Below are 60948 nucleotides of genomic sequence, written 5' to 3' on the forward strand. Positions count from 1 at the left end.
CCGCTCCCCGGTCCTCACCAAGACGATTCGATGATTGGTCGCGGTCTTCGGACCCGACCAATCACTGATCTTACTGCAAAAGTTAAACACCGCTGTGCTGATTGGTCGCGGACGCTGCCCGCACCAATCACCGATTTGGGCGCCACATTTAAATATCGGCCGCGACCAATCACCGATCTTGGCTTCACATTTAAACACCGCTGTGCTGATTGGTTTCCGACGCCGGGCGCGACCAATCACCGATTTTGGCGCCACATTTAAATAGCGTCCACGACCAATCAGCACAGCGGTGTTTAAATGTGGAGTCAAGATCGGTGATTGGTCGCGGCCGATATTTAAATTTGGCGCCCAAATCGGTGATTGGTCGCGGACAGCGTCCGCGACCAATCAGCACAGTAGTGTTTAACTTTTGCGGCAAGATCAGTGATTGGTCGCGGGCCAAGACCGCGACCAATCACCGATTTGTGCGGCACATTTAAATAGCGGCCGCGACCAATTGGATGTCAGCGCCGCTCCCCGGTCCTCCCTTCACACCCTAGGCGCATGGATGTCAGTGGTGCTGCCTGTGCGGATACTTCCGCTGCGAGAACCCGGGACATGAGCGGGCGCAGCAGAAGTATCTCGACCCGCAGCGCCGCTCCCCGGTCCTCCCTTGACACGCTAGCCGCTGATGTCCCCACTGTATCCGCATGGTGTTACAAAGGTCCGGACATTTGTGTTAAAAATCGCTGATTGGTCGCAGGCGCTGCCCGCGACCAATCACCGATCTTGGCGCCACATTTAAATATCGGCCGCGACCAATCACCGATCTTGGCGCCACATTTAAACACCGCTGTGCTGATTGGTCGCGGACGCTATTTAAATGTTGCGCCCAAATCGGTGATTGGTCGCGGTCTTGGCCCGCGACCAATCACTGATCTTGCCGCAAAAGTTTAACACTACTGTGCTGATTGGTCGCGGATGCTGCCCGCGACCAATCACCGATTTGGGTGCCAAATTTAAATATCGGCCGCGACTAATCACCGATCTTGGCTCCACATTTAAACACTGCTGTACTGATTAGTCGCGTACACTATTTAAATGTGGCGCCAAAATCGGTGATTGGTTGCGGCCGATATTTAAATTTGGCGCCCAAATCAGTGATTGGTCGCGGGCAGCGCCAGCGACCAATCAGCGATTTTTAACACAAATGTCCGGACCTTTGTAACACCATGCGGATACTGTGGGGACATCAGCGGCTAGCGTGTCAAGGGAGGACCGGGGAGCTGCGCTGCGGGTCGGGATACTTCTGCTGCGAGCAGTCGCTCATATCCCGGGTTCTCGCAGCGGAATTATCTGCACAGGTAGCGGCGCTCCGCGGTCCTCACCAATACGATTCCACTCCCCAGTCCTCACCAATACGATTCGCTGATTGGTCGTGCTCTCCGCCCGCGACCAATCAGTGATCTTGGCGCTAAAGTTAAACACCGCTCTGCTTATTGGTCGCGGCCGCTGCCCGCGACCAATCACCGATTTGGGCGCCACATTTAAATAGCGGCCGCGACCAATCACTGATCTTGCAGCCACATTTAAACACTGCTGTGCTGATTGGTCGAGGACGCCAGACGCGACCAATCAGCAAGATTGGCGCCAAATTTAAACAACGCTCTGCTGATTGGTCGCGGATGGCAGCCGCGACCAATCAGCGAGATTGGCGCCAAATTTAAACAACGCTCTGCTGATTGGTCGCGGTTGCCAGCCGCGACCAATCAGCGAGATTGGCGCAAAATTTAAACAACGCTCTGCTGATTGGTCGCGGACGGCAGCCACGATCAATCAGCGAGATTGGCGCCAAATTTAAAGAACGCTCTGCTGATTGGTCGCGGATGCCAGACGCGACCAATAAGCGAGATTGGTGCCAAATTTAAACAATGCTCTGCTGATTGGTCGCGGATGACAGCCGACCGCGACCAATCAGCAAGATTAGCGCCAAATTTAAACAACGCTCTGCTGATTGGTTGCGGCCGCCAGCCGACCGCGACCAATCAGCGAGATTGGCGCCTAATTTAAACAGCGCTATGATCTCCCGACGGCAACTGTGAACGGAGGACCGAGGAGCGGCGCCGCCGGTCGGGCTGCTTCTGCTGCGAGCAGCCGCTCATCTCCCAGCTGCTCGCAGCGGAAGTACCCGCACAGACAGCGCCGCTCCCCGGTCCTCACTAATACGACGCGACCAATCAGCAGTATTGGCGCCAAATTTAAACTTCGCTCTGTTGATTAGTCGCAACCACCGGCCGTGACCAATCAGCGATATTGGCGCCATATTTAAACACCGCTCTGCTTATTGGTCGCGGTTACCGGTCACGAATAACCAGCATTATTGGCGACAAATTTAAACACCGCTCTGCTGATTGGTCGCGGCCGTGACCATTCACCATTATTGGCGCCAAATTTAAATACCGCTCTGCTGATTGGTCACGACCGCCGGCTGCAAATAATCAGCATTATTGCCGCCAAATTTAAACCCCGCTCTGCTGATGGGTCGCGTTCGCTGGCCGCGACCAATCAGCATTATTGGCGCCAAATTTAAACCCTGCTCTGCTGATTAGTCGCGACCGCCGGCCGTGACCAATGTGCGATATAGGCGCCATATTTTAACACTGCTTTGCTGATTGGTCGCGGTTGCCGGCCTCGACCAATCAGCGATTTTGGCGCCAAATGTAAACACCGCTCTGCTGCTTGCGCCCGGTCGGCCGCATACCTATTCTAGAATACCCGATGCGTTAGAATCGGGCCACCATCTAGTCTTTAATAGTTACATTACCACAAAGCAATGATGGGGGGATAGTTATATTAGGAAACACCGAGGTCCGTCACTGCTGTGAGTTATTATCTCTGTGGCCCCAGATAAGCGGAGAGTTCAGATAAACGATGGCTGTGATTTAGGGAAGTGCTGGGATCTTATGCTGGTTTTTCCTATAATCGGACATTATAGGGCAGAGTCGGACAGTCCACAGTGACGGCCTCCATTCCTCACCGGTCACAGACACTGCGGGAACTTACAGAAACTTTTCGGAAAACTCTGATTCCTGGGATGGAGACTCCACCTGAAGCAAAAAGTGATATAAAAAGCGAGAGGGACGGGGATGGAAGGATCAGACTGGAGATCCACCGGAATATAGAGCGACCAGAAGAATCAGGATGGTCCTTACAAGGACATCTCTCATCCTTGTGAGTATTATAGAGACCATGTTATGCTATTGTGTTCAGTAAAGGAGATGATATCCAGAATTCAAATGTTAATTCCAATAGTCTGGAAAAAGTTCCATGATTTATAGCACTTGCAAGTATTTGATAAAATAATAGTTAAAGGAATTTTCCTTTGAAGAGGTAAGATTATATTGAATGATTTTATGAAATCAGAAGAGGAGAAAGGCAGGACTCTGATCCTAAATAGTTATTTTAAAATGATTTTTCAGCTCGGGGTTAATAAAACAGTTTATAAATGAAAAGTTCTATATCTTTCTATTATACTTTGGAGCCGATTCTTTGCTGACTGTTTTTTTGCCGAGTTTTTGGTGTTCGGCACCTTTTATTTTTGTTTGTGGCGTATTCATCTTAACATTTACACCTTTTGTTTCAGTCCCTTTTTTATGTTTACGTCCTTTTTTTGTTTGTTCGCTTCTTTTTTTCGCTACATTTCGGAGTTTAGGGTTTCCAGATGTTTTCATTTGATTTATCATTTGTGACTTTTCAAAAAGTCGCACATTTTGTTGCTAATTTTCTCCAACCTCTCGGAGTGATTTGATGCATCACTAAAATCTTGCCCATATTTTGCAACATTTTAGCAGAACATTCAACTTTTTAAGCTAAAAAGTTGCAAGACAGGTTAAAGTAAAAAGCATTTTTTGATTTTGAGCAAAGTTGATGAAACGTTTGGGCCATTTTGATGACTTTGGCGCAATGAAAACCAAATGACAAAAAAAAGAAAAAAAAATGCAAATGATAAACTGGACCCTTTATGTTTCAATTGCTCCCAACTAAAGATATTAGTTTGCTGTCAGTGAATGAGAACACTGCTGTTTCCATTCAGTAAACCTGTCTGTATCTAGTCGAGAAGCGGATACAATTGTATCCAGTGCAGACAATGCTCTGTAAGCAAAACTCCAGACTGATACATTGTAACAAGCTATTAGATTGTGGCTGATATATATTTTGCTCAGGAGCATTTTCTAGACTGGATACAATGTATCCGCTGAGAGCAGGAGCAGCAATGTGCAGGATTACGGCCTCCGAATAGAAACAGAACCGTCCTCATTCACTGACATCAAACAGATCCTGAAGATGGTGAGAGATGAAACACAAAGTGTAATAACACAAAGATGTAGAAGATTTCATTTATTCACTGATTTACCGCTGCTCCCATCACTAGTGGTGACGTTACATTTCAGGACAGAACACATAATATTTGTAATTCCCCCTCTAAAGGAAGATAATAGACTCAGCCTTGTTAGAGGGGTTATAAGAAAGGGTTTTATATATATAATAAGAAAACAAACCAAGTATTGCTCACCCTCCCCGGGTCTAACTCCAGCTTTCCGACACTGCCTGGTCTGTGCTGATTGTCTGCAGTGCTGACATCAAGTTGACAGCATTGCAACCAATCAATGAGCTGAACACAGTCATGATTGGCTGTAGAGTTGTCGATGTGATGTCAGTGCTGCAGACAATCAGCAGAGATCCGGCAGCAGCGGAGAGCTGGAGTTAGACCCAGGGAGGGGGAGTAATACTCAGTTTGTTTTGTTACAGCCACTGTAGCCCATGATAGTCACTATTCTGAAAGGGGACAACCCCTTCAAGGCAAACGTCATCTGCACAAGACAAGTTTCCCCTATTTTTGGAATGATGTGAATTATTCTCCATGTTCTCCCCATCTTTCCCTATCTCTCAGGTGGCCGTCCCGGTCTCCTTCAGCTCGTCGGCCTTTCTACCAGAGGAGGATTTGCCCCATAATCAGGAAGGATCTAGGGGTGAAGAGCTCCCTCTAGAGGGCAGACAGAGATGTCCTGGAAGAAGGAACCGGCACCTGCCGACCAGTATGACAGTGGACACCAGTCTGATTGACAGCAGCTCTATGGACGGCTCGGAGCAGATGGAGGACGGTCACACCCGCTCTCTGTCCCCCTGGGAATACAGGTAATATCACAACCTGTCACATTACAAGCAGCGCTGAATAGTGATACAGTCCGGTGGAGATTCCCGGAGTCTCCTGTAGAAGGACGTCTAGTAAAGTATAGAAAGAAAATAATCTTTTCAGTAGAGTTACAATAGCAGGGAATAGCTTGTCGGGATGTTTTTATAACCCCTTTAGTGGAGAATAACGTCTTCCCATCTTCTAGCCGCCTCTCGTTCTTCTTTTCCTGCCTACAAGCTCCCAGTAACCGTTCAGAAATCTCCCCTGTCCCCAAATAGACTTCAGGGGAGGAGGGAGATGCAGCTGCAGTTATTAGAAATAAAACATGAAGGAGAGAAGCTGAGAGCGCACGGCGCGGCTCTGACATCACCCAGAAGAACCTTGTATGGAGGGAGAAACTGGAGATTTATAGAGCAGAAGACTGAAGAAAAAGCCTCGAGAATCTGCAGGATAAGAACAAGGAGCGCGGACATGGACCAGGTGTTACACAGCTTCTCTCACTGTGTATTTTTATTCCCAGTCTCAGCACAGATACCAACAGGTTCCCTGTCGTCATTGCCGAGGCCGATTGTCTGACTTTTGCTTGTGTAGACGCTGATGGCCATGAAAGTCCAGACCTGATCTCCTTCCCCATCCAGCAGGAGGTGATGGTCCTACGACGGGAGCAGAAAGGCTGCAGCTTCTCCTACAGACTGGAGGGCGAGGTGGTGACTCTGGGCTGCACATGTGTCAGACCGACCATCAGCTGTTACTGAATATGTGGAAATATGGATGATGGACGCCTGATTGTCAACTTTTAAAATTTCTTGAGAATTTTTTATTTAAATAATAAAATAAAAGCAACTTTAATTTTTTTATAGTGTTATCTCTGGTTACAATAGGTTTTGGGGTTTGGTAGTAGCTACTTGTCCATTACACAGGTCCATGTTATGGTGGAACATACTGGTATCATCAGAGGACACATGCCGTATATTCTCATTGTATAGGGCCATGCTGCTCCTTCAGGTGTCCTCAAGTTCATATGGAGGCGTCTTTTCTTCTTTAGATTACAATACAATGTTTCTAGGGAAAGTTCCTCCATAAAAAGAAATCTAATATGGCAGAACGTCTGCAGCTCCGTAATATGAGGGAATCTGTGTGACGCTCTACAGGCGATGTGCAAATGGGCCTTCACCTTAAAGGTTTGGAACAAGATGGTGAGTTATCACTTATCCATAGGACAGGGGATAATTACTGATCGCTTGGGGCCCAATCACTAAAGACCCCACTAATCCCAAATGTGGGCTCCATAATGAATGGACTGGAGGTCAAGTATGCGGACCCCTCATTGTGTATGGGATTGTTGGATTGCCGAGACTAGCGCTCATTCTCAGGTTTCCAAGACACGGACAAGATGGCGGATCAGACTATAAATTATCTTGAAAGTTTCTGACATGGCTGAAAATCAGTTTTTTGGCCATTATAAAATACTGTGAGGCCGATATATTAAGACTAAAGTTGTGCACGGACTGAAGTAGCATTACTGGCAGAAGAAACGCCAACGCTCTTGCAGAATTTGACAGGTGGACATAGCCATGTCCCATCCAGTCCCGGCTCCTCTCTAGCTCTGCCCATTTTGGCGGAGTTTCTTCAAACTAGCGAAAAAAAATTTAAAAGTGGGAACATTTCTGTACAACTCCTCTTTGCTCAATTTTTTTAAAAAACTTTCAAAGCAGATTACTCCAGTTTTCTGATTAAAAAAGCTATGATGAAAGTTTTTGGTAAGTCCATTACTACACACCACCAAAAACCCACCTCTCCCAGGGGCTTGCCTATAATAAATGCAGGGTTTACTGTCTCCTTCGTGCCCTAGAGACTAGGGGAGCCAAAAAGGTCCCTTTGTCCCATATGCAAATGTGGCACCCAGGGGATGGGGACTACTCGGCGCCCGGGCCTTAATGCCTGGTCTTGGGGGATGTCGCGGTGGTCGGCTCCCGGGCCCGTACCCTGGGGTCTCTCTTAAAAAAGGGGAAAATGAAATGTCAAAGTTCGTGACGCCACCTGTGGTGTCTGGTGAGGATCACCAGCGCTGCGGCAGTCCACTGAGGCCGGTGTTACGGCAGCTATGATGGTGTAGCTCCCCACAGGTGGAGCTAGGCCTCAGGGCAGCGATGTTTGACGAGGTGCACAATATGGCGGTGACCCAGCCGGGTCCAAGGAAGAACAGGGGACACACACACACGGTTTGCTTCTGTACCTTTTACTGGTGGAAATGCAGGTACTGTCCGGAGCACTGTAGGGTGAGGGGTGCACTGCAGGACTCTCCCCAGTGAGCAGGTGTAGGGCCTCCTGTTTCTTCGCCGCTTAGTGTTAGTCTCTGGCCTGCCTGGAGCTAGGCCTAACTTAGTCTCTGTTCTGCACCGGCTGATCCTGTGGTAGGGCCTTCTGTTGGAGTACACACTCCCTGGTATATGGGGCCTCGGTAACTCCTGACCCTGGTATAACAGTCAGCGTTTGGTATTCCTGGGACATGTAGTTCGCCAGGGGTTCTGGTTGTCTTCTGCTGGGTGTAAAGAATCCCTGCAGACTCGGACCCGATGTCCGGTATATGGTTCCTGGGGTGAGCCGGTAAAGCTCCTCTGCCCCCAATGCTATTTACTCCTCTAGCCTTCGGCCTACTCAGGCCCTCACTAGGCTATACAAACTGGCAGTTGGTTGGCTGCCTCTTCTGCTGCTCTCTGAGTGTCAGCAACGCTCCTAGCTCACTTAACTCGAGCTGCTTGAGTCTGACTGAGCTCCACTGCAGACTGACCTGTTTCTCTGTGTCTCACTCTGCAGGAACTGGCTGTGGACTCCAGACTGTTCTGTCTCCACTCTCTTCCTGAGGAGAACTAACTCACAGACTCACTCCTTCTGTGTCTGAGCAGGAACTGCTGAATCACTCCACCTTCCCTATTTATATCCCTATCGGGCTCCCTCTGGTGGTCTGAGGTGGAAGGTGGAGGTGTGTGTATGCTGTGAGGGCCTCTTGTGGATAAAACCTGAAATGCACCCCTCCAGGATCTGTGGCTCCATGCGCAGCAGGGCGTCACATAAAGACTCTAGATTATTACTACTAATAGTCAGTTGGAGGAACTGATGGAGATTTAGCATCTGGGCCCTCGAGCTTCTGGATACATCACTGATCACCCTTATACTAAAATAAGGATATGGCAGCATCATCTTCTGTCTCAGGCTCTGGAAGACGTGTGAAGGTAAGGAGTAAAATGGGTTCTGAGGAAAACAGGGAAATCCTGGAGCAAACCTTCTGCAGGTGACAACTCGTGAGCAGATTTATCTTCCAGCAAAGCGAGAACTCAGACCGTAAAACCAAAACTACACAGTATGGACTAAAAAACAACAATGTGGTGGGGTCACTGACCAAATCAACTCAATAAAGGACGCGTGGATAAACCTGAAGCTTAAGTGAGGATTGGGGAACATGGCAGGGATTGTCGAGACCTATAGACTTATCCAGTACTCAAGACAATGACTGCCAAAAAGTCCACCAATGTCTTCACTTACGTGTGTCTATGTTATGACTCTTTCAGGGTCATCTATTTGGTCTCCGACATGTCACTTGGTTCATGTATTGCCCGTATTGTGTTATTATATAAAACACTGGGTCATTGAGAGGAAGAGGAGCCGGAGCTATAATGTGCACCAGGGCTAAGGAACATTTAGGCCACGTGAGCGCAACATGCAGCCCGGGCTCCACAGTATGTAGATGGACGTGCCACAATCTCTGTCCTGAAGTCCTTGTGAGATCCGGGTCAGCACCCGCTATCGACTGCTCCCATGTATCTTTTCTGGCTTGTGGCTTAAAGTGATGCCCAGCATGGACAAGACAGCACTAATGGCACACAATGTGGCTAGCATGGCATCAACGGCAATGTTATGGAGGCACTGTGTAGCTAACACTGTTATGGGGGCATTGTGTATGAACTGGTCAATCATCAGCACTGGAGGTCCTATGTAAGTAGATCCCACCATTCACCAGGCACCTAAATCAGAGGAACGTACCGCCCCCTACTCCAGGTAGAAAAATGTAAAACCGTCCATGTTGTTAATATTGTGTAATATAAATGATTTTCCTGCAAAAGTTGCTGAATATTCTCTATTATTTGCTGTTATAAATTTGTTATTAGTCATTATTATAGGTGGAGATTTTCTTACTGACCCCACAGCCCTAGTGAGAAGGGTGGTCGCAGAAGTGATCACTAGAATACAGAAGTTTATGTGACAGTGGGGATGTGACCCCTGGGCTCCCCAGGACGCCCAGCACCGAATCCAACTGGTCCCTGTGCATAACACTTATGTAGAGCCATATTAGGTAAAAAGGTCCTAGTCTATGGATAAAATCTATAGATCAGAACATGTTTTTTCTACATTGACCGTCATTCTTAGGTGTAACAGAATCACTGGTCCTCGCATACACTTTTGGTTGAGGTTTAGAGGATTAATGGGAGACATGTAACAGATATTCTCCTGTTTGGAGCCCACCCATCAAACATGTATAACGTATAGTACTGACCCCCCATAAATGTCCATTAAATCCAAAGGGACATTAATCAATTTGAAAGTTTTATTTTTAAATTAAGAATTGCATGGAAGGACGAGGAGATGTTCTTGGAGGAACCTCCTTCTTCAGCAGATGTTCCTTGCTGGTCAGGAGGCCACATGTAGATTGTACCAGTCCTTCCATACAGGTACAGCATTGATGGTGGACGCGCTGTACTTTCCTCAGGACGCTAGACGTGGCGGTTTTCTGCCCTCGCGATGTTTATGGAGCCGCGGTGACAGACACCAAATAAGCAGCTTTTTCGGATGGAGTGAGCAGCCCTGGATAGTCCACGACGGCAGGAAGAGATCACCCGGCGGAAGAGAGAACCTATGAGAAGAGACGTAACACTGATGTCAGTAACAGGACTCCAAATCAGAGGACACGGCTGTGCTGTCACTGTGGCCGGACGCCAGAGGAATCATCCATACACAGGTGACCCTTAATAACATGACATTACTTGTAGTGTGCCTCAGTGTTGCCTTATAATCAGTTATATAAACCTCAGTGTAACATTGAGGCCATAAAGGGGTCAGTATGGGCCATATGGGGCAGTGGGCGCAGGATTCGGGTCAGTTTGGAAGAAGACTAAAAGGCCCCTTATAACTTTTAATGAATAAAAGAATGGAGATTTTTACAGAATGAACTGCTTATTGCTTTATAGGGAGAAAAAAGTAGTAATTTTCTGATCCTTTATGTGCACGTTCACATTACACGTTTTGATCATAGGCTGTAATAGGATGTCATATAGACCTGTACACACCTGACAATGGGGAGGACTCGCTGTCCTTAGCAGTAAAACACTGCTTGTCTACATCAGGTTTGGAAGGGGAAGATTCTTGCTGCCTGTTTGGTAGAAGAAAAACATATAAATTACAAGTAAAAACAATAAGAACACCCGTCTGCAAGGCCGGTTAGGACATTTGGATAACATGGAAGAGGCACCCTGCTCAGGACCCACTTCTATCACTAAGAATGGAGAATCGCTAGTAATATTGGCCTGTAATGAGTTGGAAATGATTGACTGGTCGCAATGATTGGCTGTTATCGCCAGCGTTATCACAAGCCAGAACCACAGTGATCATCAATCATGGGGTGGTGGCGCTGGATATAGTACTGAGTTACACTTATATTACAGTTCATCTTCTGATATATCAAATCCAAACCCCATAATAATAATTTACTCACATATCTGAGTGTTTTGCACTCTCTGGGGAATACACTGGAGGTGGCTTCAGTTCTTGATCGTTCATCACCCTGGTATTGGTGGAACAGAGCTAAAACATAGAGAAAAATAAAATAAATATCTATTTAAACTTTATTTTAATTATAGGTTTTATAGATCTTACCGGTCACACTTACTTTAGAAAGCCTTTGAGACGATGATATAAAGTTCAGGCTTTCTGGCCAGTCATTGTCCTCGCTTGTGTCCCCCTCATCTGAATCAATAAGTTCATAATTGCTACATTGAGCTGCAAGGTATAAGTGTTATTAGAGATTATTGGCATAAGATTCAGTCACGGAAAGTCACCATTTTATTACTAATAATGATGGGGACTGGTTGTCACATATAATGAAAGACAAGACACACAACAGCTTTCTGCAGATAACGTCTCATTCTACTTCCAGGTCCAGATGAATTACACCCCAGAGTACTGAAGGAGATCGTAGAAGAAATTTTAGAACCACTCTCCATAATCTTTGAAAATTCTTGGAGAACAGGAGAAGTCCCAGAAGACTGGAGAAGAGCAAATGTTGTTCCTATCTTCAAAAAGGGGAAGAAGGTGGACCCAGTTCATAGGCCGGTGAGTCTGACTTCTATACCAGGAAAGATCTTTGAACAAATTATTAAACATCATGTATGTAAGTACATGGATAAGAATGAAGTGATTAACCAGAGTCAGCATGGGTTTGTAACTAACAAGTCATGTCAGACTAAATTAATTTCCTTCTATGACAGAATCACTGACTGGGTGGATCAGGGAAATGCTGTAGATATAGTATATCTTGACTTCAGCAAAGCATTTGACAAAGTATCTCACACCATCCTTATTGAAAAAATGACCAAGTATGCAATGGACCAGGCAACTGTTAGGTGGATTCATAACTGGCTTAGTGATCGGACTCAAAGGGTGGTTGTAAATGGCTTCACATCCAGCTGGATGAATGTCTCAAGTGGGGTACCACAGGGCTCCGTCCTGGGACCTGTATTGTTCAACATCTTTATCAATGATTTAGATGAAGGAATTGAGGGTAAACTGATTAAATTTGCTGATGACACAAAGCTAGGAGGGATAGCTAATACTAGAGAAGAGAGAGAGAGGATTCAAAAAGACCTAAATAAACTGGAGCAGTGGGCAGCAACCAACAGAATGGTTTTTAACAGGGAAAAATGCAAAGTACTACATCTGGGCAATAAAAATGAAAAAAGCATATACAAAATGGGAGGAATAGAGCTAAGCAACAGTACATGTGAAAAAGACTTAGGTATACTAATAGATCATAGACTGAACATGAGTCAACAGTGTGATGCAGCAGCAAAAAAGGCAAATACAATTCTGGGATGTATTAACAGAAGCATACAGTCTAGATCACGTGAAGTCATTATCGGTCTTTACTCCTCTTTGGTCAGACCTCATCTGGAATACTGTGTACAGTTTTGGGCACCACATTTTAAAAAAGACATAGACAAACTGGAGCAAGTTCAGAGAAGAGCGACCAGAATGGTGACCGGTCTGCAAACCATGTCCTATGAGGAACGGTTGCAGGATTTGGGAATGTTTAGCTTGCAAAAAAGAAGACTGAGAGGAGACTTAATAGCTGTCTACAAATATGTCAAGGGCTGTCACATTGTAGAAGGATCATCTTTATTCTCATTTGCACAAGGAAAGACTAGAAGCAATGGGATGAAACTAAATGGGAGGAGACACTTATTAGATATTAGAAAAAAAATTTTGACAGTTAGGGTGATTAATGAGTGGAACAGGCTGCCACGAGAGGTGGTGAGTTCCCCTTCAATGGACGTCTTCAAACAGAGGCTGGACAGACATCTGTCTGAGATGATTTAGTGAATCCTGCTTTGAGCAGGGGGTTGGACCAGATGACCCAGGAGGTCCCTTCCAACTCTACCATTCTATGATTCTATGATTCTATGACTTACGGTCAAAGTAGCCGGTGTCCTCTTCTGACTCAAAGTCAGGAATGAAATGCGGCTCCTTACTTAGAAGACTGTCAAAGTCCATGCCACATAGGAATGGATGCATTTTGATCTCTTTAGCTCCTCCTGGGAAAGGAAAACAATAAAAAGTGATATAGACATTATCAGACAGACAGCTCCATATCTGAACAGTTTATGTTAATTTGAACTGAAGACGTAACAGAGCTGATGTGAAGAAAACTTGCTGAAAGTCAGAGCATGAAGAAAGGGAATGAACAAGCAGGTAAAGCAGAGCACCTCAGTGCTGATCCTCAGGGGCGTGATCATTTATCTGGTCACAGAGGTGAAATAAGTCATTATTAATACTATTATATACATTACCTGTCCCAAGTCTATGTGCCGGATCTTTTCTGAGCAGCTCAGTGATGATGTCCTGAGCATCAGGTGGAGGAGTGCGATTATCAAATGTCCAGGTTATGTCATCTGTTATATTAAAAGAAAATGTTACAGAAAATAAAACCTCTTCATTTAGTTTATTAAACCAAAAATCTTTTGTATTAACACAACAAGTAACTAAACCACAGAACCAATCTAAGCAAATAACAATGATACCACACCGCATTCAGATTATTTTACTTACCCCTTAATATACTGCAGTAAGTCTCATATTTGGAATCCCCATGAAATGGTACACGGAATAGAAGGAATTCGTGTAGGATGATCCCTACCGACCACCAGTCCACAGGCCGCCCATAGCCTTCCTGTAAGATGACTTCAGGGGCGATGTATTCAGGGGAGCCAGCAATCTGGAAAGCAACAGAAGAAGGAGATGAGGAGCTGAGAAAATAATTGTGACGAATAACATCAGAGGAAAAAGTTTTCTAAATGAGAAGATATCAGAGAAGGAGAAATAGACGAGGAGAGTAAAGAACAAGATCCTGTAAGTAAAGCCGACCTCATCATCACGGAACTCTCTGGTGACGTCCTCGGTTGGAGCCTTGTAGGTTTCTGATGTTGGTCTCATGAGGCCGAGTTTGGAAAGTCCGAAGTCCGTGACTTTAATATGACCAGATGCCGATACCAGGAGGCTGTGAAAAAACAGACGGTGTCAGCCCCAAGTAATAACCCATAGACTTTATGACAATCTCTAACTTTCTTCCTCCTAGAGGGGGCACTTACTTCTCAGGCTTCAGGTCTCGGTGCACCACACCAAAGCTGTGCAGGTATTCCACAGCCAGGACTGTTTCTGCAATGTACTTTCGGGCCAAGGGGACAGGTAAAGGTCCATAGATGTTCATAAGACTGCCACAGTCTCCTCCTACAGGAGAAAGCAAATATGACAGGAGAGGGTTTGTTACAATGTAAATTACACATGATACGTGTGAATGAGAAATAAGCGGAGACATTGGGGCAGGATGTCACACATAGAGATATACTGTGTAATAATGCAAAAGAAAAACAATGGAGCATACCCTAATAGTAACTAGGACTGAGCTGAATGTCTATGAAGCAAAACCACAAATGTGCAAAAGCTGCAGAAATAAGTGCAAGGAAACAACGTCCCATATAAAAATGTGAAGCTATACTATGTATATACATGTGTATGTGCAGTATATGTGTATATAGATGTGTATGTGCAGTGTGTGTGTCATGACATGATTATATTTAAATAAGTTTTTTTTTATTCAAAAATAAATGTGGATTGTTGTTCATGACAAAACAATAAGGCATCCCCTAAAAATAAGCCCTAACCCATCTTTTGGAGCAAAAAATGATATAAGACCTTGTCTTATTTTTTGGAAAAACACTGTACAAACTGTTAAAATTCAGTCAAACCCTCCTTTATCTATAGTGAAAATTTCTGCCACACAATCAGTTTTCTGGCATTTTGATAACAGATAACTTATAGTAAAAGCAGTGTGGACATGTAACCATCTATGTGGTCACATTCTGCTTATGGAGAAGGTCCTAGAGATGAGCAGACCAGCGCTGGATATAGATACGATGGATATGTCCTACCTGGTACATACTCCATGACCATGCACAGATGACGTGTAGTTGGAAAGGAGCACAACATGGAGGCCACGAAGGGACAATCTGCGAATGTTAGGATGTCCCTCTCTAGAAAGGCCCGTTCAAGTCTTACTGGATCTTTCAGCTTCTGCTTGTCCAGTTTCTTCATGGCGTATAACTGTTTGGAGTCTTTTTGGCGCACTAAGTGGACGGTTCTGAAGAGGAAGAAAATCTGTGGTTTATAATGTATTCTTACTAATAGTCTGTCTATAGACCTCATCACATCTCCTGTACTAATGGTGAATACTAGATGTGCTGCCATCGCTACATAGATGATCTCCACTGGGAGGTCCTCATCCGTGTCACATCCTGACTCACTGGAAAAGAGACAATTAGATGTGCACAGAAGAGATGAGCGAATAAATTACAATGGATTAGAATTCTACTCAAATTTTACATTTATCCGCATTGGCCAAAATGGCAAAATTTTTGTAATTCTCTTCCTCTTGGATTCGGCAAGATTGTGAACGTTGGCTACCATTTTCTAAACCTTAAAAGCCCTTCAAAATGTTAAAAAATAAACAAACTCTTATACTTACCTCTCTGGCCCCTCTATCTCAACCTTTTGGTCCTCACTGCACTTTCAAATCTGCTGCCAGTGCTGAAGGCCAAAAAAATGTCTAAGGCTGAGACAGGACTTCTGGCATTGATGACGTCTAGGAAGATTCTGCACAAACGCATAAAAGGTCATGGTGGCATGACATTGCAAATCTTCGTGCGCTTGCATAGAATCCTCCTGGACCTTCTCCAAACTAGAAGTTCTGGCCCAGCGTGAGCGGCAGCAATCTGAAGATGCGGTGAGGATCGGACAGATGACGCTGAGAAGCGGAGGGGTCGGAGAGCTGAGCAGTGAGGTGAGTATGAGTATTTTTTCCATTTTGTACATCTTACATTTATTAAGATCTGGGGTCTGGAGAGAACCCAGAGCGTAATAAGAGATATTACATTTGCCGAGTGATAACTACTACGTGAATCGCTTTTCCCAAGAAAGTCTGCACGAAAGGCGAATGTGAATTATGCCAGATCCGCTCTTCTCTAGAGAACAGGAATGTGGACTCCTATAATTCCTCTATGGTAACACTGTACGGGCACAGAGACAGAGGGATCGTCATAAGGAGCCCTATAAAACGTATATTATGCCGACATCAAGCTCACCCAAAAGCTCCACAGCTGAACTGTTTGATCTGTTTGTAGTCGCTCTTACAAGGATTTCTCCCTGGGTTCAATGATCCGATCAAGGCCTAGAAATAATAAGAAATGGCATTAAAGCATAAAATCTGCAGAAAGATAAAATCTGTGGATGCAGGAACTTCTCCTGTATATTATGTGGACGTGATACAAGCCGGACCCCCACAGACACCATTATATATAGGGGATATCCCCCATACACAGACATCACTGTACTGCAGGGGAGGAGACGGGAGATCACACAGCGGGGGCAGGAATAATAATGCCGCCATCACACACAATAGATCTGATCTACATGAAGAATAGGGATATCCCCTCGTCATATGTGGGATAATATTATAAGTGTAATTCACCCCCGTTACCTGATGATACACAGGCGTCTCCGCTGATACTTACACTGGCAGATTCCTGGACCTCGGGGGTCTCACATATTCCACCGTCAGTAATTGCCGGCACAGATATTCCTATAATAATGAGGAGACGTTTTGAATTAGACGATATCAGTACATAATATATAACATCCATATAAAGAAGGAGATGACACGGGCTCTGTACACGGTGTAATACTGGTATATGGGATTCTGCACACAACGTATATATTTATGGCTCCTCCATAGATGGATATTCTGGACCATAAATGGCCATTGTTCAGGATCTGATTAATCCTAGAACAATTACATGATCGGGGACCTAGAAGCCTCCTTGTACATGATGGAGAAGAGCACAGAGGAGAGAAGCAGAATTACCTGCCTCCCTCCATTATAGTCTATGGGGGGCTCCGGAGCGATCACCGGCCTCGTACAGAGGATGGAGAGTAAATCTACATGTTCTCTGCCGTTCTCTATAATATCTCGATATTTGAATGTAAGAATATTAGATGAGTGCTCACCTTCCATCAGATCAGTGTTCAGCCCTGGCTGACTGGTATTAGGGTCCGGGATAGTCAGGTTTTCCCCCTCTTCAGAGTCACCTTCTGATGTTTCCTGATGGTCACAATATGTACAATTAATATAACATTTCACAAATACTAAATCACCGTATACAGTCCATCCTCGACTTACAAACATCTGACTTAAGAACGACTCCAAGATACAAAGGGTTGATTATGAAAAAAAAAAGCTAATATTCACCACTCTCCTCTCCGGCCACCCGGCTGCTCACCACCTACCGTCCAGTCCCCTTCTTTCCAATGTCATGTGCCGCTTCTCCGGTCTCTTCACTATAGTCCATGACTTCTGGCCACATTCAGGACCTAGATTTCACTGCTAATCATAAGGTCATAAGGACGAGACGGGAAGTCCTGCCCCATAGTGAAGAGGCTGGAAATGTGGCACACTATGATGGAAAAAAGAGGACCAGGTGGCGCACAGCGAGCAAAATATTATTGTTTTTTTTCACTCTTTCAATTTTACATTCAAATTTGGGTTACAAACAAAACTATAGGATTTATCTAGTTCGTAACCCAAGGACGGCCTGTACATAAGGCAGGAAGTACTAAACCTGGATCTATGGGATAATCTCATTACTGGACGGACTATACATAAGGCACGAAGTACAAAACCTGGATCTATGGGACAATCTCAGTATTGGACGGACTATACATGGCCGCTCCCTCCAGAAAATCAACATGAATATATAAGGGACTTGTATCTACAACTGTTCTCTAATAACTTCTATTGTCAGAACTGCAGCATTTACAAGAATGAAGATTGTAATGATGAAGTGAGACAGAGGTGGAAACACAACCTCTGCATCGCTGAGTACAGAATGTCACTACAGAGGGTTGAGCTGCAGAGACAGGCGGCCATAGAACATCCTGCGCATCTGACATCATAAATCTGCCCCTCTGCTATATGACGGCTAATCTGGAAAAGATCAGACCAGGACGTGTGATATAGAAGGTGATGGATCCTTACCAGACGCTCCATTGAGCCGGCCGGACGCTCCAGTACATATAGGACATTTTGGGCCAGTTGTATAGTAAAGGTCAATTCTCCACTTGTGGATTTTTCTTCAGCCTATAAAGATGGAAATAAATAGAAAAGGAAAATCATGAGAGAACATGGAGGAGGTCGGTTATGTCACCACTTTACTCCTGCGATCTGCTCTACAATTACTACATATCTGGTGACTTAGTGCCGGTTATATATTATATTATTATCGGCCTAAAGAACTATTTTACGTGAATAAACTTATATTCTGTTATTATAACTTTTCGATGTCTTGTGCAGATTTCTGTCACTTACCTGTTGCACCAATGTCCTGATGTTTTTCTGTAAATGCTCAAGATATGCTGAGCTTATACGACCTTGCTGGTATTTGGTCAGGCAGTCTCTCAATATCTCCATAACCAGCCGGTAAGTGAAGCTGAGGACGCCATCGGGTAGTGGCAGCACAATGTCAGGGGCATAGGTGGTAAGAATCCCCTGCAGCAGTGCCAACACCTGAAAATTGTCTAAAGGAATTTCAAACATTTCAAATAAATCCAAATAAATCCAAATCGCAGTCAGTAAATCACTAGCTATGTAGCTAATCACCAACAACAATGACACCGGAATGTCAAAGTGACACTGTAGCTGTAAACACTGGCACAAGTAATGGTGGTGCATTATGATGTCATAATATCATCACGGAATGTTGAGATGTTACCATATATGGAGCTTCTCTCCATAAAAGGAAGTTGCCTAGAAACACAAGCAGCAACTCTATAGGCTGTCGGCAAGATCACAGACTGAACATGGAGATCAGCAGTGATTGTGAACGCAGTGAGCGTTGTCAGAGGTAAAAATAAAGCAAGTGTCAGAGGCAAGCATTAATAAGTTATTAAAAAAAAGCCCTGCATCCACTCCTATGTCACTAGGTAAAAAAATAATGACTCTACTTCTTTGGACAATTATAACCCCCAGAATGCCCTGGAAGCTGCAGAAATTCAAGAAATGCTGTGAGTTGTGGTTCTCTCCAAAGGCAAAAGGATTATAGTCAACCACATGTAACATAAATGGCCCCTATAGGATCTTCAAGGGTTTGTTCAGCGCCGCTTACTTCCATACTGGGAGGTGACATCACGTCTACAGATACATGATGGGACGGTGTAAGTGTGGCCGCCATCATGCCTGTGACTTGGTAGGTTTCCTCAGACGGCAGCTCACTCACCTCCCAATGTGGAAGGAAGCAGCCGGAGAACACTTTTAATCTATAAAAGAAATCAAGATTCCACCAAATCCGTGTAGAATATTTTTTGTTCTTTTCACTACACAAAAAAAAAATGATGAAAACATCTCATGTACCGCGCACTGTTACCCATAAATATTGTAGCTCGTTCCATTAAAAAAGCTCTTGCCTAAATCTAAACAGAAAATGAAAGTTATGGGTCAATGATTAAAAAGCAAAATAAACTGGATATCTGTGTAATTGTATCAACCTGCAGAATAAAGTTAATTTGTCTACAGTGAGCGGCAAAAAAAAAAGGAAAATAAAAAAGTGATGGAAGATTTATTTATTTATTCATTGTCACTCATATCATACCATTAAAAAAGAAAGAAACTGTAGTGGTGGTGAATTCTGATGTCATAATAGCGGTGATGTCATCATGGAATCTTGTGATGGAATCTTATATGGAGCTTCTCACTTTATAAGGAAGTTGCCTAGCAACAGTGAAGATGGTAAAACCATAGGGTGAGCATCAGTGCTTGTATGTAAGAGGGAGCTGTGGGCGCCGGGCTCTTCTCATCAGTGAGGGGATTTATAAGCGTTGAGATAAATTATTAATATCTGTTATACACAATAAAAATCATAATTACGTATTTATAAGAAATCCGGATTCAGGAGCTAAAAGAAATATCTTTACTGAGGGTCCACGGACTGAAAGTCAGAAGCCCACGCCTCACCACCCCCCAACTTCCCAAGATGGGGGTCTCTATTACAAATATGACCCTGCCTGCACTCCTTATTAAAGAAATAGAAGAACTGGGAGGACTATTGAGTTACACCTTAGATATAGACAAAACTGAGACCTTATTATTAAGAAGCCCTTCAAAGCCACTATGGACAAAGAGATTCCAGTTCTGCTGGATTGAAACGGCGCTGAAATATTTGGGGATATACAGTGACATGTAAAAGTTTGGGCACCCCTGGTCAAAATTAATGTTATAGTGAACAGCTAAGCAAGTTGAAGATGAATTGATCTCTATAAGGCCTAAAGATAAAGATGACACATTTCTTTTGTATTTTAGGCAATATATATATATATATATATATATACATATATATATATATATATATATATGGTCAGTTTTTACTTTTTAAAAATTACAAAAAGAAAAATGGGCCGATGCAAAACTTTGGGCACCCTTGGAGATTTGTGTGCTCAGATACCTTTGTTGACCACGATTTCAGACCTTAATTAGCCTGTTAGTGTTATAGCTTGTTCATTATCATTGTTAGGAAAGGCCAGGTGATGCAAATTTCCCAGCTTTATAAAAACCCAACCTCCTCTAACCGTGTGACAAAAACCAGCAGCCATGGGTTCTTCTAAGCAGCTGCCTAGTACTCTGACAATGAAAATGGTGGAGGGCCACAAGGAAGGAGAAGGCTATAAGAAGATAGCAAAGCGTTTTCAAGTTGCCCTTTCCCCAGTTTGAATTGTAATTAAGAAATGGCAGTTACCAGGAACAGTGGAGGTCAAGATAAAGTCTGGAAAACCAAACAAAATTTCAGTAAGAGTCACTCGTAGGGTTGCTAGAGAGGCAAATCAGAACCCCGATTGACTGCAAAAAACCTTCAGAAAGATTTAGCAGACTTTTGAGTTGTGATACATTGTTCTACTATTCAGAGACACCTGCACAAATATGGCCTTCATGGAAGAGTCATCAGAAGAAAACCTCCCCTGCGTCCGACTTCTCACCATAAAATTCAGCATCAAAAGTATGCAAAAGAACATCTAAACAAGCCTGATGCATTTTGGAAACAAGTCCTGTGGACCGATGAGGTTAAAATAGAACTCTTTGGCCACAATGATCAAAGGTCTGTGTGGAGAAAAAAGGGCACAGATTTTCAGGAAAAGAACATCTTGCCAACCCTTAAGCATGGAGGTGGATCAATCATGCTTTGGGGCTGTGTTACAGCCAATGGCACCTGGAACATTTCACGGGTAGAGGGAAGAATGAATTAAATGAAATTTCAACAAATTCTTGATGCCAGCATAACATCATCTGTAAAAAAGCTGAAGTTGAAAAGAGGATGGCTTCTACAAATTGATAATGATCCTAAGCACATGTCACAATCCACAATAGACTTCAAAAGGAGCAAGCTGAAGGCTTTGCAATGGCCCTCACAGTCCCCTGATCTGAATATCAATGAAAATCTTTGGCTCAACCTCAAAATAGCAGTGCTTGCAAGACAACCCAGGAATCTCACAGAACTGGAGTAAGGCTATGTACCCATGATGCAGAAATGCTCTGGATTTTTTCCTGAGTATTTCTGCATCTCCCTGGCAGAAAAAACGCATGCGGATTTTAACTGCTTTTTTTCTGCCAGGGACAAGCGTATGCCCCGCGTTTTTCACATGCGATTTCGCATGCGGGTTGTCAAGCGCTTTTCCCAGCAATTTTAGCATCACTTGGAAAAGTGCTTGACAACTTGGTCACACTATATAAATCCATGTAACCGGCATGGATTTATATAGTGTGACCAAGTTAATAGTTAAAAAGAATGGTAAAAAATAAACATTATACTTACCTTCTGATGGCCTCGGGTCTCCTTCTCCGGTGCGTCCAGTGTGTTGGGCAGCTTACAGTGGTCTAAAAGGACCTTCCATGATGTCATTTAGTCATGTGACAGGTCATGCGACCGCCGACATCAGCGGTCGCGTGACCCTTCACATGACTAAATGACATCATGGAAGGTCCTTTTAGACCATCGCGAGCCGTCAGGGAGCCAGGACACACCTCTAAGGAGAACGCGGCCCATCAGAAGGTGAGTATAACGTTTATTTTTTATTTTCAATTCTTTTTTTTACAGGTACCATGGTACCCGGGTCTGGATGAGAGTCTCCTCTTCTCCCCACCCAGGTACCATCCGCACATTGAGTCGCTTAATATCCGCATGTGCACATGTAGTCATGCGGATATTATGCGATTCAATGCAAGTCAATGGCGGTACGCAAAATAATTGGTAGTGCTGCGGATTTTTTCGCAATGATAATCAGCAGCAGAAATTTCCACAGCATGTGCACAGCACATGCGGATTATCATTGGGGAACATTGCAGACCTTCTACCAAGCGTTTTTTAAGCCGTTCCGCAGCGGAATTGCTGCTGCGGAAATGTTTAAAAAATGCATCGTGGGCACACAGCCTTATAATCCAAGGAAGAATGGATGAAAATCCCTCAAACAAGAATTGAAAGACTTTTGTTTGGTTACAAAAAGCGTTTACAAGCTGTGATACTTGCAAAAGGGGGCGCTACTAGGTACTAACCACACAGGACGCCCAAATTGACGAAATTATGGCGAAATATCCAAATATAAGCCAGTTATATCACATCTGTCATCATCACTAATCTAACAAAACAAGACTGGGACCCCAAATCATTCAATGGCTTTCCAAAGTGAATATAATGAAAGGACAAGTATCCCTGAATGATACATTTCTCTATGCCCTTATAGACAATACTAAACACAAACTCCAATGACAAAATATGGAACATGGATGATCCAAATCTAACTCATTCAAACATATTAGATTCTTTAGTTCAAGCACAAAAATATCTTCCATCATCCAGGTATCTAGAAAAGAGGCTAAAAGTTTGTCCCAGGTCGTACCGGACCCCCTCAAGGGGATATAGAATGGGACTATACACAACAAATAACTCCAAAAGCAAATCTTTATCATTGCTTATGGGGATGTCCAAGTATCCAAACTTTCATTTGCAATAACACACTTAACTAATTTTGTACCACAAGGTCAACTATGGTTCTATCTTTTGTTACATGAACCCAGAAATGTATCAATATAAGAAAGGGGCGAATAAATTGTTACAGGAGTGAAATCTGTTATTCACACCTAGGTACAGAAACAACCACAGCCCTTCAAACTGCTTCTGTAAAAAATGTCATCATATCTATTCAAAACGGTCTGGGTAGAAGCTTCATTATCATTACATAAGGAAAATAATCTTAAATATTAGAAAAAATTCATAGACTGCACAAATGTTCTTCAGTTTGTTTTTGTTGAAAACTGTTTTTGCTCCCACTTACTGCATAGTGCATTGCATATTTACAATTTATTGACGTTTTTTTTTATTTTAATGTTGTATTCCAATAAAAATATTTCAGGTTCTATAAAAAATAGCTTGATTATAGTATCATAATGATGATTAAAAGCCTGATGTTACCATTTTACTACAGAACATTTATCACTAAGGCTGCGTGCCCACGATGCGTTTTTAATGCTTTTCCGCTGCAGAATTTCCGCAGCGGAAACGCATCAAAAATGCTTGGCAATCCGCACCCCATGGTCCCCAATGGCATTCCACAATGTCAATGCACATGTTGCTGATTTTTCCGCAGCGTTTCTGCAGCGCTCATAAATCCGCAGCATGTTCATTAATTTTGCGGAAGCGCCGCCATTGACTTGCATTGAGACGCATAGAATCCGTGTCTGTACATTTGTACCCGCGGATAATATGCAATTCAATGGGCGGATGGTACCCAGTTCTGGAGGAGAGAAGACTCTCATCCAGACCCGGGTACCATTCTACCTGTGAAAAAAAGAATAAAATAACTAATAAAGTTTATATTCACCTTTCTGACGGCTCTCTCTGCATGCCGACAGCGCTGAAGGACCTTCGGTGACGTCGCAGTCATGTGACCGCAGGCCCTTCACCGCTGTGTCTTGCAATATGCCGGCAGCCAGGAACCAGACAGGAACGAGCGCTGCAGCACACGCCGGGGCATCGGGGGTGAGTATAGCTTTATTTTAATCATTGTTTTACGGTCACACTATATAAATCCATGCTGTTTGCATGGATTTATATAGTGTGACCTAGTTGACAAGCACTTTCCAAGTGATGCTAATCGCCTGGAAAGTGCTTGTCAGTCCGCATGCGGAAACGCATGTGAATCCGCATGTATTCTGCAGGAAAAACGCATGTACAATCTGCATGCGTTTTTCTGCCAGGGAGATTTTCTGCTTCATTTCTGCATCGTGGGCACATAGCCTTAAACATGAGCTATGTATGAGGGAGTTGGACTCAGGGAAATTGAGGACTCGGACATTTCTCTTATCGACTCCACAGCCCTGCTATAAACACTGGTATAAGTAATGATGGTAAATTCATGGAATCTTGTAGTAATGTCATCATGGAATCTTGAGATGTTACCTTATATAGAGCACCTCAACTTATAAAGAGGTTGCCTAGCAAGAAATAAGGCAGCAGTACTACAGGCTGAGCATCAGTACCAGATGCAGACATGGAGGGAAGAGCTGTGGGCGCTTTACTCCTCTGACCAGTGGGGGGATTTTTATGTTCTAAGACAAATCATTTATATCTGTTATACACAGTAAAATGTATATTATTACTAGTGATGATCGAGCACTAAAGTGCATGGGAGCTCGTTGCTCCAGTCGAGAAAATCGTAATGCTTGGGTGCTCAACTCGAGTAGCGAGCCCAATGTAAGCCAATGGGAAACTTGAGCATCTTTTCGGTGCCCCCCCCCCCCCGGGGTCTGGAGGGGGCCTATAAATTGGCCATGATATGGTAACAGCATGGGGAAGACCCCTGGAAGCATCTCTGTCTCCCAGGCCACTGCTGTGAACAATATTGTCAGAGTATTACGCCACTTTTTTACAAATACGAAACCAAAATGGATTTTCCTGCAAAAAATGTTAAGGAACAACCTTTCCAGGGTAATGACTTATATATAAGGCAAAATAAATAACCAAAAACAAAAATGGCTCCTCCACACCTTGGGCTATGTTCACAAGTAGCGTTTTTGATACGTTTTTGCACTTTTGCATTGCTTTCAATGGTGAAAAATACATTTACCAATAAAAGTAATTTTAACATTTTACTACCTTATCTTGTCATGTGGTGTGTGAGACATGATCAGACACATCCTGTTATATTTATGAAAGAGGGACTGTCAAAAGTCACAAAGCCTATTTTCACAAGGCCATTAGGCGGCTCTTACTATTGTTAGAGGGCCAACAGTCGATCCTCACTATTGCTAGAGAGCCATCAGCCGGCTATGCTTTGTTGTTCCCATTATAAAGGAGTGGGTCTCCTATACTGTTATTACATATGCAGTGACTGCAAGGGCTGCCAAAAATTAGGACACACTCCAATACCCCTTTGAAGAGACATAGAGGAGGGCCTCATTAAAAAAATGTTCCCATTATAAAGGAGTGGGTCTCCTATACTGTTATTGCATATGCAGTGACTGCAAGGGCTGACAAAAATTTGGACGCACTCCAATACCCCCTTTGAACAGACGTAGAAGAGGGCCACATTAAAAAAAATGTTCCCATTATTAAGGAGCGGGTCTCTAACACTGGTAATGCTTATGCACTAAGTGCAAGGGCTGTCAAAATTTAGGACGCAACCAAATACCCCGTTGAAGAGACGTAGAGGAAGTCCTCATTAAAAAAATTGTGTGCGTAGTACAGTCTGTAGTGCAGGAAAACAGCTCCTGTTCCTCCTCCTCTTCCTCATTATCACCCAATCCATGTTGAGATGAGATGAGGTTGGGCTTTGTGACATCACCCTGTATAGTTCCTTGCTCCATCTCATCGTGCTCCACCTACAATGCCTCCTCTTTAATTGTGAGCACCGAGCGTTTCAGTAGAAAGAGAGGCAGGATGGTGATGCTAATTATGGCGTCATCGCCGCTCACCATCTTGGTGGAATCGTCAAAGTTTTGGTGGACGGCACAGATGTCAGACATCCATGCCCACTCATCATCTCTAATGTGCGGAGGCTGACCTGAATACCGACGGGCATGTTGAAGCTAGAACTCAACAACTGCCATCTGCTGCTCACAAATCCTTCCCAACATATGAAACATTGAGTTCCATCGTGTGGTGACATCGCACACGAGTCGGAGAGTTGGTATGGCGAGGGTGGGGGAAGCTATAAGTGACTTCTTGAAATGGGCACACACGTGGAGTTCTTTCACAAGCAGGTCACGCAGATCTATGTAGGTTTTGAGAAACCGCTGAACCACTAGATTGATCACATGGGACAGGCATGGTATGTGTGCGAGTTTGCCAAGCCTCAGAGTCGCAACCAGGTTCCGGCCATTGTCACACATGACCATGCCTGGCTGTAAGTTCAACGTTGACAGCCACAGATCTGCCTGCTCTATTACCGCTGTCAACAACTCTGCAGCGATGTGCAGTTTGTCACCTAAGCATATCAGCTTCAGCAGTGCCTGTTGCCACTTGGCCGAAGCAGTGCTATAGTGCTTCCAGTCTCCGACTGATGTGGTCATTTCGGAGATGGAGGCTGAAGAGGAGGATGTTCAGAAGCTGTAGAATGTGGGGGCAACCCTGGTTGACCTAGGGCCCGCAATCCGTTCTGGCCACAAGCACTTGTCCACGTGCCCGTGGTTAGGTAGACCTTCCCAGTGACTGTGTTGGTAAAGGCACGTGAAATGTTCTGGGACACGTGCTTGTGTAAGGTGGGGACGGCACACCGGGAGAAATAGTGGTGGCTGGGGACAGAGTACCGAGGGACACCCGCCGCCATGAATTTGCAGAAAGATTTTGTCTCCACGAGCCTAAAAGGCAACATTTCAAGTGCAAGCATTTGAGAAATGTGGCAGTTTAGTATTGTGGCCTGTGGGGCATTAGCTGCATATTTGCGCTTGCATTCAAAGGACTGGGTTAGGGACAACTGAATACTGCGCTGGGACAAGGACGTGGACGTGGTTACTGATGGTGATTGTTGCAAGTGTGCAAAAAGAGGCATCTTTGCCTGCACCATGGACAGGGGATTGGTGTGCACGCACAACAGCAGATCAGGCAGTGGTGTCCCCCGCAGAAACTGTTTCTGGACCCTAGCGTTTGGTCCAATTAGTCGGGTGCTTTGCTGTCATGTGCCTGATCATGCTGATGGTGGTCAGGCTGGTAGTTTTGCTGCCCCTGCTGATGCTGGCATGGCAGATGTTGCAAATGGCCTTTTTGGAATTAACTTGACAGTCTTTAAAAAAGAGTCAGACTATGGAAGACCTAACAGTTGGACTGGCAAGCAACTTCCCTCGTGTTAGTGTTCCGGAGAACTGTTGCCCGCCTTGTGTCTGTGGCTGTGGCCACCCCACTGCTTGTTCCTGCCTGTTGTGGTGCTACACCTCCCTCCCCCTATGTGCTGCTGTCCTCGCTATGCATGTCACCTTGACAGGTTGGGTCAGTGACTTCATTGTCCACCACCTCGTCTTCCAAGTATGCACCCTGGGCCTCCTGATGACTTGCTGGCAATTGCGTCTCATCATCATCCACCTCTTGCGACAGTAATTGCATTTTCCCACCATCGCCTTCATGTGACTGTAGCTGCTCAAATACATGGGCATCGCTACATGTGATCTCCTCTTACCCCTCTTGAAGCACGCCGGGCGAGAGTCCTGAATCCATAAATCAGGGGCGGAACTACCGCCCGTGCAGCTGGTTCATTGAATGGGGGCCCCGAGGGAGAGGGGGCCCCTCCAGCAGGGCCGCCATCAGGGCATGACTGCCCTGACTCCAGTATGGGGCCCGGCCGGTCGGGGCCCCCTCGGGGGCCCCCCTCTTGTGCGTCTCTCTCCTCATGGGGCCCCCGGCCCCTTGCTAAGCGCCGAGTCCGGGACATCTCAACGCTGCGCTGCTGCGGCAGCGCCTCCATGATTCCCCTGACTTCCGGTCATGTGACAGCGCCGTCACATGGCCGGAAGTCAGGAGAACGTGGTGTCAGCGATTTGGACGAGCGCCAGGATTCTGCAGGGATCGTATGGGGGTAAGTATAACAAGTTTTATTTTTTTTAAATACAATTAACTAGAAGTGGGGGGGGGTGAGAGATGCACTATGGGGGGGGTGAGAGATGCACTATGGGGGGGGATGAGAGATGCACTATGGGGGAGGGATGAGAGATGCACTATGGGGGAGGGATGAGAGATGCACTATGGGGGGGTGAGAGATGCACTATGGGGGGGGATGAGAGATGCACTATGGGGGAGGGATGAGAGATGCATTATGGGGGGGGATGAGAGATGCACTATGGGGGGGATGAGAGATGCACTATGGGGGGGGTGAGAGATGCACTATGGGGGAGGGATGAGAGATGCACTATGGGGGAGGGATGAGAGATGCACTATGGGGGGGGTGAGAGATGCACTATGGGGGGGGATGAGAGATGCACTATGGGGGAGGGATGAGAGATGCATTATGGGGGGGGATGAGAGATGCACTATGGGGGGGATGAGAGATGCACTATGGGGGGGGTGAGAGATCCACTATGGGGGGGTGAGAGATGCACTATGGGGGGGGGGTGAGAGATGCACTATGGGGGGGATGAGAGATGCACTATGGGGGGGGATGAGAGATGCACTATGGGGGGGATGAGAGATGCACTATGGGGGAGGGATGAGAGATGCACTATGGGGGGGGATGAGAGATGCACTATGGGGGGGGATGAGAGAAGCACTATGGGGGGGTGAGAGATGCACTATGGGGGGGTGAGAGATGCACTATGGGGGGATTGAGAGATGCACTATGGGGGGGATGAGAGCTGCACTATGGTGGGGGGATGAGAGATGCACTATGGGGGGGATGAGAGATGCACTATGGGGGGGGGGAGAGATGCACTATGGGGGGATGAGAGATGCACTATGGGGGGGTGAGAGATGCACTATGGGGGGGATGAGAGATGCACTATGGGGGGGATGAGAGATGCACTATGGGGGGGATGAGAGATGCACTATGGGGGGTATGAGAGATGCACTATGGGGGGGATGAGAGATGTACTATGGGGGGGATGAGAGATGCACTATGGGGGGGGTGAGAGATGCACTATGGGGGGATGAGAGATGCACTATGGGGGGGGATGAGAGATGCACTATGGGGGGGGATGAGAGATGCACTATGGGGTTGATGAGAAATGCACTATGGGGGGGATGAGAGATGCACTATGGGGGGGGGGTGAGAGATGCACTATGGTGAGGGGATGAGAGATGCACTATGGTGGGGGGATGAGAGATGCACTATGGTGGGGGGGATGAGAGATGTGCACTATGGGGGGAGGATGAGAGATGTGCACATGTGGGGGAGGGGGATGAGAGATGTGCACATGTGGGGGAGGCGGATGAGAGATGTGCACATGTGGGGGAGGGGGGTGAGAGATGTGCACATGGGGGGGTTTGAGAGCTGCACATGGGGGAATTGGGAGTAGGGGGATAATGAGCTGCACATAATGAATGTGGGGTGGGGGAGAGTAAATGATGATGGGGTGGGGAGAGCACGGACATGATATAATGAATTGGGGAAGGGGGTGCATGTAAATAATGAATCCGGGGAGCAGGAAGTATAGAGTAGGGGGCGTTGCGGATGCAGGAGTGTGACTGGTAGCAAATTGGCGGAAAGAGTAGAGGTTCTAATTAAATTATATATTAAGTGGCTATTTACAGTTAATGGGGGCACCGTGGTGGATTACAATTTATATTTGGAATGGTAGATTGCATAATAACTAACCATATATTGATGGTGGATGCACGTCTGTATTCAGCTGCGTAATGTAGAAGTTGGGGAATGTGCTCTAGATAACTGTGTTATTTTATGCAGAGACGAGTCCTGGCTGGAAGACGTGATGGCGGTCTGCACTGGATGAAGGAGAAAAGCGTAGCTGAAGGACTTCACCTAGAGACGTCACCAGCGAGTCAGTGTATTACATGTACACTTACACTATATACTATGTACAGGGCTCCTGTGTATAATGTTACTGGTGATCACTGTATTACCTGTACACTGACACTATATACAGAGCTCCTGTGTATAATGTCACTGGTGATCACTAGATTACCTGGACACTTACATTATAAGCTGTATACCATGTATAGAGCTCCCGTGTATAATGACACTTATGGTAATATTAGTAATGTGGTGGTAATATTAGTAATGTGGTGGTAATATGTGGTCTGGTCATGGTGTGGCAGTTTTTCTCCCTTTTGTGTGGTATTATTCGGTCACTATGTTGTGGTAATATGTGGTCTGGTCATGGTGTGGCGGTATTCCCTGTATGTGGTATTATTGGTCATTTTAAAAAAAAATGTATATGACACATTCCCTTAAAGAAAACTAAATAAAAATATATCTAAAAAGAGTATTGGATATTTTAAGAAAATTTTAATAGGTTAGAGTAGGGCCCGGCCAGAAGAGTCTACCTTACCGTGGTGGTGGCTTTAAAAATCTTTTGGCCAAAACAAAAGCTGCTGGCTATGTATGTGGCGCCGTCACATGGCCGAACGTCAGGAGAACCTGGTGGCAGAGACGTGGACGAGCGCCAGGATTCTGCAGGGATCACATGGGGTAAGTATAACAAGTTTTATTTTTTTTTAAATACAATTAATTAACTAGGAGTGGGGGGAATCAGAGATGCACATGGGGGGGATGAGAGATGCACAGGGGGATGAGAGATGCACAGGGGGATGAGAGATGCACATGGGGGGCATGAGAGATGCACATGGGGGGGATGAGAGATGCACATGGGGGGGATGAGAGATGCACATGGGGGGATGAGAGATGCACATGGGGGGGATGAGAGATGCACATGGGGGGATGAGAGATGCACATGGGGGGGATGAGAGATGCACATGGGGGGATGAGAGATGCACATGGGGGGAATGAGAGATGCACATGGGGGGAATGAGAGCTGCACATGGGGGGGTTATGTTTACATAACTTTGTTGCCCTATGAAGGGCAGGGGGGGGCCCAAAAAATTTCTTGCACAGGGGCCCACTACAGTCTGTGTCCGCCCATGCCATAAATGGAAATGTGAACAGCTCTTCAGAGTGTCCAAGTGTGGGATCAGTTGTCTCCAGGCACTCGGCATGGTGGGAGAAAGGAGGATCAGAGTGAGGAATATGCGGTCCAGACTCACGGCTACTGAGACTGGACCATGTGGAAGACAGGGTGGTGGTGGTGGCAAACTGACTGGAAACATTATCTGCTATCCAACCAACAACCTTTTCACACTGCTTTGGCTTCAATAGTGGTGTTTCGCGGCCCCCTACAAAGTGGAGCAGGAAGGTAGGTCGACATGATATGGGTGCTTGTAGTGCTCCCTCAGCAGGCATAATTTCAGCTTGCCCATGACCTCGGCCTCTGCGTGCACCATCAGCATCTTGTCCTCTTTCCAGTCCCTTGCCACGTGCTTTGCCCATTTTAAATGGAGTATAATATTTGTCACGTACCCAAAAATGTCAGGATTATTACAGCAGTAATATCGGATCACGTCTGATGACCACGGTTTTAAGCAGTGGCCTTATAGTATGGTATTGGTTAGCGTCCAAGTGTGAATAGGTTTGAACAGCACACAACTGACACACTTTAAATGGAGTATAATATTAGTCACATTTCCAAAAATGTCAGGATTATTTCCGCAGTAACATCGTATCACCTGAGATGGACAAGTTTCTCTGCTTCCACAATACAGCAATGCTATTAAAATCAAACAAATCTGGCTGTATGCTGCTAACAAGCAAATGGAGCAGTAAAAATGGTGTATTATATTGCATTTCAACCAAATAATTAGGATTAAGCGCAAAAAGAATATTAAACCTGTTATCTAAGGCTGTGGATATGAGTAACAGCAGCAGACAGAACGTTCAATGGATTTATTGTGCTGTATACACTCTCCACAAACTCTGCCTAACTCCTGCTATCACCAGTAATATATGCATCTGGATTAGTCCTTAGCAGGACTGTTAGTATAGATGAATATTGCTGTGGAATACCTGACTAATTCAACCGCCAATTCTCTCCCTCGCTCAGCAGCAGCTCTCCCTACTCTGCCTGTCTGAAGGGTAGACTGTGACGAGCTTAGGGTCCCGGGTTTGATATAGACCTGATGACGCTGTGCGGCCAGCCAATCACTGTAATGCCACAACCAACATGGCTGCGGTATTACAGTGACGAGTGGCGAGTACCGAGCAGTTGCGAGCAAGCTCGCTCATCGCTAATTATTACTCACCACCACACCCAGGTCTCTATTATAAATAACCCTGCCTGACATTAGAGAAATTCTACATTTTAATAGTTAATTATTTTTAATTCTTTCTACAAAACATAAAAAAAGAGTCGAAATCAGTGGAGCTCAGGGATGTTTAGATATTTAGCTCAATTTTTTTGAGCAGGTGACAGGTCCTCTGTAATCTTGGGAAATGAAACACTTGTCCTAATAAATCTCCTCCTACGTTCTCCGATCACCACCATATTTGTATTCCAAGAGCCTCAAAGCATCGGAAAGAGAAAATAACTGAAGAAACAGGTGTATTCTAATCTGTAACCATGGAGACACATAGGTCTGCATAAGAGCTGTATACACTACACAAGATTTACAAATTTGTTTCATTGTTTTATTTTAATGGATCAACTAAAAAAAAATACTGTAAAAGATCTTCTAACAGCTAGAAATGATTCCAGGATTGTCTTTCCACTATATATACAGTATATACTCACAACACAAAGGTTAACTAATAGTTTTAATGATTTTCTGTAATAAATATTTGTATAAATATGAGAAACATTTATATAAAAATACAACAACTAATAATAAATAATTCAATTATAAAGCAAGAAATACGTCTTATAATAATATTACTCAGCGATTTATAAAAATAACAAAGTTCTTGTCGCTGCTGCTCCTGACGACCAATCAGATTTCTGCCGTTTTGCCTCTTGCAGTGCGGAATCGATGGCTGGAATCTGACTGGTTGCTACGGGCAACACTTTCATTATTCTCTACATTGTATAAATAATCCTTGAACTCTCGTTGCCGATAGCAACCGATTAGAATTCAGCTTTTACATTTGTAAATTACACAAGAAAAATAAACGTGATTTCTGATTGGTCGTTAGGGGTAACAAAGACGCTACATGACAGCTGAGGCTCCGTGACAATGGCGTCTGTTACTCCAGGTACTGGATGATGGGCCGGACACAGGTGCAGCCCACCGTCACCAGCTGCTTCTCCAGCCTATAGGTGGGACACATCCTCTCATCTCACCACGCAGGACAAGGATCTCCTGTCTGATGGGGACTGAGTTCATGCTGAGGTCCACATGACCCTCCGGGTCCAAACATCCGCGGTGGAGACATCGGGCCTCGCTGATGACCGCAGGGAATCTGTTACTGTCCACATTAGAGCTGGTGGAAGGAGATGAGAGAGATCAGGACACAGCAGTAACCATGTTTAGTCCGCCATACTCCGGCCTGCTGACCCCCATATATCATTATTATTATTTCTGCCATTACTCCATGTACATTTCCCTGTATTCCCATGGAGAGATGGAGGGGCTCCTCACACTGTCCGCCATTACTTGTGCAGAACTCCGACTGCCGACCTTCATATCCACCTTCACACGTGGAGGAAATGTGGTGTCCGGTGTGAAGAGACATCCCCCGCAGGACCCTAGAGGGGCCTCCCAGCCATCAGCGCCAGGGACCTGCTCTTCTCTTCCATGGACACAAGAGATGAAGATCAGAAGAAGCAAAGTGGAGAAAACCTGAGGACAGAAGATGTCACACATGTGATAGGGGACATTGTGGAAGTGTCAGCATTATGTAGTGGTATAAGTAAGGGTTAAATAATGGATCAATAATATACACTAATAATATTCATACTCGTATGGACCTATCCCAAAGATATGCAACAGCGCTCAAGCCAAGAGCAACCAGATATGACTATATAACACATAGAAGAAATTCCAACATTCTAAGTGGAATTCATTCACCAATATATTATATTGTCATGTCATTGTATCATAACACAGGATAACAAACAAAATGGTGGTGGCCCCATGCAAGTGCTGCACTCACTATTCTGCTGGAGCAGTCACTGTGTACATGCATTACATTTCTGATCCTGAGTTACATCCTGTATTATACTCCAGAGCTGCACTCACTATTCTGCTGGTGCAGTCACTGTGTACATACATTACATTACTGATCCTGAGTTACATCCTGTATTATACTCCAGAGCTGCACTCACTATTCTGCTGGTCAGTCACTGTGTACATACATTACATTACTGATCCTGTACTGATCCTGAGTTACATCCTGTATTATACTCCAGAGCTGCACTCACTATTCTGCTGGTGCAGTCACTGTGTACATACATTACATTACTGATCCTGTACTGATCCTGAGTTACATCCTGTATTATACTCCAGAGCTGCACTCACTATTCTGCTGGTGCAGTCGCTGTGTACATACATTACATTACTGATCCTGTACTGATCCTGAGTTACATCCTGTATTATACCCCAGAGCTGCACTCACTATTCTGCTGGTGCAGTCACTGTGTACATACATTACATTACTGATCCTTAGTTACATCCTGTATTATACTCCAGAGCTGCACTCACTATTCTGCTGGTGCAGTCGCTGTGTACATAGATTACATTACTGATCCTGTACTGATCCTGAGTTACATCCTGTATTATACCCCAGAGCTGCACTCACTATTCTGCTGGTGCAGTCACTGTGTACATACATTACATTACTGATCCTGTACTGATCCTGAGTTACATCCTGTATTATACCCCGGAGCTGCACTCACTATTCTGCTGGTGCAGTCACTGTGTACATACATTACATTACTGATCCTGAGTTACATCCTGTATTATACTCCAGAGCTGCACTCACTATTCTGCTTTTGCAGTCACTGTGTACATACATTACATTACTGATTTTGTACTGATCCTGAGTTACATCCTGTATTATACTCCAGAGCTGCACTCACTATTCTGCTGGTCCAGTCACTGTGTACATAAATTACATTACTGATCCTGTACTGATCCTGAGTTACATCCTGTATTATACCACGGAGCTGCACTCACTATTCTGCTGGTGCAGTCACTGTGTACATACATTACATTACTGATCCTGAGTTACATCCTGTATTATACTCCAGAGCTGCACTCACTATTCTGCTTTTGCAGTCACTGTGTACATACATTACATTACTGATTTTGTACTGATCCTGAGTTACATCCTGTATTATACTCCAGAGCTGCACTCACTATTCTGCTGGTGCAGTCACTGTGTACATATATTACATTACTAATCCTGAGTTACATCCTGTATTATACTCCGGAGCTGCACTCACTATTCTGCTGGTGCAGTCGCTGTGTACATACATTACATTACTGATTTTGTACTGATCCTGAGTTACATCCTGTATTATACTCCAGAGCTGCACTCACTATTCTGCTGGTCCAGTCACTGTGTACATAAATTACATTACTGATCCTGTACTGATCCTGAGTTACATCCTGTATTATACTCCAGAGCTGCACTCTTTATTCTGCTGGTGCAGTCACTGTGTACATACATTACATTACTGATCCTGTACTGATCCTGAGTTACATCCTGTATTATACTCCAGAGCTGCACTCACTATTCTGCTGGTGCAGTCACTGTGTACATGCATTACATTACTGATCCTGTACTGATCCTGAGTTACATCCTGTAGATCTTTTTATTATAAAAATGAAAAACATAACAATAATAATAACAGAAACAAAACAAAATTAATAACCACAAAATAAACAATGTAATGAACTGGTCCAGCCGCTCCCTCTCTCCTCACACACATATTATACATATATACAGAATAAACAACTACTTACACTATGACATCTGGTCCGGTTGCCAAACAAATAACAATATAGTAAGTAAAATAAACAATAGCCGACAAAATTATATACAAACTAATATATATATATATATATATATATATATATATATATATACACTTTTTTTATAAATAATATAAAATAAATACTAACTATACAAATATATACAAGAGAAAACAAAACATCCCACACTCGAGCCGACCAGTCCCAACCCCGGCACTGACCTGAAAGCTGGTCCTGCGTCTCATGCCTCAGTCCATGTCCAACGTCCATAGGCCAGATCAGGCAGTGCCAGTTTCTCACCCAAATAATTAGTGTCCCACAAGATGAACCCACCTCCCCCCTTTTCCCACCACCCAACCTCACACCTACACCCAAATCCGTATCCTTATATACAATATATACAGAAACAAACAATACAATAACAAACAATAAAATAACCACAAGCCCAAGTTCGGCGACTGCAGCCCTACATCACTGTCTACTGATCAAAACAAAACAAAAATCTACGGTGTCAGCAGCAGCCCACCACCAGGAGAAGAGATGACCAGACTAGGGCACACTAAAAGAAAAGCCCCTCAAGAGGAGAGCGGCCCGACGTGTGCCCAGTCTCTCATACTCCAGAGAACGTATCTTCACCAGGTCACCGAGTATGGTCCTAAACACATCGTCCATTGGGAGGATTTTCCTTTGCGTCGATACTAAGCACCGTGCGTTCCACTTGTGATACCTAACCACTGTGCTAACTAGAAATAAGGTGCAGCGGCCCCGACCACCCAGGTCTCCGAATGCTCCATAGGCCCATTCCGCATAAGAGAGATCGGCCAGCCGTGGCCAGCCAATGGAGGCGCCCACCCTGTTGTACACCTCTGTGTTAAAGGGACAACAAAGCAGGAAGTGGTCCATGCCTTCTAGCATGGTACCACAATGCTCCCGAGGACAGTTCCTGTCCTCAGAGCTCCTACACTTCAGATTGTCCCTCACACACAGTTTCCCATGGAAACAGCGCCAAGCCAAGTCCCAAAACTTCGAGGGGATCCTGATAGAATTCAAAAGATGCAGACCCACCACAAGATCCCGACTTGGACAATCCCTGAGCACCAGAGGCCTCTGAAAATGGGTCAACAGAACCCTTTTGTCAAGGAGAGCTTCCTTGGCAGAGTCCTGACCTCCCACATTTCCAGACCCCACCATCGAATTACCTTCAGAACCACGGTAGCGTAAGCCGGGAGATGTCCATGCGGTGTGCGTAGATCCTTCACTTGCCATCCTGTCTCCCATTCCTGGAAGAAAGGCTGAAACCATCCCCTACAGGAGAATACCCACAGAGGAGCCCTCTCTTTCCAGAGGTTTGCAATATTGATCTTAATGAAGGTATTCACAAGGAATACCACAGGGTTGACCATACCCAACCCTCCTAGTCTCCTCGTACGGTAAGTAAGCTCCCTCTTGACCAGGTTCAGTCTATTCCCCTATAACAGTTGGAAGAACAAACTGTAGACCCGAGTCCAGAGAGGCTCCGGCAAGATGCACACACTGCCCAGATAGATCAGCAAAGGGAGCAGGTAGGTTTTAATCAGGTTTACCCTTTCCCTTAGGGTCAAAGACCAACCCTTCCATTGGTTCACCTACTGAGTGGTGATTTCCAGCCTGCTGTCCCAATTTTGTTTGGGGTAATCCCCCTGGCCAAATTCAAAGCCAAGAACTATTCCAGAGACTTTGGGTTCTGGAAGGGTGTCTGGGAGATCAAAACCAGAATCTCCTCCTCCCAGCCCGAGACTCTCACACTTATCCCGGTTGATCTTAGACCCGGATGCCTCCAAGTAGCGATTTACCTCTGACATCAGCCATTCTGCCTCCCCATCAGAGGAAACAAAAACAGTGACGTCATCGGCATACGCCACCACTCTCAGAGTGGCTTCTGGTGCTTCCCGGTCCATCCCGATCCCAGCCAACGGTCCACGCTCCACCCTCCTAAGAAGTGGGTCAAGCGCAAACACGTACAGCAGTGGGCTCAAGGGACAACCCTGGTGAACACCACACCCAACCTCGAAAGAGCTGCCAATCCAACCGTTCACATGCGGGAAACTCTCTGCCCCAGCGTACAAGGTCTTAAGCCAATCAACAAACCCCCCCGGCAGCCCATACCTCAGAAGGACAGACCAGAGGTACTCATGATTAAACCGATCAAACGCTTTTTCCTGGTCCAATAACAGCATGTACCCCTTGAAGTGGCCAGCCCTACCCTGCTCCACCACCTCTCGGACACAGAGTAGAGCACTAATTGTATTGCGGCTCGGAACAGAGCAAAGCTGGGCTCCCGAAAGGAGTCGGGGCACAAATTTCACCAGCCGATTAAACAGCACCTTTGCCAAAACCTTCCTGTCTGCATTGAGAAGCGCTATGGGACACCAATTCTCAATGCAAAATGAGTCCTTACCCTTTGACAAGATGATCAGGGTAGACCGCCTCATTGACTTTGGCAGAGTGCCCGAGGAAAGACACTCATTGAATACCGCAGTCAAGAGGGGAACCAAGGCGTCCTTAAAGGTCTTATAGAATTCAGATGTTAAGCCATCTGGACCGGGAGATTTCTTTAGGGTAAGCCCTTCAATCGCCAACTTAACTTCCTCTTCCCTGATCATCTCTGTCAAAACACCAAGAGAGGGGTCTACCCCTGGTTCGGGGATGGCTTCAGCCAGAAAAGCCGACATCTCATCCCAATCCAGATCCCTCTTCCCCAAGAGGTGCGAGTAGAAGGATCTGACTACCTCTAGGATCCCTGATCTGGATCTTTTCAGGGACCCCGCAGTGTCAACCAGTCCTGTAACAACTTTACTATTCACTGATATCTTGCAGTTTTAGTAAGGGTCTGGCGAGCGGTACTTCCCATAATCCCTCTCAAAACCCAAAGATGCGTGCCTATCATACTGACACCTCATTAGCAAAGATTTCACTCTGGAGATCTCCTCGCGGCTACCTCCAGTTGAGACAAGATGCTCGAGTTTCCTCCTCAGGCCCTGATACAGGCGATACCTGTCCAGGCTCCTGAGGCTCAAGAGCTGGCGGAAGAATCTCGCCACCCTTTTCTTGAACATCTCCCACCACTCTGACTTACTACTACCTCTCCTGTCTGCACTTGTCTAGATGCCTCAGCTGGGCAGGCGTCTTTTATTGCTTTTCTTCCCTGGCCCCTCATCTCCCCCACCCCTGCTAGTCCCCTCCCCAGCAGAATCGGCCTCACGGCTTTCTCCCACCGGGGTCTCAACTGCATTAACGAAGGAGCGAGGACAACGGCTGAATAGGTGACCTAACTCACCACACAGGTGGCACCTAATCTCCACACAAGAGGCAGCAAGATGGCCGACACCCCCACACAACGCACATTTCTGCACAGTGCAGTTTGCACTGAAGTGTGTGGGGTCGCCGCACCTGTGACAGAGCTTCGGTTGCCCCTGGTAGAACACCAGGATACGATCCATACCAAGGAAGGCAGATGTTGGAATGTGGGCAACCGTACCACCTGAATGCTTAAGTTTTACCATAAATGTCCAGGACCCTGACCAGATACTAAACTCGTCGCGTTTTTTCTTTGGCGTCTCCACTACCTCTCCATACCGACCAAGCCACGTCATGATGTCATAACAAGAAAGTGACTCGTTACGAGTCATCACGGTCACTTTCTTGATTTGGTTTTGGCGAGACACTGCCTGAACGGCAAAGTCTCGCCAGCCGGGCTCATTTTTTGCCAACTCATAATTCGTCCAGAAGAGCTCAAGCCCCTCCGGCTGAACAAAGCTGACATCAAACTCAGGCGTGGAATAGGGATGTATCAAGGCATAGATGTCAATAGCCTTGAAGCCCATCCTCAGCAGGAGCTCCACAACTTTAGACCTTGGAGGACATGCATCACTGCCCCTCCACCGAAGACGGACCACATTCTTACGCACACTGCCTGGCCCGGCTGTTGGGAGGGACCACACTGTATCCCCCCCTTTTTGCTCTCGGAAGGCCCCGAGGCCATGCCTCTCTATCCAGAAGTATAGATCAACCTCTCGACCCTCTACCATTAGTGATCTCTCCCCCTTCTTTAGAGCCTCCAGAAGGCGCCGTTGCAACATGCTGTCCCCAAAGCCCGGAGACGAGGAGGATGCCCTATTTGCCCCGGCGGTGACACTAGCATAACTTTGGACAGGTATTGCCACCACCGGGGGGGCAATCGGACCAGTGACTACATAAGCCCAAACAGCATCACCATTACCCACCTCCATCTCACCCTCCACCAAACCAGCAACCACACCACTGGACAATGAATTGGCCTCATTCACACCCACCACCACATTCATTCCTACTAGACCAGTAACAATGGTGGATGACATTTTGACCTCAGCATCATCAGGCACAAGGGGCTCAGTCCCCTCCATAGAACTGGAGGAGACCTCACCCCTGGTCTTATGTGTGCCCTCCACATCATCAGTCGGTAATTTCCGCTGTTTTGCATTTGTAGAGATGCGACGCTGATCTTTAGCTGTTGTGAGGCGCTGCTGATCTTTAGCATCAGGATCTTCCTGACCAGTGGCGCCAACACAAAATAACACTTTCATGGGAGGACTGGAACGCTCAGCCCCAGCAGCCCCCTCACACTGTCGCAGCTTCTCAACTAAGTGATCAGCGGCAACAGCATTCAGAGGCGCCGAGGCTATCGAAGCTGCCCCCGACACCGGGCTGCTCCCCCATCCCACTGAGGAGCGCACCGCAGCATCATGGTCTGACCGAACGCGCGCCGCTGGGCCGCCATCACTTTCCAGCCTCTCGGCTGATGCACCTCCTGCTGCGTCCCCGCTACTACAAGCAGAGACGGAGCTCTGCGCCTCACTACCACGCTGTGTAATCTCCCCGCGACTTTGCACCGGATCCACAGCAGAACCCGGGCTGGGCTGGGCAACGGGGCTTATACAGCGAGGTGAGCCTGCCGCTGACTCAGGGGGTACAGGGAGGGGGGCATATACATAGCTTACCACTTCCTGCAGCTTTTTGTGGCCCCCAGGTGCCTCTTCTGGTAGATCGTCACCAAGATGGAAGTTTTGGAGGCACACTGGGGACTCCAGGAGCTTTATTTCTGCCATTAGCGCCCCTTCCTTGCCGCTACTGTCACTGTCCTCCACAGAGCTGGCAGAACTGCGACCGGAGGCCATTGTTGCCTGCCCTGCAGGGAGCTCACTGCACGTGGCCTGCGGTTGACTTTGCTGGCTGCCAGGTGGGGCTTTCTGCTGGTCATCATCACTCTCATCATCCACCTGTCTCTCAGGCTGCAGCCCCATCTGCCTTTGCTCTCTGTTATCAGCCATTTCTCTGAAACAATCTTCATTTATCAGATTTTCTTTAAATGGACCACTCTGCTCCCTGATGGCAGCTTTCCTTAGATCCAGCACATTAATCTCAGTTTTGAGCCTCTTTACCTTTGCTTGGAGCTTTGTCTTCCTCGGTTTGGAGGCACCTGCAGCTTTGGCGCTTGTGCAGCGCAGCTCCTCCCAAAGCCTCTTGACGAGCTTACTTGCATCTTCATACTCACGGTGGTGGATCATGACCCGGGAGGCATAGGTGGACACAGACTCCCGGGGTCCCTGCAGCCCCCAACCCCCCTCAGTGAGGTCGGCCTCACCTCCGTGAGCACTCAGATTAACTCCGGAAGGAGCACCATCGTGCGCGCTGTCAGGCTTTTCCTCCATGTTGGAAGCCTTGCGGCTTCTAGGAGTCTCCACAGTCCTGGGGGGAGTAGGAGCCACATTGCTGCGACTCCTGGTGGAGGGTCTCACCCCCGAGTCCTCCGATGTGCAGGCCGGTTGCTGGTTTCTTCTGCCCCCCACCGCCTGGTTCGGGAAGCAGAAGCCTGGGACTTGGCTCCATCACTCATCCCAGGAAACCCACTCTCTCCCTGGGTAGGAGAGAGAGCAGATCCCCAGGTGGAGAGGTGTTGGTTCTCAGGAGAGCTGGAGCACACAGCAGGATCTGCGGCCACCACACCCTAAATCACCACAGTGAGCAACAGCTGATCAGAGCTGCACTCACTATTCTGCTGGTGCAGTCACTGTGTACATACATTACATTACTGATCCTGTACTGATCCTGAGTTACATCCTGTATTATACCCCAGAGCTGCACTCACTATTCTGCTGGTGGAGTCACTGTGTACATATATTACATTACTGATCCTGAGTTATATCCTGTATTATACCCCAGAGCTGCACTCACTATTCTGCTGGAGCAGTCACTGTATACATATATTACATTATTTATCCTGTACTGATCCTGAGTTACATCCTATATTATACTCCAGAGCTGCACTCACTATTCTGCTGGTGCAGTCACTGTGTATATATATTACATTACTGATCCTGTACTGATCCTGAGTTATATCCTGTATTATACCCTAGAGATGCACTCACTATTCTGCTGGTGCAGTCACTGTGTACATACATTACATTACTGATCCGAGAGAATTATGAATACAGCTCTGGAGTATTATACTGGTTGCAATGATAAGTAATACAATATATTTAAGCAGTAATATCTGTCTCACAATTCGACAAACCCTTTCTAACAACATTCCCTCTTGAACATTGGAGAAACCTCACTGTCCTGTAATATTACAGTATCTATAATATAACCGGGGATGCGGGTCTCTGTCCGAAGCTCCACACAGAAGACCGCATCCAGCCGTTACCGGTAAGAGGAGGTGTATGGCGTCGGAGAGCGCGGTATGCATAGGCACTGAAAGCACACTGCGATCTCCGGCGCCATACTTACATACTTACCTGACCGGGAGGAGCGTTGCCGCGGTACCTCTCTTCAGCGGAGACCGGGTGCGGAGTGAGACGTCGGATCAGCGCATGCGCATAACGCTATCCGGTGCCATTTTACTGAAGGCACATTTACAGCGCGGTGCTCTGTCGCCGCACTCCTCCCCCGGCCTCCGGCAGAACAGGACGCTGCAGCGCTGGGGTACAGAGAAGAAACGTGAGTATAACTGTTTATTTTTTGGGGGATGTATGTATAGTGGGGGGATGAGGGGTGCCACGCATACCAGGATTGGGGATGAGGGGTGCCACGCATATCAGGACTGGGTATGAGGGGTGCCACGCATAATGGGATTGGGGATGAGGGGAGCCACGCATAATGAGATTGGGGATGAGGGGTGCCACGCATAATGGGATTGGGGATGAGGGGTGCGACGCATAATGGGATTGGGGATGAGGGGAAACACGCATACCAGGATTGGAGATGAGGGGTGACACGCATACCAGGATTGGGTATGAGGGGTGCCACGCATACCGGGATAGGGGATGAGGGGTGCCACGCATAATGTGATTGGGGATGACGGGAGCCACGCATAATGGGATTGGGGATGAGGGGTGCCACGCATAATGGGATTGGGGATGAGGGGTGCGACGCATAATGGGATTGGGGATGAGGGGAAACACGCATACCAGGATTGGGGATGAGGGGTGACACGCATACCAGGATTGGGGATGAGGGGTGCCACGCATAATGGCATTGGGGATGAGGGGAGCCATGCATACCAGGATTGGGGATGAGGGGTGCCACGCATACCAGGATTGGGGATGAAAGGTGCCACGCATACCAGAATAGGGATGAGGGGTGCCACGCATACCGGGATTGGGGATGAGGGGTGCCATGCATACCAGGATTGGGGATGAAAGTTGCCATGCATACCAGAATAGGGATGAGGGGTGCCACACATACCAGAATAGGGATGAGGGGTGCCACGCATACCAGAATAGGGATGAGGGGTGCCACGCATACCGGGATTGGGGATGAGGGGTGCCACGCTTACCAGGATTGGGGATGAGGGGTGCACCGCATACCAGGATTGGGTATGAAAGGTGCCACGCATACCAGAATAGGGATGAGGGATGCCACGCATACCGGGATTGGGGATGAGGGGTTCCATGCATACCGGGATTGTGGATGAGGGGTGCCACGCATACCGGGATTGGGGATGAGGGGTGCCACGCATACCAGGATTGGGGATGAGGGGTGCCACGCATACCGGGATTGGGGATGAGGGAGGCATGCATACCAGGATTCGGATGAGGGGCCATGCAATTCAGCATCGAAGTCAAAGTTAAAAAAAAAACACAATCACCCAGAATAAAGTCCTTTAATTGAAATAAAGACACAATTCTTTATTGTTCTACATTAAACCATACTTACCATCACGCCCATTCCAGCTGAAGCCAGTGATCTCCTGCAATAAAAGAAAAATAATAAACCAACCGTATCCTTACCTTTCCATGGTTCCCAGGACGGCTCCAGCTCTGCTACATTTGTAGCACCCCGAGGACTCGGCTGCTACAGGGGTATTGCACCTCAAACCAGAGGTGTGATATTCCACTCCCGGGTAAGGATGGAGTGTGGACCAGGACTCAGTAAGCTGCATGCACCACACACACCCCATTTCCGAGGGACAGCTCAACGGTGCTCCCACTAGACAGAAGTGCAGGCAAGACAGCATCTGTTCCTGGCTGGAGTGGGGGGGTGGGAGGAAAACCCAGTGGTGTAGGAGCAGATAGGGGTGGGTCTCTGGGCATAGGTAGGAGCCCATTGGTTGCTAGTCACCTGGGCTCACACATAGAGGGAGGTATATAAGGTGGGCACCATCTTAGAACAGTGTTCAGTCCCGTGGTCAGTTCAGAGAGGAGTTCAGCCAGAGAGGGCTGACAGGGAGCCCATATGTCCAGGAGATATAGGGTGAAGGGTTGGCAGAGCAGGGTACCGGAACCCGAATTGGTGGAGGCGACTAATCCTCAGCCAAAACCGGAGGTTGTGACCACATCTTGGTGCGACCCCTCACTACATCCACCAGAAAGGCATACCGTATAGGGTCAGGGAAACCGGGAGAGGTTTCGCCAACAGAAGGCCCGAGGAAGCTGGACAAAGGTGGGTCACTGGTGGGGACGGCCAGTAGAAAGGAAGAGAGGGGAGCTCTGAACCACACTCTGGAATTGCCTGGGAGTTGACCGAGTCCCTCACCTGGTGAACGCAGCACGGCTCGGGCGGTCCTAACTGTGCACAAGTGACCTGATAAAGAACTGTGAGTAAAGCATTGAAAACTGCAGCTGCACGTCTCTGTGGTTCCTCGCCGCACCAGCACCATCAGTACTGGGACACTCACACCATCACCACCATCATCTCTTACACTAGCTGCCCTGAGGTAATACTTCTCCCGTGGGGAGTTATCCCATTCTTGGCTGCGCAAACAACATCAGCCTCAGCGGTCTGCAGCGCAGCGGCGGTCCCCACTGACCGCAATCCACGGGTGGCGTAGTCGGACACTTATTATAACACCATTAAGACTGCCACTGGTTTGACCACCCTGGGCACGGACCGGGTCACCGCCACGGAGAACTACAACCCCCAGCGATCCGGTTCCGGGTATTCCCCCTGCATAGCAGCACAGCATAGGCCCAGGGGGCGCGTCACATTCACATGACAGGCTGGATCGCAGCCGAAAGCTGCCATCCAGCTTGCCATGCCGCAGAGACTGAGAAGCGCAGACATGCTTGTGCTCCTCAGTGTCTCGCTGTGACCGCATCCAGATGAGCCGAGTTCATGTCCAATGAACTCAGCTCACGTCATGCACGTCACTGACAGCGTGGGAAAATTCTCCTGCTCAAGAGCTATGGGAAGAGTGAGGCTAAGTGCCAGAATTGGCGCATCCTAAGGATGCGCCATTTCTGGGGCAGCTGACTGCTGGTGTTTCTAGCCTGGGAGGGGGCCAATATTCATGGTACCCTTCCTGGGCTATTAATATCAGCCCCCAGCTGTCTGCCTAGCCTTTGCTAGCTATTAAAATAGGGGGAACCCCACGTCATTTTTTTGGGGCGGTCCCCCATTTTAATAGCTAGTAAAGGCTGATATTAGTAGCCTGGGAAGCTCCGTGGGTATTACCCCCTTCCCAGGCTTCAAACATCTGCCCCAGCCGTCTGCTTAACCTCCGCTAGAGCCTAAAAGTACGGGGAACCCCGCGCCAATTTTTTTTTAAATAAATCCTTTATTTTAACACTAAATGACAAGTACAGTAATCAACACTATCACTGTACTTCTTATATATGTGACTGACATGTTTCTATCTTTCTAATCTATGTGTGATGCTCTATTCTTTCTGTTATAAATTGTCGGGTACCGCTGCTGAATTGCCGGCCGACTTTTTTAAAGAGACGGTGCACGAAAACACTATTATTTTTTTAAATAAATCCTTTACACTAAATGACAAGTACAGTAAGCAACACTGTCACTGTACTTCATATATGTGTGACTGACATGTTTCTATCTTTCTAATCTATGTGTGATGCTCTATTCTTTCTGTTGTAAATTGTCGGGTACCGGTGTATGCCGATGCTGAATTGCCGGCCGGCTTTTTTAAAGAGACGGTGCATGAAAACACTATTATTTTTTTAAATAAATCCTTTAACATTAAATGACAAGTAGAGTAAGCTGAGCGCTGCCATCCAGCTTGTCATCCTTCAGAGACACTGCAGAGCACAGGCATTATGGGAACTTCCGATTCCGGTATTCTATATTCTAAAAGTATCGGAACTCAGTATCAGAACTCCCATACCGCGAATATCGGTCGATACCCGATATTTCAGTATCGGAATGCTCAACACTAGTCCTGATATATATTTTGCTCAGGAGCATTTTCTAGACTGGATACAATGTATCCGCTGAGAGCAGGAGCAGCAATGTGCAGGATTACGGCCTCCGAATGGAAACAGAACCGTCCTCATTCACTGACATCAAACAGATCCTGAAGATGGTGAGAGATGAAACACAAAGTGGAATAACACAAAGATGTAGAAGATTTCATTTATTCACTGATTTACCGCTGCTCCCATCACTAGTGGTGACGTTACATTTCAGGACAGGACACATAATATTTGTAATTCCCCCTCTAAAGGAAGATAATAGACTCAGCCTTGCTAAAGGGGTTATAAGAAAGGGTTATATATATATATATAAAATAAGAAAACACACCAGGTATTGCTCACCCTCCCCGGGTCTAACGCCATCTTTCCGACACTGCCTGGTCTGTGCTGATTGTCTGCAGTGCTGACATCAAGTTGACAGCATTGCAACCAATCAGTGAGCTGAACACAGCCATGATTGGCTGTAGAGTTGTTGATGTGATGTCAGTGCTGCAGACAATCAGCAGAGATCAGGCAGCAGCGGAGAGCTGGAGTTAGACCCAGGGAGGGGGAGTAATACTCAGTTTGTTTTGTTACAGCCACTGTAGCCCATGATAGTCACTATTCTGAAAGGGGACAACCCCTTCAAGGCAAACGTCATCTGCACAAGACAAGTTTCCCCTATTTTTGGAATGATGTGAATTATTCTCCATGTTCTCCCCATCTTTCCCTATCTCTCAGGTGGCCGTCCTGGTCTCCTTCAGCTCATCGGCCTTTCTACCAGAGGAGGATTTGCCCCATAATCAGGAAGGATCTAGGGGTGAAGAGCTCCCTCTAGAGGGCAGACAGAGATGACCAGTATGACAGTGGACACCAGTCTGATTGACAGCAGCTCTATGGACGGCTCGGAGCAGATGGAGGACGGTCACACCCGCTCTCTGTCCCCCTGGGAATACAGGTAATATCACAACCTGTCACATTACAAGCAGCGCTGAATAGTGATACAGTCCGGTGGAGATTCCCGGAGTCTCCTATAGAAGGACGTCTAGTAAAGTATAGAAAGAAAATAATCTTTTCAGTAGAGTTACAATAGCAGGGAATAGCTTGTCGGGATGTTTTTATAACCCCTTTAGTGGAGAATAACGTCTTCCCATCTTCTAGCCGCCTCTCGTTCTTCTTTTCCTGCCTACAAGCTCCCAGTAACCGTTCAGAAATCTCCCCTGTCCCCAAATAGACTTCAGGGGAGGAGGGAGATGCAGCTGCAGTTATTAGAAATAAAACATGAAGGAGAGAAGCTGAGAGCGCACGGCGCGGCTCTGACATCACCCAGAATAACCTTGTATGGAGGGAGAAACTGGAGATTTATAGAGCAGAAGACTGAAGAAAAAGCCTCGAGAATCTGCAGGATAAGAACAAGGAGCGCGGACATGGACCAGGTGTTACACAGCTTCTCTCACTGTGTATTTTTATTCCCAGTCTCAGCACAGATACCAACAGGTTCCCTGTCGTCATTGCCGAGGCCGATTGTCTGACTTTTGCTTGTGTAGACGCTGATGGCCATGAAAGTCCAGACCTGATCTCCTTCCCCATCCAGCAGGAGGTGATGGTCCTACGACGGGAGCAGAAAGGCTGCAGCTTCTCCTACAGACTGGAGGGCGAGCTGGTGACTCTGGGCTGCACATGTGTCAGACCGACCATCAGCTATTACTGAATGCGTGGAAATATGGATGATGGACGCCTGATTGTCAACTTTTAAGATTTCTTGAGAATTTTTTATTTAAATAATAAAATAAAAGCAACTTTAATTTTTTTATAGTGTTATCTCTGGTTACAATAGGTTTTGGGGTTTGGTAGTAGCTACTTGTCCATTACACAGGTCCATGTTATGGTGGAACATACTGGTATCATCAGAGGACACATGCCGTATATTCTCATTGTATAGGGCCATGCTGCTCCTTCAGGTGTCCTCAAGTTCATATGGAGGCGTCTTTTCTTCTTTAGATTACAATACAATGTTTCTAGGGAAAGTTCCTCCATAAAAATAAATCTAATATGGCAGAACGTCTGCAGCTCCGTAATATGAGGGAATCTGTGTGATGCTCTACAGGCGATGTGCAAATGGGCCTTCACCTTAAAGGTTTGGAACAAGATGGTGCGTTATCACTTATCCATAGGACAGGGGATAATTACTGATCGCTTGGGGCCCAATCACTAAAGACCCCACTAATCCCAAATGTGGGCTCCATAATGAATGGACTGGAGGTCAAGTATGCGGACCCCTCATTGTGTATGGGATTGTTGGATTGCCGAGACTAGCGCTCATTCTCAGGTTTCCAAGACACGGACAAGATGGCGGATCAGACTATAAATTATCTTGAAAGTTTCTGACATGGCTGAAAATCAGTTTTTTGGCCATTATAAAATACTGTGAGGCCGATATATTAAGACTAAAGTTGTGCACGGACTGAAGTAGCATTACTGGCAGAAGAAACGCCAACGCTCTTGCAGAATTTGACAGGTGGACATAGCCATGTCCCATCCAGTCCCGGCTCCTCTCTAGCTCTGCACATTTTGGCGGAGTTTCTTCAAACTAGCGAAATAAAATTTAAAAGTGGGAACATTTCTGTACAACTCCTCTTTGCTCAATTTTTTTTAATACCTTTCAAAGCAGATTACTCCAGTTTTCTGATAAAAAAAGCTATGATGAAAGTTTTTGGTAAGTCCATTACTACACACCACCAAAAACCCACCTCTCCCAGGGGCTTGCCTATAATAAGTGCAGGGTTTACTGTTTCCTTCGTGCCCTAGAGACTAGGGGAGCCAAAAAGGTCCCTTTGTCCCATATGTAAATGTGGCACCCAGGGGATGGGGACTACTCGGCGCCAGGGACTTAATGCCTGGTCTTGGGGGAGGTCGCGGTGGTCGGCTCCCGGGCCCGTACCCTGGGGTCTCTCTTAAAAACAGGGAAAATGAAATGTCAAAGTTCGTGACGCCACCTGTGGTGTCTGGTGAGGATCACCAGCGCTGCGGCAGTCCACTGAGGCCGGTGTTATGGCAGCTATGATGGTGTAGCTCCCCACAGGTGGAGCTAGGCCTCAGGGCAGCGATGTTTGACGAGGTGCACAATATGGAGATGACCCAGCCGGGTCCAAGGAAGAACAGGGGACACACCCACACACGGTTTGCTTCTGTACCTTTTACTGGTGGAAATGCAGGTACTGTCCGGAGCACTGCAGGGTGAGGGGTGCACTGCAGGACTCTCCCCAGTGAGCAGGTGTAAGGCCTCCTGTTTCTTCGCCGCTTAGTGTTAGTCTCTGGCCTGCCTGGAGCTAGGCCTAACTTAGTCTCTGTTCTGCACCAGCAGATCCTGTGGTAGGGCCTTCTGTTGGAGTACACACTCCCTGGTATATGGGGCCTCGGTAACTCCTGACCCTGGTATAACAGTCAGCGTTTGGTATTCCTGGGACATGTAGTTCGCCAGGGGTTCTGGTTGTCTTCTGCTGGGTGTAAAGAATTCCTGCAGACTCAGACCCGATGTCCGGTATATGGTTCCTGGGGTGAGCCGTTAAAGCTCCTCTGCCCCCAATGCTATTTACTCCTCTAGCCTTCGGCATACTCGGGCTCTCACTAGGCTATACACACTGGCAGTTGGTTGGCTGCCTCTTCTGCTGCTCTCTGAGCGTCAGCAACGCTCCTAGCTCACTTAACTCGAGCTGCTTGAGTCTGACTGAGCTCCACTGCAGACTGACCTGTTTCTCTGTGTCTCACTCTGCAGGAACTGGCTGTGGACTCCAGACTGTTCTGTCTCTACTCTCTTCCTGAGGAGAACTAACTCACAGACTCACTCCTTCTGTGTCTGAGCAGGAACTGCTGAATCACTCCACCTTCCCTATTTATATCCCTATCGGGCTTCCTCTGGTGGTCTGAGGTGGAAGGTGGAGGTGTGTGTATGCTGTGAGGGCCTCTTGTGGAGAAATCCGTCCATGCACCCCTCTGGGATCTGTGGCACCATTGCGCAGCAGGGCACCACATATAGATTTTCTCCAATGTGAGGCAGGGTCATATGTTCAATAAAGACCCCAATCTTGTGGGTGTGGGAGAGCAGCATGGGCCTGTGTGCTTCAAGTGCAGGGGCTGGATTTCAGGGAGGCTTTTTGGATTTTAATATTAAATACCTCCCATCCCATAAATCTGAATCAGAGGTCGGATTATTTACTTTAATACTAGAACACTGAGCATAACTACAATCCTCAACATTGAAATTGCAACACTAAGAAGGAAAAGTCGTGGAACTATGGAAATCACAGGACGGAGAGACGTGTTAGTGATCTGCAAATGATGAAAAAATGGATACAACATTTTCACATCTCAATTTATCCAGTATCGAGTATGATCCCCAAGCACAGAAATCCCCGCACTTACAGCCTTGGCTCCTGTTTTTACTTTATTGTATGGTTGGTTTATCTGCATTATCCACATTGTGGTTTTTACAGGTTTTATCTATATATTTTGTCTATGCACATTTTAACCTGAGTGTTACGAATCTGCGAACTCAGATATCCTGTGTTAAGTATTGTGGAATTTTTCAGGATCAAACTAAGAAACGTAGAGCTCAGAAACGCGTTGTCGTCTGGTTGAAGTACGTTTTGCTGATGGCATTTGTACATTTTTCATGTGCTGTTTTTGTAAGAAGCCACTTAAATTTGGTTGTGTTTATATGGATTAAATAAAGTGGAAAAAAGGGAGTGTTGGCCTGAATTTCACATTACTATATCACTTTTCATACTTTTGCATAGACCTGGTCAGAGAGTCTGGACATGTACAGTAACTCTGCTCTACAGACTCCGGCCACAAGGTAAGTTTAGTCTTACAGAGCCGCTATCTATCACCATGCACACTCAGCTTTTATCAGCTCAAATGTCTCCTGTACCCCTAGACTGTACCTGTTATATTTCCCCATCAACTACATGATGACAATTAGCTGCCATAAACTCAATGCATTGTAGGGGTTTTCCAGGTTTACTATATTGACCTCTTCACCGGTGGGGTTCAACATCAACTGACATCCAACAATCGGAATTATTATAAAGACATTTGTAACTGTGGACCATAGCACAGTATTGGAACTCACGTGGTTGCAAAACCACAGATTGATAATTGATATGGGGGAGTGGGGAGGGTCATTTACAAAACCTAGATGCCATAGACATTGACTGAAAATAAGTCCCCTTAAGAAATGGAAGTCTGCACACGTGTAGGAGAACAGTGGCAGGCAGAACAAAGATACCAGTCTCCTTCTGAAGGGTAATTTTACAGACTGTGTAAACCAATGGGACGTAGATTGAGAACTGGATCACTAATGATCGACTATTATTGTGATTGTGACAGGTAATCAAATTTTTCACTAGTGGCTACTAGAGGTGAACTGTAGTATTGCATCCTAACTAGTTAAAGAATTAGGAACTAGGGATGTCACGGGTGTGTCAGGTTTGACATACAGTCATTCTGGATCCGGCTGTAGAAGGTCGCTGCGCTTGGCCTTGCAGACACCTTCTTGTTCCTTTCATCATCCCTCCCACTCTAGGACCCAGCGGTGATCTCCACCATCGCCTGCTAATTAACACACCTTTTCTGGATCTTTAAATATACTCAGTTTCTCAAGAGAGTTGCTGGTGATAGAGTAAATTCCTCTGTTCAGGTCTGGTGTTCTAGAAGTCAGCTAGATTCTTCTTGGAGTTCCTTTATGGATTGTAGTTGTGATCTCTCTGGTGTCTCCTCAAAGCTAAGTGTATCCCCTTGTCTGTTTCCCTTGTTTGTCTTTAGTTGCAGTGGGGCTGACTAGTGCTCACTCCTCCCCCTCCCTACCTAGGGCCTAGCTCTAGGGCCAGCCAGGGCTAAGGTATCCTGCTTGGCGATAGGTGCGGAACCTATTTAGGGACGATAAGGGAGTCATGGTGTTGTTAGATCTGCTTAGGGGTCTCCAATCCCCCTTTACTTAGTTGCTGGGCTTTCCCCCTTTTCCCGTTGTCGTACGCTGGGTTCTTCCCATACTTAGCATGACAACGGATGAGCAGACTCGTGGAAGTTCAGGTTTTGGTACCCAACTGAACTTTAGTCCAAAGTTCGGTTCGGGTACCAAAACTGTACCCGATCTTGATCCAGTACCTGGACCCCATTGAAATCATTGGGAACTCCAACTTTGGAGATGTAAAAAACTCAATCTCCCTCCTCCCTCTCTCTCCTTTTCTCTCTATTTCCTTCCTCCTTCTCTTTTCTCTCTATCTCTCTCCTCCTGCTTCTCTCCTCCCTCTCTCTCTTTCCTCCCTCTCTCTTTCCTCCCTCTCTCCTCCCTCACTCTCTCTCCTTCATCGCTCTCCTCACTCTCTCTCTCCTCTATCTCTCTCTCTCCTCCATCTCTCTCCCTCGCCCTCTCCTCCATTTTATTCACTCTCTCCTCTCTCTTCTCAATCTCTCTCTCCCTTGCTCTTTGTCCTCCATCTCTTTCTCTCTCCTCCCTCTATCTCTCTCCTCCCTCTTTCTCCTTCCTCTCTCTCTCCTACCTCTCTCCGCTCCCTCTCTCTCTCTGCTCCCTTTCTCTGTCTCCTCCATCTCTCTCTCCTCCATATCTCTCTCTCTCCTACATCTCTCTCCCTTACCCTTTCTTCCATCTCTTCTCACTCTCTCTCTTGCTCTTTCTCCTCCATCCCTTTTTTCTCTCCTCCCTCTATCTCTCTCCTCCCTCTTTCTCCTTCCTCTCTCTCTCCTACCTCTCTCCGCTCCCTCTCTCTCTCTCCTCCCTTTCTCTGTCTCCTCCATCTCTCTCTCCTCCATATCTCTCTCTCTCCTCCATCTCTCTCCCTTATCCTTTCTTCCATCTCTTCTCACTCTCTCTCACTTGCTCTGTCTCCTCCATCTCTTTCTCTCTCCTCCCTCTATCTCTCTCCTCCCTCTTTCTCCTACCGCTATCTCTCTCCACCCTCTCTCTCTCTCCTCCCTTGCTCTGTATCCTCCATCTCTCTCTCCTCCATATCTCTCTCTCTCCTCCATCTCTCTTCCTTACCCTTTCTACCATCTCTTTCACTCTCTCTCACTTGCTCTTTCTCTTCCATCTCTTTCTCTCTCCTCCCTCTATCTTTCTCCTCCTTCTCTCTCTCTCCTACCTCTCTCTCCCTGCTCCCTCTCTCTCCTCTCTCCTTTCTCTTCTCCCCAGACTCCCGAACTGTAAAATGGACTTCCAGGAGAAGCCCGTGTTCGGAGTTCAGCACCTGACACTAGGTGTCCGGTAGGAACCCCAAATTTTACAGTTCGGGTTCGCTCATCTCTATTGAGAACTATATAACACATTGATCGAGTGGCAAAGCCTTCTTCCCCTTTTAAGCCTAAAAAAAGCCCTACAGTCCTACAAATAAACTATAAAAGGTTCCAGCCCTTTAGGTGCAGCATCGTATAACAGAATACATTACATAAGTGATCCATTAATGGTGGATTCCTTTATTTACATACAGGGGAAGACACTGGTGTGTGAGTATATAGAGATCTTTATTTTCAGATATACGCTGCATTTATTTTCTGCCAGTTACAGCGAGGACAGCTATAGTCATAGCGATGGTCCCGGCCGCTCCTCCGATCATCATCCCAATAACATTTCCCTGTAACCGTGTAGTTTCACAACGTTCTCCGGTGTACATGAAGGCCTGGCTGGAAGCACACCTACAGTATAAAAAGATATTAATGTACTACATGGGGAAAAGAGAGCTCTTTCCAAAAATTGTGAAAGTCACAGTTCATTTTGCATCTTTATTATTATTTTAAGTAATCTAAAATCTAAAAAAATGCAACTTTGCAAATATTTTCTGTTTTGTTTGTACTGTTCCTAAGAAGAACTGTTGGTCTCCTCCATGGTAACAGACTACAGACGTATCCTGCGTAGTCTGGTCCTGCAGTCATATACTGTATATATATAACATACATAAAGTGAATTCAGAGCTGTCTCCCATGATCTGCTTATACCCAGCACTGTGACAGTAACAAGGAGTTATTCTCTACCTCTGGAGACGCTAAACAAATACTCTGATATACTGGACTTTTCCATCATTATCTGTGTTTTCTAACTATATAGTTTATTATTTTTATAATTTATAGACCAAGACCTGTTCCAGGGAGACATCAAGCTTGCGGTGAGGACTACAATTTGTTATTAATGGGCAATGTGATTGTGGTGGTAATAGGTAGAGTCCATAAAGACCAGACTTGCTCCTCTGACCTCCATCTTTAGATTGGGGGAGAAGGGTTACAGGGGTGCACATACTGTGTTTGAATAGAGAGTAAAATGGATCTGGTTTCTCCGTGTCATATACTATGCACAACTTAAAGCTCAACTGATCTGTCAGCAGATCAAAGTGGGCAGTTTTTGCTTTTATTTTATTCCCACTACTCATCTGAGGATTCCTTCCTTTAATCCACCGTACGGTTCCAGAGATATTTAGTCTTTGCAAGAGGCCGGTCTCACAAGATCCTCTTGGGTGCGTCTTTAGACTGACCGCATTATTATCCTATGAGCACCACTACCTTAGTAAAGATCATAAAAATTAGCACTAAATATAAAGGTCCATATCTCTGGAATCTGGATGTAAAAAAACACATAAGATAGAATAGTCAGGAGACAACAGGAATAAAATAAGAGCAAAAACTTGCCACTTTTGACCACTCTTTCAGTATGAGAAAGTAGGTAGGTTACAACAGCCATTTGCAGTACAGTAGCTATCATATAGTCAGGGCCGGCTCCAGGTTTTGGGGGCCCCGGGCGAAAGAGTCTCAGTGGCCCCTTTAACACATACACGATTCATGATGCACAGATACCGCAGAGAAATATATATATAGTACAATGCCGAAGATTTCACTTCTTACATTACATGAGCGATATCTATAGCAAATTCTATAATAGCTCAGAAACCAGCGAATCCTCGCAGCTCACAATGCAGAGCAGACAGTATAGTCCTCCATACAGAATAATGAACCCCATAAAACGCTCCATACAGAATAATGGACCCCATATAACGCTCCATACAGAATAATGGACCCCATAAAACGCTCCATACAGAATAATGGACCCCATAAAACGCTCCATACAGAATAATGGACCCCATATAACGCTCCATACAGAATAATGAACCCCATATAACGCTCCATACAGAATAATGAACCCCATAAAACGCTCCATACAGAATAATGAACCCCATATAACGCTCCATACAGAATAATGAACCCCATATAACGCTCCATACAGAATAATGAACCCCATATAACGCTCCATACAGAATAATGAACCCCATATAATGCTCCATACAGAATAATGAACCCCATAAAACGCTCCATACAGAATAATGAACCCCATATAACGCTCCATACAGAATAATGGACCCCATATAACGCTCCATACAGAATACTGGTCCCCATAAAACGCTCCATACAGAATAATGGACCCCATATAACACTCCATACAGAATAATGAACCCCATATAACGCTCCATACAGAATAATGAACCCCATAAAACGCTCCATACAGAATAATGGACCCCATATAACGCTCCATACAGAATAATGGACCCCATATAACGCTCCATACAGAATAATGGACCCCATATAACGCTCCATACAGAATAATGAACCCCATATAACGCTCCATACAGAATAATGAACCCCATATAACGCTCCATACAGAATAATGGACCCCATATAACGCTCCATACAGAATAATGAACCCCATAAAACGCTCCATACAGAATAATGGACCCCATATAACGCTCCATACAGAATAATGAACCCCATATAACGCTCCATACAGAATAATGAACCCCATAAAACGCTCCATACAGAATAATGAACCCCATATAACGCTGCATACAGAATAATGAACCCCATATAACGCTCCAACGCTCCATACAGAATACTGGTCCCCATATAACGCTCCATACAGAATAATGGACCCCATATAACGCTCCATACAGAATAATGAACCCCATAAAACGCTCCATACAGAATAATGGACCCCATATAACGCTCCATACAGAATAATGAACCCCATAAAACGCTCCATACAGAATAATGGACCCCATAAAACGCTCCATACAGAATAATGGACCCCATATAACGCTCCATACAGAATAATGAACCCCATATAACGCTCCATACAGAATAATGAACCCCATATAACGCTCCATACAGAATAATGAACCCCATATAAAGCTCCATACAGAATAATGGACCCCATATAACGCTCCATACAGAATAATGAACCCCATAAAACGCTCCATACAGAATAATGGACCCCATATAACGCTCCATACAGAATAATGAACCCCATATAAAGCTCCATACAGAATAATGGACCCCATATAACGCTCCATACAGAATAATGAACCCCATAAAACGCTCCATACAGAATAATGGACCCCATATAACGCTCCATACAGAATAATGAACCCCATATAAAGCTCCATACAGAATAATGGACCCCATATAACGCTCCATACAGAATAATGAACCCCATAAAACGCTCCATACAGAATAATGGACCCCATATAACGCTCCATACAGAATAATGAACCCCATATAACGCTCCATACAGAATAATGAACCCCATAAAACGCTCCATACAGAATAATGAACCCCATATAACGCTCCATACAGAATAATGAACCCCATATAACGCTCCATACAGAATACTGGTCCCCATATAACGCTCCATACAGAATAATGGACCCCATATAACGCTCCATACAGAATAATGAACCCCATAAAACGCTCCATACAGAATAATGGACCCCATATAACGCTCCATACAGAATAATGAACCCCATAAAACGCTCCATACAGAATAATGGACCCCATATAACGCTCCATACAGAATAATGAACCCCATAAAACGCTCCATACAGAATAATGGACCCCATATAACGCTCCATACAGAATAATGAACCCCATATAAAGCTCCATACAGAATAATGGACCCCATATAACGCTCCATACAGAATAATGAACCCCATAAAACGCTCCATACAGAATAATGGACCCCATATAACGCTCCATACAGAATAATGAACCCCATATAAAGCTCCATACAGAATAATGGACCCCATATAACGCTCCATACAGAATAATGAACCCCATAAAACGCTCCATACAGAATAATGGACCCCATATAACGCTCCATACAGAATAATGAACCCCATATAAAGCTCCATACAGAATAATGGACCCCATATAACGCTCCATACAGAATAATGAACCCCATAAAACGCTCCATACAGAATAATGGACCCCATATAACGCTCCATACAGAATAATGAACCCCATATAACGCTCCATACAGAATAATGAACCCCATAAAACGCTCCATACAGAATAATGGACCCCATATAACGCTCCATACAGAATAATGGACCCCATATAAAGCTCCATACAGAATAATGGACCCCATATAACGCTCCATACAGAATAATGGACCCCATATAATGCTCCATACAGAATAATGAACCCCATAAAACGCTCCATACAGAATAATGGACCCCATATAACGCTCCATACAGAATAATGAACCCCATATAAAGCTCCATACAGAATAATGGACCCCATATAACGCTCCATACAGAATAATGAACCCCATAAAACGCTCCATACAGAATAATGGACCCCATATAACGCTCCATACAGAATAATGAACCCCATATAAAGCTCCATACAGAATAATGGACCCCATATAACGCTCCATACAGAATTATGAACCCCATAAAACGCTCCATACAGAATAATGGACCCCATATAACGCTCCATACAGAATAATGAACCCCATATAAAGCTCCATACAGAATAATGGACCCCATATAACGCTCCATACAGAATAATGAACCCCATAAAACGCTCCATACAGAATAATGGACCCCATATAACGCTCCATACAGAATAATGAACCCCATATAAAGCTCCATACAGAATAATGGACCCCATATAACGCTCCATACAGAATAATGAACCCCATAAAACGCTCCATACAGAATAATGGACCCCATATAACGCTCCATACAGAATAATGAACCCCATAAAACGCTCCATACAGAATAATGGACCCCATATAACGCTCCATACAGAATAATGGACCCCATATAACGCTCCATACAGAATAATGGACCCCATATAACGCTCCATACAGAATAATGAACCCCATATAACGCTCCATACAGAATAATGAACCCCATAAAACGCTCCATACAGAATAATGGACCCCATGTAACGCTCCATACAGAATAATGAACCCCATATAACTCTCCATACAGAATAATGAACCCCATATAACGCTCCATACAGAATAATGAACCCCATAAAACGCTCCATACAGAATAATGGACCCCATATAACGCTCCATACAGAATAATGAACCCCATATAACGCTCCATACAGAATAATGAACCCCATATAATGCTCCATACAGGATACTGGTTCCCATATAACGCTTCATACAGTATACTGGCCCCCATATAACGCTCCATACAGGATACTGGTCCCCATATAACGCTCCATACAGGATACTGGTCCCCATATAATGCTCCATACAGGATACTGGTCCCCATATAACGCTCCATACAGGATACTGGCCCTCATAAAACGTTCCATACAGGATACTGGCCCCCATAAAATGCTTCATACAGGATACTAGTCCCCATATAACGCTCCATACAGGATACTGGTCCCCATATAAGGCTCCATACAGGATAATGGACCCCTTATAACGCTCCATACAGGATACTGGTCCCCATATAACGCTCCATGCAGGATACTGGTCCACATATAAGGCTCCATACAGGATATTGGTCCCCATATATCGCTCCATACTGGATACTGGCCCCCATATAAGGCTCCATATAGGATACTGGTCCCCATATAATGCTCCATACAGAATACTGGCCCCCATATAATGCTCCATACAGGATACTGGCCCCCATATAACGCTCCATACAGGATACTGGCCTCCATATAACGCTCCATACAGAATACTGGCCCCCACATAATGCCCTATGCAGGATGTCACTCCCCCCATATAATGCTCCATGCAGAATGTCACCTCTCCCCCCATATAATTCCCCATGCAGAATGTCACCTCTCCACCAATATAATGTCCTATGCAGGAGGTCACCTCTCCCCCTCCATATAATGCCCCATGCAGGATGTCACCTGTCCCCCCATATAATGTCCTATGCAGGAGGTGACCTATCCCCCCCATATAATGCACCATGCAGGATGTCACTTGTTCCCCCCCATATAATGCCCCATGCAGGATGTGACTTGTCCCCCCCCCATATAATGCCCCATGCCACCATACATATATATATAAAAAAAATCAAATACTCACCTCTCCTCACCTGCTGCCATTGCTCGAGACTCTTCAGCTCCGCCGGCGTCTTCCCGCTCTGCGCTGTGATGGATCAGGAGAGAGCATGGTGTAAAGACGTCACCGCGCCCTCTGACCTGAGACGTCGCAGTGCAGCAGTCGGGGAAGAGACCAGAGCTGCTGCTGAAGCACGGGGAGAGGAAAGTATTGGGCCCTGAGCAAGTGGGGGTGAGTGGCGGGCGCTGGCACCGGCACTACACCGCTCACGGGTCCCATAGCGCACAGGGGTGCCCGACGGTGAGTGGGCCCCCCTGTCTGCTCAGGGCCCCAGCACTTGCCCGGGTGCGCTGGGTTCTGACGCCGGGCCTGCATATAGTTACTTTTCTCAAGCTCCACACAAGTGCACCGTGACTTTTATTATTCCCGCCTTCTTTGGCTTCTCTTATTGTACTCTAGTATTTATTTTTATTTATTTATTTATTTTATTCACTTATATAGCACCATTAATTCCGCAGAGCTTTACAGACATTATCGACACTTTCCCCATCGGAGCTCACAATCTAAATTCCCTATCAGTATGTCTTTGGAGTATAGGAAGAAACCGGAGAATCCGGCGGAAACCCATGAGAATACGGGGAAAACATACAAACTCAGTATCACATACAGTATATGGATATATAAAATAGGATTCTGAGAAATGTATCTCTTTGTTTTGCAATTTTTCCTTAACGGGGCTCTCCGGGAATAGAAAAAAATAAATAACTAAAGGGAATCTTAATAAATACATTTATAAATACCTTTAATTAG

General features: G+C 45.9%; 1 protein-coding gene across 1 annotated transcript; it reads left to right on the top strand.

Annotated features, from left to right (window-relative positions):
- Nucleotides 1–48010: 48010 nt before the first annotated feature.
- LOC141198545 (interleukin-17F-like) lies at nucleotides 48011–48468 on the top strand. The gene is made up of 2 exons (XM_073662979.1): nucleotides 48011–48096; nucleotides 48234–48468. Exons 1-2 carry the CDS (start codon nucleotides 48011–48013, stop codon nucleotides 48466–48468), a joined length of 321 nt encoding a protein of 106 aa, XP_073519080.1.
- The last annotated feature ends 12480 nt before the right edge of the window (nucleotides 48469–60948 follow it).

The sequence above is a fragment of the Phyllobates terribilis genome, unplaced genomic scaffold (assembly GCF_046119375.1).
Source record: "Phyllobates terribilis strain yellow unplaced genomic scaffold, ASM4611937v1 Scaffold_97__1_contigs__length_5976380, whole genome shotgun sequence".
Lineage (NCBI taxonomy): Eukaryota > Metazoa > Chordata > Amphibia > Anura > Dendrobatidae > Phyllobates > Phyllobates terribilis.

Coding starts and splice junctions, on each gene's coding strand:
- LOC141198545 (XM_073662979.1), top strand. CDS start 48,011: ATGCAGCTGCAGTTATTAGAAATAAAACATGAAGGAGAGAAGCTGAGA. Junction 48,097..48,233: donor ACATCACCCAGAATAACCTT/GTATGGAGGGAG, acceptor TTTTATTCCCAG/TCTCAGCACAGATACCAACA.